The 71780-nt window shown below is 43.3% G+C and overlaps 3 protein-coding genes and 2 long non-coding RNA genes across 5 annotated transcripts; 1 reads left to right on the top strand and 4 right to left on the bottom strand.

Annotated features, from left to right (window-relative positions):
- Nucleotides 1–3591: 3591 nt before the first annotated feature.
- On the top strand, nucleotides 3592–6177 carry LOC122045106 (transcription termination factor MTERF2, chloroplastic-like). Its single transcript, XM_042605177.1, has 2 exons — nucleotides 3592–4914; nucleotides 5821–6177. The coding sequence occupies exon 1, from the start codon at nucleotides 3706–3708 to the stop codon at nucleotides 4870–4872; it is 1167 nt and encodes a 388-aa protein (XP_042461111.1). The 5' UTR covers nucleotides 3592–3705; the 3' UTR covers nucleotides 4873–4914; nucleotides 5821–6177.
- A 19743-nt stretch (nucleotides 6178–25920) lies between these two features.
- Nucleotides 25921–27654, bottom strand: LOC122048092 (translation initiation factor IF-2-like). The gene is made up of 4 exons (XM_042609696.1): nucleotides 27522–27654; nucleotides 27032–27457; nucleotides 26646–26915; nucleotides 25921–26408 (listed from the first exon to the last, which is right to left on the bottom strand). Exons 1-4 carry the CDS (start codon nucleotides 27652–27654, stop codon nucleotides 25921–25923), a joined length of 1317 nt encoding a protein of 438 aa, XP_042465630.1.
- A 1244-nt stretch (nucleotides 27655–28898) lies between these two features.
- On the bottom strand, nucleotides 28899–30944 carry LOC122048091 (proline-rich protein 36-like). Its single transcript, XM_042609695.1, has 4 exons — nucleotides 30837–30944; nucleotides 29986–30771; nucleotides 29517–29909; nucleotides 28899–29465 (listed from the first exon to the last, which is right to left on the bottom strand). Exons 1-4 carry the CDS (start codon nucleotides 30942–30944, stop codon nucleotides 28899–28901), a joined length of 1854 nt encoding a protein of 617 aa, XP_042465629.1.
- Nucleotides 30945–44136: 13192 nt separating this feature from the next.
- LOC122048938 lies at nucleotides 44137–44643 on the bottom strand. Its single transcript, XR_006130746.1, has 3 exons — nucleotides 44473–44643; nucleotides 44299–44400; nucleotides 44137–44210 (listed from the first exon to the last, which is right to left on the bottom strand). It is a non-coding gene; the product is annotated as an uncharacterized LOC122048938 (long non-coding RNA).
- A 1389-nt stretch (nucleotides 44644–46032) lies between these two features.
- LOC122048937 lies at nucleotides 46033–47018 on the bottom strand. The gene is made up of 3 exons (XR_006130745.1): nucleotides 46989–47018; nucleotides 46825–46899; nucleotides 46033–46523 (listed from the first exon to the last, which is right to left on the bottom strand). It is a non-coding gene; the product is annotated as an uncharacterized LOC122048937 (long non-coding RNA).
- Between the last annotated feature and the right edge of the window lie 24762 nt (nucleotides 47019–71780).

Genomic DNA, 71780 nt, shown 5'->3' with positions numbered 1-71780 from the left:
CAACAATCACTTCCTTAAACAAAGCCTCATAAAAAAACTATCTGTTTAACTTTCACGCTGAAAATGCTAAGTTTAATTTTAAATTCAAGTTAAACATGTTTTCGGAACTCAATACAGGTTCCTACCTACAGGGTTAATCAAGTATTTCCTAGGTACATAGACTTTTGATATTTTTCTAATTTGACTTTGGTGAAACCTATAGTAGCAATTTAGTCCTCTATAATTTTTAAAAGCAGAAATATTTGAACAGGTAGACTTTTTCAAATTTTCTATTTCTTCTTTTAATTTTTTATTTTCAAGTTTCAATTTATCAAAATCCTTTATTAGACATGATTTTGTCAAAATTCTTTTGGTTTCTAAAATTTCATTTTTTAATTTGGTATTTTTTATTTTCTAATTTATACATGGATTTTGCCATAACCTTAATACCAAAGTAAAGTTGATCAGGAGGTAAGAGACATACCTCACTTACCATATCAGACTTGAAGTCTGACTCTCCCCCTGCTTCGCTGGATTCATCTGAGGTCGCTCCCCCTTCATCGATCCTGGGTTCTGATATACTTTGCCCTTCATAGCTTGTCATCAGTGCTATCCCGACATATTCTTGTATCTCAGACTCAGATGATGAAGTGTCGTCCCAAGTGGCTTTTAGGTTCTTGTGCTTCTTGGATATCTTGACTTTGTCCTTCTTGAGTTCTAGGCAATCTTCTTTTAAGTGTCCTTCCTTTTGACACTGGTAGCAACGCATCCTTCTTCTATTTATTGGATTCTTTTTATTCTGCACTTCTTTAAATTTATTAAATCTAAAAAACTTTTAAAAATTTCTTACCATATACGCTTCTTGATCCTCTTCTGAATCTGACTCGGGTTCATCCTTTTTGGTTGCGTTTAGTGCAATCATCTGGCTTGATTCCTTTGTTATCCCTGCACACCTGGTTTCATGTAATTCAAGAGTAGAGAACAATTCTTCTAAAGTACTTACCTCCGGGTCTTTTGAAATATAGTAAGCATCGACGATTGATGTTCATTCTGGAGTTCTGGGAAACGCATTAAGTGCGTAGCGTATGGTGTCCCGGTTTGTTACCGTTTCACCAAGGTTCTCGAGACCAGTACTCAATTCCTTTACCTTCGCGTGTAGATCGGCTACCTTCTCACCTTTTTCCAGACGGATGTTCGTCAGTCTGTTCCGAAGGATGTCTCTTCTTGCTAGCTTGGCTTCAGATGTTCCTTCGTGAAGCTCCAAGAACTTCTCCCAGAGTTCTTTGGCCGACGAGTAGATTCCAATACGGTTGAATTCTTGAGGCGGCAACACGCTCAACAGGTGATATTTCGCACGGTTGTTCGCTACGGAATCATTCTACTCCTTCTTTGTCCACTGGCTCTCTTCTTTTACTTCTCCATTCTGATCCGTCGGAGCTACAAACTCATACTTTATAATTAACCGAATTTCGAAATTAGTTTTCAGGAATAACTCCATACGACGCTTCCAGTGTGCGAAGTCCCCCTCGAATTTTGGTGGAACAATGCTTGGTCCGGCCATCTAATTGCTTCGATCGGCGGTTAGTCCTCCTGAAGCGCCTTTCTCTGATACCACTTGTAGGTCCCTTTGGAGGCCGGCAAGAGGGGAGGGGTGAATTGCCCTGAAAAATAAAACACCCTTTCTCGGATTTTTAACTAGATAACAAAACTTGTAATAAAAAAGAACAGAGACTACTTAACAGCAGACACAAAAGAGTTACTTGGTTTGCAATCAAGGGATTGCTAATCCAAGGAAAGTATAGCTCAATGTCTGACGATCTCCCTCTGGGCGGAGTAGCCTCTTTATAGCGTTGACAGCACAATAGAATAGAAGAGCACAGAGAAAATGGATTACAAGTTGAATTACATAGAATGTGCAGATCAGTGCTATATTTATAGCACTGTTCGGGGCGCCCTAAAGGGTTCGGGAGCCCTGGGGGGATAAAACTTTATCCCCCAACGTTCAGATCGAGTTTGACTCGATCTGGTCAAAATCTTCTGTCCGAGCGCCCAGAAGGGTTCCTGGCGCCCCGAGTTGTTCCGGGCGCCCGGAGCCCTAAAGTCAACAGAAGTTGACTTTCTTCATCCGGGACCGCTGCTCCGGTTCAGCTCGTCTCGTTCCGGATCTTTCCCTCCGGCTCCGCTAGCTTGGATGATCTTAGCCATCCGGAATGGGCTCACCCGAACTCAAGTTCCGGCCTTCTCCTCGAGCAGCCTTCCTTCCCGGTTTCTCGTCCCTCGAACGTCGCGTACGTTCTTCTCGTCCACCGATGTACTCTTTCATGGTCACCTCGTCCCTCGGACACACCGAGTTCGTCAGCTCTCTCCCCGTGTCGTCCTTCTCGCTAACCGCGTCTTTCGCTCGACTTCCTGTGTTCCTAAGCTCCTGCACACTTAGACACAAGGGTTAGACAAAACATGACCTAACTTAACTTGTTTGATCACATCAAAACACCTTGGGGTTCCAACACCAACATTGAGAGAAATGACAATGATCCCACAGTTCGACCAAGCGGGGTAGCCGCTCGGCGAGGACTCCTCCACTCAGTCGTCCTTGGCTGTTCTTCCTTGTGGTGACTGGGTATAGTAGCTTGTCTCCTTCTGCTCGAACAAGCGCTTTGGTGACCTTAGCATTCTGTCGATCTACACTGAGCGTCTAGCAATCTTGCCTATTGTTCTGAGCTGGATGGGGGTCGGCTCGAACAAACCTCTTGCCGATCGGACATTGTCTGCATCGATCAGCCATCGTAGTCGACCTCCACTTGGCCATCATAAGTAAGCCCTTTGACATCTTAGCGTTGACCATCTTGACTTTGATCTCCATATCGGCTGCTATCTCTGTCCTTTAACCCGCACTTAGTGGGCTCCTTTATCACCGTACCAGTGTTCAAATCAAAGAATTCAATAACTTTCATTATGTTAATCGTTTTGTTGACGTTGATCATCCAATAAAATAAACTAACAAAATACTCTTAAGATTTAAAATTTAGGATTTAAGATTTAATGTTATTATTATTATTATTTTTATTATATATAACAGGAAGATTAAAAAAAATTATTAACTTAAATTTATTATAACTCTAACTCCTAAATTTTAAAATCTTAAATCCTAAATATATATAATATATTTCATAATTATATTAAAATTTTAATTTGGAATACAATAAATCAAAGGAAGTACGAATAACTCTCAAATCTTAAAATTTTAAATCATAAATATATATAATATACTTCAAAATAAAAAATAAAAAATAATAATAAATAAGTACAGGCCCTTGAATTCATTTTAAACGCTTAAATGATGTCACCAATAGATCTCTAGATCAATTTCAGATGTCCCAAGTATCATCCGGATGGTTCCGCACGCATAAATTCGCAACATATCAAAATATATATGATATTTTTTTTTTAATTTTTGTAAGCTCCCTTGCATCAATAAAATTTTGTAAAAAATAAAATTTAGGTATGTACGGGGTGCATGGGATAAAATCTATACGATCCGACCGATTTAATGACCCCAAATTTATTTCAATTCCAAAACTATGGGACAAAGTAAACGTTGTAATTTTCGTAGAAAAATCAAAGATATACAGCCCCCGGCACAACTTTTTCAGCGAACCAAAGTTTGGGCGAAATATCTACCGCCGCCGTTAGGTCGAGCAGTTTGTTTACAGAGCAAAATCAGCAATGTTTCGACGTCTCTCCGCCGCCGTCCACCGTCAACTTCAGGTGACTGCCACTCTCGGCCATCGTCGGACCGCCGCCGCCGCCTCCTCTCGTTCACACTTTCTGGGTTTTGTCAGACCCTACTCTGTCTCCTCCGTCGCCGCCGACGATCCCTCATCCCTAATCGCCTCCTCCCTCACGAGATCGTGCGGGATCTCCGACCATGCCGCCCTCTCCATCTCCAAGAAAGTCCAGCCCGACGCCCTCGACAAAGCGCTCTCGGTGCTCGCCGTCCTCAAGGACTACGGCTTCGAAGAAGCTCATCTCGTCCGCCTCGTCGACCTCTATCCTCGTTCCCTCTTGATGGACGTCGAGAAGACCTTGATGCCCAAGCTGGAGTTCTATTGCGGGATCAGCCTCGTCGGAACCGCCCTCCCGGAGGTCCTGTCAGCGAAACCCCGGCTGCTGACGGCCAGCTTGGAGAAGCGATTGATCCCCAACGTTGAGTTCCTCAAATCGATTTTGAAAACGAATAAGAACCTCGTGGATGCCCTAAAACACTCGCCTTGGTTGATGGCCTTCGACACCAGAACTGCCGTTCTTCCCAAGGTCGATGCTCTGCGCGCATATGGCGTACCCGATGATGTAATCTTAGTGCTTTTGACCCGTTGCGGCTACGCTTTGGTGGCAGATACAGATCGATTCAATGATGCCTTTGACGCGGTAAAGAAGATGGGTATCTGTTCGAAGAAATCCACATTCGCCTATGCCCTCGGGGTGCTCGCTATATTCCCCAAGAAGAAGTGGTTGGAGAAAATGGAGAACTTGAGGGAATTGGGGTGGTCGCAGAATCATATCTTGGAGGCATTTGCAAAGTTTCCTTACATTGTGCGGGCATCGACTGAGAAGATAAGGAAGACTGCCAAGTTTGTGGAAGAGAAGCTGGGATGGACACCGGAGCACACAGTGAAGAATCCGTTCGTCCTGTCGTTGAGCCTGGAGAAGAGGTTGATGCCCAGGTATGCCGTCCTGAGCATTCTAGTGCACATGGGATTGATCAAGCCTTGCTTCATATGGAGTCATTTCAAGATTTCGGACAAGAACTTCCTGGTGCGATTTGTGACCAAGTATCAGGAGAAAGCTCCAGAGATAGTTGAAGCTTATCAAAAACTGAAATCGGATATATGACTAGACAAATCTGCTAACAAGCAAACTCTTATGTAAGACAAGGTTTGCCTCTTACACCATCCATTGAGATGATCTGAATTGTTCAGTTGTTGCCTTCATCTTCGCTAGATTTTGTTGCGTTAACTTAAACTCAGTTTAGGGCATGTAGCTTGTTGCTTAGAGTATGATTGAGATGAATACTCATATTAAGCTTTTAAAAGTTGATTTTTGATTGATCTAGTTGGCCCTATAAGACTCAAATTATGTTGTTGATTTTCCTTTTGTGGGAGTGATATTAGTTAATAGTGTCTTTACTAATTTTAATTGTTTTATCCTCTATTGATTCTGAGAGTGTGACTATGTGGGATGGAATGAAGAAAATCATTTCACTGAAAGATCTGATCAGTGATCTTAGCGTTCCTTGGGCACTCACTCATCCACTGTTTCTAGGATAGTGGAGTGAAAATGAACTTAACCAAGGAACAATGTTTTACTTTAAGGACTAAGTACATTTTCTTAAGGTTCTATTATGGTTGTGATATTTATTAATCCCATGGGGGATAGGAGAAAAAGATGATAATTTTGCTTGAAACGCATGTGAGCTACATGAAGCTACAACCTTAAAGTTTACGAGAAACAAATAGAGTTTGATAGTATTTCAAATGCGAGCCAATTTGCTTAGACTGAATTTGCGACCTTAGCAATAAAATGCTATAGAAAACATGTTCAGTCGTTAGACATAGTGACTTAGTGTGTCTCATGCTATCAAACCTTAGCAATAAAAGGTTTTGGGGGAATAATTCATTAAAATATCTCTAATATTTCAAGTCTTGATTATGTTCCTAAAGTTTTTGCGGAGCCATTTATGTCCCTCATGTTTTACAAAGTATCTCAAATTTATCACCACTGTCAATTCTTCTATTTTCTCTAATAAAATCTTTCATGTGAGATACGCATGATCATTTTCAGTGCCCAACTTGCTCGCTCGCTCACATCAGGGTCAAGGAGGGAGGCGAAGGCAGAGTTCTTGCGGTCGGCAACAAGCTCGAGGAGGAGCGGCCGAAGCTGAAAACATCGGCCTTGACAGAGAGGGTGTTGTTCGTGACAAACTCAGGGGCCATGTAGCAGTTGGCGCCGGCGACACGGGTATGGAAGTGGGTATGGTCCTCTGGGAACTGACGTGCCATGCTGAAGTCGATGATCTTGGGCATCCACCGTGTTGAATTATAAAGTGATGTTCTTAGAAGACTAAGTTAATCTAGTTTATTGCGTGTTAAATGGTTTATTTTATAATTTGGAAATCTAATCATTGATAGTTTTGTCCGAGTCTTTAGGCATTTAGAACGTGTTGTGTGTGATCCTATTTTATAGGATCACCCCCTAGGGTTATCGCCCTCTAGGGTTTTCCCTTTGCCTAACCGTAGCTAGGACTTTTGTCTAAGTACATTTAGGACTTTCCTGCAAACTCATTCAAATATGTTAACCACAAATAACCTTAACTTTGAACCCTTTGTCATTTATCAAAACTCAGGTTCGATCTTCAGATGCTTCCTGCACCAACAATCTCCCCCTGTTTTATTATGCCAATAAAATTCAGAGTTAAGTAACATATGAAAGTAGCATACCTCATCTCTTGCTAGAGCAGATGGCTGCGGCCCACCTCTCTTGGCTAGGATCCCCTGAGCAGTAATGTCTATATGCACTAAGGCTAACTAACGCTGACCGAACTCATCATAAGGACTAAGGGAGGTAACTCTCCCTTGGGTCATGTCTATCTCTAAGGTCGAAAACATATATGTTAATACATGACAATAGGACATATGGACCTCTAGTCTAGTGACAAGACCGGATGCGCATATGATGTTATGAAACATATGTAATGCTATATCTATATCTAAACGTTGATTGAGGGCATACAAAAAGGAGTGAGAAGGTCGTATTGTCGAAACGTTCCGAGACACGATCGGCAAAATGCAAGTAGTCAGGACCCAATACATGATATAATCCTGGACCTTAAGAGAGAGTGACATGAAGTCAGTCACTACATGTGGTCTCTACTCCCCAAAAAGATGCATATGGATAGTATCTAAGGTAATATGGGAGTATGACTCACCAAATGGTAGGTCCTTACTAGGGTAACATAAGAATGAACATGTGGATGGCCTAAGTCCAAGACTAGTGCATAAGAGGGTGGGAGAAAACTGAAAATCCTTTCCACCAACTCTGGTGGAGTAAGTCGGATCATCAACTCTATCTAGTTGTTGTAAAACTGAGCACACAAGTCGTGGTTAACTGCATAGCTATAGTAAACCAGCTTATCTAGCTGGTAATGCTCAATCATCTGGGTAATAGGAGAACAATATTTAGCAAAAAAGGTTCTGCTTAAATATCTACACTTTAATGGGGAAAAGGTATACTTAATGAACTCTAGCTTATGCCGCTCAATAGGAAACCTAACATCGGTGGAAGGGGTACTACTGGAAGCAGGGTCTATGATCCGTCTCTTCCTATTTTTATACATGCATATATATAAAAATAAATGCACAGAAAATACATACAGACTAATATAATGTAATGTGGTATACCTAGGAGGCATCTGGAGGTGTTAATAAGGTTGAAGGGGAGAAAATCGGGCTTAGACGGTGCCTCGATGTGACTTGATTCGGGAAAGAACGCGGACAGAAGAGCTTCTGTTCGCTGGAAAAATCAGTGTTGAGGGCACCCTCAACCGCATTGAGGGTTCCCTCAATGCGTTATGGGGGCGCCTCCTATCGGTGGGAGGCGCCCTCCATACCGTTGGCGGGAAAATTCCCGCCGCTCCCGAGGGCGCCTCCTTTCATTTGGAGGCGCCTTTGGGAGGCGCCCTATATATTTTTTATTTTTTAAAAATTATTTATTTATTTATTTAAGTTTAGTTTTAGGTTTTAAATTAGAGTTTGCGTTAGTTTTAATTAGGATTAGTTGAGTTAAGTTTAAGTTTGTGTTGATTTGATTAAGTTAAATTAATTTGGAATTACACTAGTTAAAGATTGAATAGTTTTATTAATTTGGGTTAATTAAGAATTTAATTAATTATTTATTAGATTAATTTAGTAATTTAATAGATTAATTCATTAATTAAATACTTAATTGATTAGTTTTATAAATATATTAGATTAATTGAATTGATTTGATAATAATTAATTTGATTAGATTGATGAATTGATTAGATTAAGTCTGAATTTTACCTAGGTTCATCTCACCATTTTCTAAGTTATCAATCAGGGAACCTTATAAATTTTTGTGAGATGATTAATTTCATCTTTAATTTAGGTTATCATCTAAGGATTAATTTACATTTGAATTAGACTCAGGTTTTTTAATTAGTCAATTGAATATTCATTTCAAAGATTGGCTTCCAGGCTGTGGCGAGACACTAGGTCTTCTTGGGTATGGGATCATCCATCACTTCTAGACAAAGCCTTTCAAAGAAATTGAATATTTAATTTTTTTCTTTTTGAGTCTAACTAGTCAAGTGTAAATTACGTTTAGGTTCTTATCTAACCTAATCTAAGAATGTATAATAAGAGCAAGAAAACAAATATCAAACAATTCTATTTATAAAAATAGTTTTTCTATTGTCTCCCCCTGGATCATAGCCTCGATAGTGTCTATCAAGATAGTGGACTTAATTCTTGGGGACCTAATATTGTCCAAGTCCAACATGATTAATCAAGTTTGCCTTGGGGAATCATGCCTGGACTACTTTTCTATTTGTTCTATTTATAATTGATAAATGAGACTTGTATTTTTGTTTAGCCTTAAATCCAAGTCCGGATTAGTTGTAGACGGCTCTCTGTTTTCCAAGAATCAAATTAAGATACTTGGAACCCAAAGTGAACTGTTTCAACGTGTCTTTGAGTTCTTTAACTTGAGTTTTCAAATTGAAATTTTCTTCCTCAAGTTGTTGGACTTGAATTGAACTTCCTATTTGAACTGACTCAGTCAAAAGACTCAATTTAGTCTCCTCCTTAAGGATTGTTACCTCCTTTTGGAGTGACTTGACTCGGAAGTTGGATTTGGCTAATTTACGCATAAGGTAATTAACTAAATTATGCAGTTTACTTAATTGAGAAATACTTACAGTGGGTTTAGGCCATTCGGAAATCGAGTTCTTTATCGGAGTCTTATGAAGAAGACTCATCCCATGTTGCTTGTAATGCTTTCTTCTTCCTTTTGATTCGGATAGTTGGCTTTGATGTGTCCCTTTTGGTTGCAGCAGTAGTAGGTAACTTTGAACTTTACTTTAGACCTGGCTTGTACTGTCTTGAACTGAATAGCCTGCTTGATGTCCTTCTTCATGAATCCTTTCTTCTTTTTGTAGAGTTTGCGTACTAGGTTGACGATCTCGGCTGTGATCTCATCATCGTCATCTTCTGAGTCCGATTCGTCTTCGGACTCGGGTTCAGTTCTACGCTTTGCTTTTGGTTCTCGAGTTCTGCTTGTACCTACAATCAAAGCAATGCCTTTCTCGGCTGGACGTGCATTAGTCTGTTCGTGCAATTCAAATTCAAAAAATAACTCGTCTAGTCTAATTAAAGAAAGGTCCTTGGATACTTTGTTAGCGTTTATCATGGATGCCCACAAAGTATTTCTCGGAAAGGCATTGAATGCGTACCTTATTACGTCTCAATTCTCTATCTTTTGTCTGATCTCGTGGAGTCTGTTCAGTAGATCTTTTATCCGCGTATGAAGTTAGCTAGCTGTCTCACCTTCCTACATTTTTATGTTATATAACTTATTTAAAATTAGATCGCGCTTACTTACTTTCATATCGATGGTGCCTTTGTGCAGCTCAATCAGCTTCTCCCAAAGTTTTTTCGCGCTTGAGAATGGACCAACTCGGTTCAGCTCTTCCTTTGTTAGACCACATTGAAGAGTACATGCTGCTTTGACGTTGGCCTCGACCTTCTCTATTATACTTGCGTCCCAATTCTTACATGATACTAGTTTTCCCGTGCCATCGAGTGGGATTTAGATGACGGTTCTGATGATCATCCACATCTCAAACTGGGTTTGGAGGTAGGACTCCATTTGACCCTTCCAGTAGCCGAAGTCCTCGCCGGAGAAGAGAGGCGAGCGGGCTGTGATGTAGCCTTCTTGGTGGGCCATTGTAGAAGTAAAATCTCGCACAAACAAAAACAAGAAACTTTGTTCCAAGACTTGGTCTTGGATTAGTAGTGTGGGATTAAAACTAACTGTGCGAACTCGAGTGGTGTTGCACCAGCTTCAAGGAAAAATTTTAATTGCGATAAAAATAGATCGGAAGGCGGCAATTTTACCGATTCCGATCGACTTCGAAAAACTAAAAATTACCACAAAAAATTGCTTGAATAGTGGTTTCACCAATTCGAAGCGACCCACTCTGATACCAATTGTATGATCGAAAGTGCTAGAGGGGGGGTCAATAGTGCTCGTGGCTTTTACGTCATTTTAAAACAATCGATCGGAGTAAACGTTACGCAGTGGAATAAAAAGAAACACCACACGAGCACACCAAGGAATTACTTGGTTCGGAGCCTGTGGCGACTCCTACTCCAAGGCCCACGCCCGTTGAGCGTTTACTTTGGGCAATCACTATCAATTCGAAAGTTACAATTTGAAGTACAATATAAATGAAAAACTTATACTGACAAACAAAGAATTAGTAAACTTGAAGCTTCTGGTCGTCGGAGTCGAGTTGTAGCTTTATCGGATAGTTCTCTGAGCAGCACACGGAAGACGGATTGCAATTTCGAATTGTTCTTTGTTGCTGCTCAAGACAGGCTTATATAGCCCATTGAGGGCGCCCTCAACAGCATGGAGGGTGCCTCCAACCTCACCAAATCTGCAGCGTGGATAAGCTCCACTTCACCCGCAGCCTATCCGCCCGAGGGCGCCTCCAAGTCCATGGAGGGAGCCTTCCATCCAGCGTCCAGGGCGTCCTTAAGCTCCATGGAGGGTGCCCTCGACCTGCTTCCTGCACTGCTTCAGCCAAGGCACCCGAGGCGCCTCCAATCTCCATGGAGGGCGCCTCAGACACTATTCATCCAGGCTTGTAGTACTTTTTCATTCCCCGCAAGATATCTTAGAACAAAATACAAACTATATCCTACAAAATAGAGTTAGAACAAATATAACAAGATTAATATAACAATTTGATAGTCATAGGACTGTCCGGTTCTGATTAGGATTTTCAGTTGGAAACCCTAGGTCTAATCGACGCCTACTGTTCCCTCACCGAGGAACGCGTCCTCACCTACTCTACTTAGGAGAGTTTACCTGTTGCCAGACCAGTCCTCCAGACTGACTGGACTTTTGCTCAGCGCCCTAGGCTCCAGGACTTTCTACTGAACGTTCACTCCACAACCCATCCAGTCTTCCACCCGGTTCGAGACACTAAGACTTTCCACCTAGAGTCCCTGACTCTAGGATTTTTGCCCGAAGCCCTCGACCTGCCAAGACTTTTCGCCTAGAGTTACCACCCCCTATGACCTAAGGTTACCACCGCCTAGGATTTTCCCTTTGCCTAACCGCAGCTAGGACTTTTGTCTAAGTACACTTAATACTTTCCTACAAACTCATTCAAGCATGTTAGACCACAAATAACCTTAACTTTGAACCCTTTGCCATTTATCAAAACTCAGGTTCGATCGTCGGATGCTTCCTGCACCAACAGTTAGTGCTAACCGCACCAACAGATACATCCCTGCTTTGGTCACTACTCGAGTTGTTAACTTTACTTTATAGCTTTAGGAAGCCACTCGGCCTTATTCATCGCCGACTTAGTTTTAGAGTCGTCGTTCGGCTATTATTATCATAGACTTGAGTTTATAACCGTTATTCGACTGTTGATGCATAGACTTGGGTTTATAGTCGTCGTTCGGCTATTGAAGGCGTAGATTTATAGTCGCCGCTCGACTGTTGAAGAAGACTAGGGTTAATAGTCACTGCTCGACTATTGACGAAGATATGAGTTTATAGTCGCCGCTCAACTGTTATCAAAGACAAGCGTTTATAGTCATCACTCGAGTGTTGAAGAAGACAAGGGTTTATAGTCACCGCTCGACTGTTGACGAAGACAAGGGTTTATAGTCGTCACTCGACTGTTGATGAAGACAAGGGTTCATAATCGCTGCCGCTCAACTGTTAACGAAGATAAAGGTTTATAGTTGCCGCTCGACTTTTAACTTGGCCGAGTAGCACAAGAGTCTGGCACACTTGAGATTTTTATTCATTGTCGTCTTCCTGCATCCACAAGACATATATTCATACAAGTACATTAGGAGTTAACCATGTACCTCTCACCCGACCCTATAGGGCTAGAGATGGTTTACACTCCGGGGTCGATCAAACTTTCTTCCATCTTCGTCTTGCAAATAGTACACTCCCGAGTGGAGCTTCTGAATGGTTTTAAAAGGTCATGCCCATGGAGCCTCCAATTTGGTGACGTCACCGACCGACTTCACTCTTTTCACACCAGATCGCTGACCTAGAATGACCTTGGGATCACCCTCCGATTATAGTTTCGCTTTATGCGTTGTCTGTACGCCATCAGCCGGACGATGACCTTATCCCACACTTCTTCCACCAGGTCAAGCTCCATGAGCCTCTGCTCAGCGTTTCCATCATCGTAGAGCTGCAGCCGATCAAATTCTACTCCAACTTCCACTGGAACCACCGCCTCACCGCCATACACAAGATGGAATGGTGTGATGTAAATCGCCTCTCTTAGTGTGGTGCGTTGGGCCCACAACACGCTCAAGAGCTCATCGACCTAGCTGCTTCCAGCATGGTCGAGCTGAGCCCGTAAACCCCTAAGGATTTCCCGGTTGGTGACTTCCACCTAGCCGTTGCTCTGAGGGTAGGCTACTGAGGTGAAAAACTGAGCAATGTCGTAGCCCTCGCACTACTCCTTGAGTCTTCGTCCGGCGAACTACCTCCCATTATTCGAGACGAGCCAGTGAGGGATGTTGAACCGACATAGGATATTCTGCCATATGAACTTAATGACCATATGTTCGATTATCTTGGCTAGCGGCTCGACCTCCACTCACTTTGAGAAGTAATCTACTGTGACAAGTAGAAATCTGCGTTGACCGATCGCCATTGGGAATGACCCAATGATATCCATACCTCCTTGGTCGAACGGACAAGACACCGTGGATGCCTTCATCTACTGCAAGGTGGTCCAAAAGTATCCTGCCAGCAGAATCTTCCGGCCAGCGATCTGTCGTCCGGGTGACTTCCGTAGGAGCCTTGATGAACCTCTCTCAAGATATATTCAATGTCCTCTGACCCAACGCAGTTGAGCAACGGTCTTGAGAAAGCTCTTTTATATAGCTGGTTGTCGATTAGAGTGAACTGCTCGGGCCTCTTTTTCAACAAGCGAGCTTCTTCCTGATCGGCTAGAGTGCTACCCGATTGGAGAAACTCTATCAATGGGGTTCTCTAGTCACTTGAAAAGGTTATTCCTTCCATCCTATCAATGTGTGCCACCGATGAGAACTACTTAATCGATTGACTTATTATGACCAGCGATAATGAACTGACTAACTTAGCCAGCTTGTCTGCGACCTGGTTGTCTAATCAAGAGATCTTCTGTATAACAACTTCTTGGAAGTTTGCCTTCAACTTCTCGAAAGCTTCTGCATGTAGCCTGAGTTAGGAGCTACTTATTTCGAATGCCCCCAATAACTGCTGAGCAGCCAGCTGAGAATCCGAGTGGATGAAGAGTTTTGCAGCTCCGACATGCCGAGCCACCTGCAAGCCGGCTATCAGAGCCTCGTACTCGACTTCATTATTTATAGCCCAATATTTTAGTTGTACGAACAATTGCATCCTGTCCTCCCATGGTGAAATCAAAAGAATGTCAATCTCATTGCCTTGCCGAGTGGACGATCTGTCTACATATATTTTTCAAGTAGCGTTCAGCTCGGCTTTCTGGACCTCAGTGACAAAATCAACTAAGGTCTGGGCCTTGATCGTCGTCCGGGGCTGATATTGTATTTCGAACTCGCTCAGCTTGGTTGTCCATTTGATCAGCCATCTTGATGCCTCTGGGTTAAGAAGGACTCTCCCCAAGGCGCTATTGGTCATCACGACGATCAGATGTGATAGGAAGTACGGACGGAACCTCCGAGCGGTGAGTACTAGTGTGTATGCTAATTTTTCAAGACTGGTGTAGCAGGACTCTATATCTTTTAATATATGACTCAGAAAATATACATGTTGTTGCTCGGAGCTATTCTGACACACTAAAGTCGAGCAGACCTCATACTCAATGGATGACAAGTAAATCCATAATAGCTCGCCAACGATGGGCTTGGCCTATATAGGCAAGGAGGTAAGGTACTTCTTGACCTCTTCCAATGCCTTGTCGCATTCCACGTCCCACTGAAACTTAGTCACTCGACGTAGTATCTTGAAGAACGGGTGACTCTGGTAGGACGATTTGGAGATGAACCTTGATAGTACAGTAATCCTCCTAGTCAGCAGTTGGGACTCCTTCGAGTTACGGGACGGGGCATGTCTTGTAGTGCCTTTACCTTGCTTAGATTCGACTCGATCCCCCTTCGGTGATGATGTATTCGAGGAAGCGGCTACTTTTTGCCCCGAACAAGCACTTGTTCAGGTTCAGCTTGATTCTATACGCCCTCAAGGTTCGGCAAGTTTCTTCGATATTTGCACAAAGGTCAGCAGCTTGGAGGGATTTTATTAATATGTCATCGACATATACCTCCATGTTGCGACTGATCTGCCTTCGGAACACCTTATTTATCAGTCTCTGATAGGTAGTGTCAGCATTCTTCAATCCGAATGGCATGACATTGTAGCAATAAGTTTCGTCGGCAGTGATAAAGCTAACCTTCTCTTGATCCTCCCGGGCGAACGACACTTGGTGATAACCTTGGTATGCGTCGAGCATGCAGATTAGCTTGCAACCCACCGTGGAGTCCACCATCTAGTCTATCCTGGACAAGAGATAGAAATCTTTCAAGCAAACCTTGTTTAGATTACGAAAGTCGATGTAGACTCACCATTTGTTGTCCGGCTTGAAGACCAACATGATGTTGACAAGCTAGCTCGGAAACTAAACCTTGCGGATGTGGTCGGCTTCCAGCAGTTTTTCTATCTCCCCCTGAATGATCTGGTTCGACTTCGCACTGAAGTCTCTCTTCCGCTGTTTAACCGGCCAAGCGTCCGGTCGGACGTGAAGCTCGTGCTGAGCTACACTTAGCGAGATACTCGGGAGCTCGTGGGTCGACCAAGTGAATACATCGTGATTTCGCCTAAGGCAAGTGACCAGCTCTCCCTTCCTTTCCTCTGTTAGGTCAGCGGTGACGAAGGTGGTGGCCTCCAATCAGCTGGGATGAATCTGGACTTCTTCATTTTCCTCGTAGGCCAGCATGGGAGGTTCTTCCCTGATGGCATTCGCTTCCAAGCGCGGGGTCTTTCCATGCGGCTCTTGCTTCGGACCTGACCATCTCGATGTAGCACCGTCGAGCGGCTAGTTGATCGCCTTTAACTTCGCCCACCTCATTGTCCACTATAAACTTGATTTTCTAGCAGAAAGTGGACACCACCGCTTGGAACTCGTTAAGGGCTGATCGACCCAATAGAACATTATAGGCGGATGGCACATCAGGTGGTTGATGGCTACTAGGTGGTAACCAATCAGGTGCAACTACGGGCCCGGCAGGCGCCTCCTTTCTTCTTGTTGCTTGGGCCTCTTCCACGTTTATGTACTCCGTGGCCCTCCTGAGCATATGGTCAAAGTCGTTTGATGGCCTCCATATGAGTGAGCGAAAGAACTCTCCTTCGGTGAGCCCCTGGGCGAAGGCGTTCACCAATATTTCAGAGGAGACCAATGGAATATCCATGGACACCTGGTTGAAGCACTTGATGTAGGTTGTCAATGCCTCCTTGGGTCCTTGCTTTAATGCGAACAAGTTAACACTCGTCTTCTGGTAGCAGTGGTTGTTGGCGAAGTGATGTAAGAACGCCGCTCGAAAGTCTTTGAAGCTATGAATTGATCCGCTCGGCAATCTTTCGAACCATCGTTGCGTTGATTCGGAGAGGGTCGTGAGGAAGATCTGATACTTCACCCCATTAGTATACTGATGAAGTGTGATCGTGTCATCAAATTTGGTCAAATGGTCATCCGGATCAGTCGTTTCATTGTACTCCCCGATCGTCAACGATGTGTAATGCTCTAGCAGACGGTTATCCAAGATCCCTTGAGAGAACAGTTGATTGATCCGCTCATGTGAATCATCCTTCCTTGGTGTTTTCCCTTTCCTCACGTTCTGAACGGGTGCATCGTCCGAAGAGGATCCTCGTTCCCAATATGCTCGGCCTAGCTCCTCTAATGGAGTGCAGAATAGCGCCCGATGGAAGGGGATCGACGCATTGGGCGTGTCTCCATACGTGCTGGTCAGCTTCTTACTCTATTCCCAAACAGGTACATGATCCGCTCGGTCTCCATATCTGGCTTGATGACCCGCTGCTGAAGCCACATGCTCTTGTATCTAGCGCTCGGCCAGTGCCTGTTGCTGTTGCTCCACCAATTTAGCCGCTTGAGCTTGTATGAGCACATCTAGCTCCTCCTTTGTCAAAGTCATCGTGGCGAGTCATCCAATGTCCTCCATTTTCACATTTCGGATGCAGGCGACGTTCCCACATACTGCGCTAATATGATCCTATCAAAAAGTTATGGAGATGGTTGGCTGGGGATATGGCTGCTGCGTTAACTGGATGTAGACCTCGCTCTGCTCTACAAATACAAGAAATGTTAGTGCCGAGCCAGGGAAGGGTCCCTAGCGTTGGCCCTCCGACGCTCAAGTCAGTGACCGGAAAAGGGAAAAGATTGAGCAACAGTAGACACAGCCGTGAACAGTAAAGAATGCATACCTCCACCGATATATGGACTCCCTTTATATAATACCTTGATGGGTGACGTACGTGCTTCTCGAGGCGTGGGCACGTTCTCCAAATGTGCGTGGGCACATTCTCCAATTTGTTAGGAAAGTGCATTTGACATCATACCTTAACAGGGTACGTATATCCCTAACAAGACAGTAGAAGCTTCCGCCGTACGATCCGCCCGTAGACCATGTCATGTGTCAGCAGCACTATCTCCCAACTGTATGTCCCTTTAGAGGCCAACAAGAGGGGAGGGGTGAACTGCCCTGAAAAATAAAACACCCTTTCTCGGATTTTTAACTAGATAACAAAACTTGTAATAAAAAAGAACAGAGACTACTTAACAGCAGACACAAAAGAGTTACTTGGTTTATAATCAGGGGATTGCTAATCCAAGGAAAGTATAGCTCAATATCTGATGATCTCCTCTGGGCGGAGTAGCCTCTTTACAGCATTGACAGCACAACAAAATAGAAGAGCACAGAGAAAATGGATTACAAGTTGAATTACATAGACTGTGCAGATCAGTGTTATATTTATAACACTGTTCGGGGTGTCCTGAAGGGTCCGGCCGCCCTGGGGGATAAAACTTTATCCCCCAACGTTCAGATCGAGTTTGACTCGATCTAGTCAAAATCTTCGATCCGGGTGCCCGGAATGGTTCTAGGCGCCTGAAGCCCTAAAGTCAACAGAAGTTGACTTTCTTCATCCGGGACCGCTGCTCTGGTTCAGCTCGTCTCGTTCCGGACCCTCCGGCTCCGCTAGCTTGTGTGATCTCGGCCATCCGGAATAGGGCTCACCCGAACCCAAGTTCCGGCCTTCTCCTCGAGCAGCATTCCTTCCCGGTTTCTCGTCCCTCGAACGTCGCGTACGTTTTTCTCGTCCACCGGTGTACTCTTCCGCGGTCACCTCGTCCCTCAGACGCACTGAGCTCGTCAGCTCTCTGCCCGTGCCATCCTTCTCACTAGCCGCGTCTTCCGCTCGACTTCCTGTGTTCCTAAGCTCCTGCACACTTAGACACAAGGGTTAGACAAAACAGGACCTAACTTAACTTGTTTCATCACATCAAAATATCTTGGGATTCTAACAATCTCCCCCTTTTTGATGTGAGCAACCCAAGTTAGGCTAGGGTAAACAAATGCAACAGAAACAATTCAGTTTGCAAATAAGTCCAAAAAAAATTTCAGTTATACCACCTCTCCCTAGACTTAACATACATCTCCCCCTTTGATCACATAAAAAATGGGGTTCTTTTTAACAAGTCTAATGTTAATTCTAACCTTAAAAAAATAAAGTTAGTAGATTTGAGAATTTTCCAAAAGTTTAAGTTTTGTAAAAAAAAAAATTCATAAGTAAAATTTTTCTAAGGCAAATTGCAATAAAAAAAATAAAAAAAAAAACAAATTTCCAAGTTTTTGAAAACATAATTTTTAAGTTTTAAACATAATTTTTAATTTAAGATAAAAAATGTAAGTTTCAAACATAGTTCAAAATTTCCTTTGGAAGAAATTTTCATAAAAATTTTTAAAGTAAATTATTATTATTATTATTATTGTTTTATTTTTTAAAAAAATTTGCAACAAAAACATTTTCTAAGTTAAACAAAATTTTCAAAACAAATGTTTAAAAACTTTTAAGCATTATTTAATTTTAACTTTAATACTTTTTCTAGAAAGTTAATTAAACATTCGATTTCAATATTTTGGCTTCCAAATAATGGCGAGGCACTAGGCCTTCTTGGTTATTAAAACAACAATCACTTCCTTAGACAAAGCCTCATAAAGAAACTATCTGTTTAACTTTTACGCTGAAAATGCTAAGTTTAATTTTAAATTCAAGTTAAACATGTTTTCGGAACTCAATACAGGTTCCTACCTACAGGGTTAATCAAGTATTTCCTAGGTACATAGGCTTTTGATATTTTTCTAATTTGACTTTGGTGAAACCTATAGTACCAATTTAGTCCTCTATAATTTTTAAAAGCAGAAATATTTGAACAGGTAGACTTTTTCAAATTTTCTATTTCTTCTTTTAATTTTTCATTTTCAAGTTTCAATTTATCAAAATCCTCTATTAGACATGATTTTTTCAAAATTCTTTTGGTTTCTAAAATTTCAATTTTTAATTTGCTATTTTTTATTTTCTAATTTATACATGGATCAGGAGGTAAGAGACATACCTCACTTACCATATCAGACTTGAAGTCTGACTCTCCCCCTGCTTCGCTGGATTCATCTGAGGTCGCTCCCCCTTCATCGATCCTGGGTTCTGATATACTTTGCCCTTCATAGCTTGCCATTAGTGCTATCCCGACATATTCTTGTATCTCAGACTCAGATGATGAAGTGTCGTCCCAAGTGGCTTTTAGGTTCTTGTGCTTCTTGGATATCTTGACTTTGTCCTTCTTGAGTTCTAGGCAATCTTCTTTTAAGTGTCCTTTCTTTTGACACTAGTAGCAACGCATCCTTTTTCTATTTATTGGATTCTTTTTATTCTTCACTTCTTTAAATTTATTAGATCTAAAAAACTTTTAAAAATTTCTTACCATATACGCTTCTTGATCCTCTTCTGAATCTGACTCGGGTTCATCCTTTTTGGTTGTGTTTAGTGCAATCATCTGGCTTGATTCCTTTGTTGTCCCTGCACACCTGGTTTCATGTAATTCAAGAGTAGAGAACAATTCTTCTAAAGTACTTACCCCCAGGTCTTTTGAAATATAGTAAGCATCGACGATTGATGTTCATTATGGAGTTCTGGGAAACGCATTAAGTGCGTAGCGTATGGTGTCCCGGTTTGTTACCATTTCACCAAGGTTCTCGAGACCAGTACTCAATTCCTTTACCTTCGCGTGTAGATCGGCTACCTTCTCACCTTTTTCCAGACGGATGTTCGTCAGTCTGTTCCGAAGGATGTCTCTTCTTGCTAGCTTGGCTTCAGATGTTCCTTCGTGAAGCTCCAGGAACTTCTCCCAGAGTTCTTTGGCCGAAGAGTAGATTCCGATGCGGTTGACTTCTTGAGGCGGCAATACGCTCAGCAGGTGATATTCCGCACGATTGTTCGCTACGGAATCATTCTGCTCCTTCTTTGTCCACTGGCTCTCTTCTTTTACTTCTCTATTCTGATCCGTCGGAGCTACAAACTCATACTTTATAATTAACCGAATTTCGAAATCAGTTTTCAGGAATAACTCCATACGACGCTTCCAGTGTGCGAAGTCCCCCTCGAATTTTGGTGGAACAATGCTTGGTCCGGTCATCTAATTGCTTCGATCGACGGTTAGTCCTCCTGAAGCGCCTTGCTCTGATACCACTTGTAGGTCCCTTTGGAGGCCGGCAAGAGGAGAGGGGTGAATTGCCCTGAAAAATAAAACACCCTTTCTCGGATTTTTAACTAGATAACAAAACTTGTAATAAAAAAGAACAGAGACTACTTAACAGCAGACACAAAAGAGTTACTTGGTTTGCAATCAAGGGATTGCTAATCCAAGGAAAGTATAGCTCAATGTCTGACGATCTTCCTCTAGCGGAGTAGCCTCTTTATAGCGTTGACAGCACAACAGAATAGAAGAGCACAGAGAAAATGGATTAGAAGTTGAATTACATAGACTGTGCAGATCAGCGCTATATTTATAGCACTGTTCTGGGCGCCCTGAAGGGTTCGGGAGCCCTGGGGGGATAAAACTTTATCCCCCAACGTTCAGATCGAGTTTGAATCGATCTGGTCAAAATCTTCTGTCCGAGTGCCCAGAAGGGTTCCGGGCGCCTCGAGCTGTTCCGGGCGCCCGGAGCCCTAAAGTCAACAGAAGTTAACTTTCTTCATTCGGGACCGCTGCTCCGGTTCAGCTCGTCTCGTTCCGGGTCTTTCCCTCCGGCTCCGCTAGCTTGGATGATCTTAGCCATTCGGAATGGGCTCACCCGAACCCAAGTTTCGGCCGTCTCCTCGAGCAGCCTTCCTTCCCGGTTTCTCGTCCCTCGAACGTCGCGTACGTTCTTCTCGTCCACCGGTGTACTCTTCCATGGTCACCTCATCCCTCGGACACACCGAGTTCGTCAGCTCTCCCCCCGTGCCGTCCTTCTCGCGAACCGCATCTTCCGCTCGACTTCCTGTGTTCCTAAGCTCCTGCACACTTAGACACAAGGGTTAGACAAAATAGGACCTAACTTAACTTGTTTGATCACATCAAAACACCTTAGAGTTACAACACCAACATTGAGAGATATGACAATGATCCCACAGTTCGACCAAACGGGGTAGCAGCTAGGCGAGGACTCCTCCACTCGGTCGTCCTTGGTTGTTCTTCCTTGTGGTGACTGGGTATAGTAGCTTGTCTCCTTCCGCTCGAACAAGCGCTTTGGTGACCTTAGCATTCTGCCGATCTACACTGAGCGTCTAACGATCTTGCCTATTGTTCTGAGCTGGATGGGGGTCGGCTCGAACAAACTTCTTGCCGATCGGACATTGTCCGCACCGATCAGCCATCGTAGTCGACCTCCACTTGGCCATCATAAGTAAGCCCTTTGACATCTTAGCGTTGATCATCTTGATTTTGATCTCCATATCGACTGCTATCTCTGTCCTTTAACCCGCACTTAGTGGGCTTCTTTATCACCGTATCAATGTTCAAATCAAAGAATTCAATAACTTTCACTATATTAATCGTTTTGTTGACGTTGATCATCCAATAAAATAAACTAACAAAATACTCTTAAGATTTAAGATTTAAGATTTAATGTTATTATTATTATTATTATTATATATAACAGGAAGATTAAAAAAAATTATTAACTTAAATTCATTATAACTCTAACTCCTAAATTTTAAAGTCTTAAATCCTAAATATATATAATATATTTCATAATTATATTAAATTTTTAATTTGGAATACTATAAATCAAAGGAAGTATGAACAACTCTTAAATCCTAAAATTTTAAATCATAAATATATATAATATACTTCAAAATAAAAAATAAAAAATAAAAAATAATAATAAAAAATAATAATAAATAAGTACAGGCGCTTAATTCATTTTAAACGCCTAAATCATGTCACCAATAGATCGGTATGATCTCAAGAGGACCCACTGACGGAGACTCAGGCCAAGCCCGTAAGTCACACGTTCGGCGGCTGTATGTGGGAGCCGTGGGATGCAGACACGAGCAGGCCTCCGGCCCTGTTATTAGCTTTGGGCCTCAAGACCTGGAGGGTCTGGAACTGCCCCACGACGATGTCCTCATAATCAAGGCCGTTATTGCTAATAGCCGAGTGGCTCGGGTCTTTGTGGATACCGGGAGCTCGGTCAACATTTTATTCAAAGCGGCGTTCGAGGAGATGCAGATCGACGCCGCTGAGCTCCAACCTGTAACCACTTCCTTGTATGGGTTCACAGGTAACGAAGTTAAACCCATGGGTCAGATCAAGCTGGCCATCTCCATGGGCACTGAGCCATTGGTGCGCACCCGGAGGAGCACCTTCATCGTGGTGGATTCACCTTCCTCCTATAACGTCATCCTGGGAAGGCCAGCCCTGCATGAGTTCCGAGCTGCTGTCTCCACCTATCATTAAAAGATCAAATTCCCGGTTGGCGAGCAGGTCAGAGAAGAAAGGGGAGAGCAGAGGGTGTCTCGAAGCTGCTACATCGATATGGTCCGGGTGGAGGCGCGCAAGAGCCGGCGGACTCAGGATGGCGGTGTACATGCCATCCAGGAGGAGCCTTTGCCTATTGCTGAGGAGCCTATCTCCTGCGAAGATATTTAGTTGTATCCTGACAGAGCTGAGAGCATCACTCGCATTGCTAGTGACCTATCGCCGGAGCTAAAGTTGGAGCTGATACAATGCCTGATCCGCAACAGAGACGTCTTTGCTTGGTCCCCGGAAGAACTGCCCGGGGTCAAACCAGAAGTAGCTGAGCACAAGCTGCATACTATACCCGAGGCCAAGTCAGTCAAGCAGAAGAAGAGAAACTTCTCCGCCGACCAAAATAAGATTATCCGGGCTGAAGTGGATCAGCTCAGGAAGGCAGGACATGTTCGAGAGGTGCAATTCCCGTCCTGGCTTTCTAACGTCGTATTGGTGAAGAAGCCCAACAACAAGTGGAGGGTGTGCATAGACTTTCGCGACCTCAACAAAGCCACCCCCAAAGATTGTTACCCACTCCCGCGGATCGATCAGGTGGTGGATTCAACTGCTGGCTGTGAACGGATATGCATGATGGACGCTTATCAGGGATACCATCAGATACCCCTGGCTAAGGAGGATCAGGAGAAGGTTAGTTTCATAACAGCTGATGGTACTTTCTGCTATACTGTCATGCCGTTTGGGCTCAGGAACGCTGGAGCTACCTACCAAAGGATGATGGATAAGGTTTTTCGGAGTCAGATCGGGCGGAACGTAGAAGTCTATGTTGATGACATCCTGATCAAGTCCCCCCTGGCGTCCAGTCTGATAAAAGATGTAGAAGAAACCTGTGGGACTCTGAGGCAATATGGGGTAAAGCTGAATCCCCTGAAATGTCTGTTCGGGGCCAGAGGAGGGAAGTTTCTGGGCTACTTGGTGACTGAACGAGGGATAGAAGCCAATCCTGAGAAGGTTCAAGCACTTCGTGACATGCAGATCCCTCAGAATCTGAAGAAAACACAGAAGCTGGTCGGCCGGATAACAGCACTATCCCGATTTATCTCCAGATCTGCAGATCGAGCGGCGCCCTTCTTCAAAGTGCTCAGGAAGGCAGCCAAGTTTCAGTGGACGGAGGAGTGCACACAGGCCTTGGAGGAGCTAAAACAATACCTGGAATCCTTACCGTCGCTGTTTAAGCCTGTTGTGGGAGAGCCTCTTTGGGTCTACTTGTCAGCTACCCCTGAGGCCGTGGGGGCTGTGCTGGTTAAGGAGCAGGACAATGTACAACGGCCAGTGTATTTTTTCAGTCATCTATTGAAGGGGGCTGAGTCTCGGTATACGGCCCTAGAAAAGTTGGTTTACGGACTTGTTCTAATGGCTCGGCGCCTCCGATCGTATTTTCTGGCGCATCCCATCACCGTCCTGACAAACAGTACTATGGGCCGAGCTCTCACCAAGGTGGAGGTAGCGGGTCGGCTTATCAAATGGGCGACCGAGCTAGGGGAATATGATATACAGTATCAGCCCCGAACCGCGATCAAAGCACAGGCTCTGGCGGATTTCTTGACAGAAGTTTATCAAGCAGACTCGGAGGAGGTCTGGAAGATTTATGTAGATGGGTCAGCTACCCACCGGGGAAGTGGTGTAGGCGCGCTTCTGATATCTCCGCAGGGAGATATTATGCAGCTGGCTGTACGGCTAAATTTTAGAGCTACTAACAATGAGGCAGAGTATGAAGCCCTATTGGCGGGTCTGCAAGCAGCTCGGCATGTGGGGGCAAGCAAAGTCGTAATATACTCAGATTCACAGCTAGTAACTCAGCAGGTGGTCGGGCATTTCGAAGCAAACAATGAAAAGATGCAAGTTTACAAGGAAGCCTATGAGAAGATGAGAAAAGATTTTAAAGAGGTCACAGTCACCAAGATTCCCAGGGCTGAAAACGAAAGAGCGGATAAGCTAGCTAAAATGGCCAGCTCCCTGACTACTTGGGTACTGGACAGATCTATAGCACAGACCTTCCTTATAGCTCAGATTGATCTGCAAAATAATCTGGGAGGAGTAATTGATTGGAGGGCGCCCATAATAAATTTCCTCCAGCAGGGATTTGTACCCGCCGACCTAGAAGAGGCACGTATGCTCAGGAGACAGGCCCATTCTTATATTATGATTGGAGAGCAACTGTATAAAAGGTCTTTCTCCAGACCTTTGCTCAAGTGCCTGAACATGGAAGACGCAGACCAGGCCTTGCGGGAGATACACTTGGGGTGCTGTGGCAATCATGCAGGTGGAAGAACGCTAGCTCGGAAAGTACTATTAGCTGGGTATTTCTGGCCTACCTTGCAGAGGGATTCACAGAAGCTGGTGAATACTTGTTTGTCGTGCCAAAGGTACCAGAACCTAACACACCGACCTACAGAGCTGCTGAGAACTTCTACAGTGTCTTGCCCGTTTGACCAGTGGGGCATGGACATCGTGGGACCATTCCCGATGGCTACGGGGCAAAGACGTTTCTTGCTGGTGGCAGTAGATTACTTCTCTAAGTGGGTGGAAGCGGAAGCTCTGGCCAGAATCACCGAAGATGCGGTGATCCAGTTCTTATGGAAAAATATCTTTTGCAGGTTCGGCTTGCCTCACAAATTGGTGTCAGACAATGACAGACAATTTCAAGGGCGCAAAATACAAAAGTGGTGCAAGGGGTTCGGAATAACTCAGGCCTTCACTTCGGTGGCTCATCCGCAAAGCAATGGTCAGACGGAGGTAGTCAATTGAGAAATAGTGCGGGGGCTCAAAGTCAAGCTGGATCACACGAGAGGCAGTTGGGTGGACGAGCTGCCGAGCATTTTGTGGGCCTATCGTACGACACCCCGAGAAAGTACAGGTCTGACACCTTTCCATTTAGTATATGGCAATGAAGCAGTGGTACCTCTGGAGGTCGGGATACCGTCTGTGAGAAGAATGATGTATGACGAAGGGAACGCAGAGCGACGGCTGGCTGAGCTAGATTTCGTCAGTGAAATCCGTGAACAAACAGCTGCCAGGTTGGAGGCCTATAGACATAGAATGAGGCAAAACTATAATAGAAGGGTGATCCCTCATTTCTTCGGAGAAGGAGACCTAGTCTGGAAGCAGGTGAAGCCCTTGGGGGAAGTGATGAAGCTAGCACCACAATGGGACGGACCATACAAAGTCATCAAGAAGCTGGCATCAGGGGCCTATTATTTGCAAGACGCTCAGGGAAGGAAGCTAGAGCGACCTTGGAGTGCTAACTACCTACGGCCCTATCGGGTGTGAGGGATATCGACCCCGTTGCTGTAAGCCAGGGCAGCCGAGGGGGCTAGAGATAGCATGGTAGTCAAGCCAAAACTCGAAGATACATATGTACATGTAAAAATTTCATCGGATTAAGAAGTTGATACAGATCATTTGAAAGGAGCAAAAATATCATCTGGAAAGCCTTGAATGATTTGATGGCGATCCAAAAAGTCTGCGGGGGGGATGGAGCTCAAGAAGCCCTACGCGTGCAACTGACGGATAACCCCGGCCGCCGTGTATGGTATGGTCGCAGAGAAGCGTGCCCCAGCCTGGGACAAAAATTCGGGGGAGGTCAGGTAGGACATTCGACTTCGTAGGCAACGGTCCTCCTCTCCTTCTTGATAGACGGTCAAGGCGGTGGATACTCCCGACAGAGCCGCTCGAGACTGGGATAGTTCTGCCTTCAGAGCCCTCAGTTCAGCTGCCTGAGTCTCCAGTTGGGCTGCCTGCACCTCCAATCTCTCGCCCCTCTCCTGCAGAAGAGTATCCTTGGACTGTAGTTCCTGAGCCTGATAGGCTAGTTGTTGCTGATACCCCGCCTCAGATGCAGCTCTCTCCTCTCTCACAGCTCGGAGCTCATTTTTAACCTGCGTCAGGGATCGCCTCTGTCGGTCGGTCTGATTAGTTAAGGCTTGGATTTCTACTCGCAAAGCATAGCTGGCTTGGGCAGGGTCGTTCAGCTGCAGCTCTAATTAGGAGACTCTCTCCCGGAGTTCTTTGCTCTCATTATGGAGGGTGTGGAAGGATTGGTTCAGCACCAAAGATTCTGCATGAGTCTGGATGGAAGACATAACCCTCAGCTAAGACAAGCCAATACCCAGTATAAGGTGAAGAGTACTTACTTTAGCCCAGGACTTCGAAAACCTGTCCATCTGGGCTAATGGAGGCGAGTCACCCATTTGATCCATACTCTCTGCCTACAAACTGCCGAGGCAGCCTTTCATCATCAAAAGACTCGTGGGGGCGTCAGGCCGCTGAGCTATAGCAGCTTCAGAGGGGATGGTGGTCCTGTAACGATGGCGGGCGGAGGAGGAAGGTTGAGAAGGGTCGGCGTCAGCACCAAGAGGAGCAGGAGGTTGTTCGGGAACGGGCTCTGTTGGCGCAGGGTTTTGATGATCGCCTGGGCTGTATTCGTCTGCGGTGCTAGGGGCAGAGCGGAACGCAGCAGGGCGTCCCCTGTAGGGGTTGGGAGAGGCTGCCAAATGAAGGAAGCAAGAATGAAGAGGGAAGTGATGTCATAACCAGTCACGACGGCAGCAAGGGGCAATGTGGTAGTATAAGGAACAAAATCAAACGTTGATGAAGTCGGACCTGCTCTTCGGCGCCGTCTGTAAAGCAGGGGCTGGTTATCAGAGTCAGAATCATCAGAGTGAGGTCGGCCCTGTGAAGAGGCTGCCGCAACCCTGTTTGTGGCGCCCCGGTCGGAGGAATTTAGACCTGCGCGATGAAGAGCTGCACGACCACGTTCGGAGGCCCGGCGGGCTCCTCGGAAGACGTGCCTGGCCGGACGGCCGGTTGGATCACAACCCCAACCTCGGCTCGAGGCGGCAGGCGGAGGAGAAGTGGCGTGTGAGGCAGGGCTGGGAGCAGGCTGAGCCGCTGCCCCGAGTGAAGCGGATCCGTGATGGGGGAGTAGCCTCCTAGCCAAAATTGCCCGACCGCGCCGCAGTATTTCCACGTCGTCAAGAGGCAGAGGCAGAACCTCTGACGCACGCCGCAAGACCTCAGCTGAAGGCGCTGCCACGAGAAGTCATTCTTATAGGGAAAGTAATCAGAAAGAAGGCACTCAACACGAACTTACCTAAGGAGCGCGGTGTGTCGGAGGTAGAGTGGCTCAGCCTGAAAAAAGAAAGTAGGTCTTCAGACAACAATCTCGTCAGATTCAAACGCCAATCCTCCATTCGAGTAGCGGCCGCAGCATAGGGGAGATCCATGTGGAATTCGTCCAGCGTCGGAGTCAGAGGCAGCTCAGGTTGTCAATGCATGGGTCAGTCTGTTTCCTCTGGAAATCATAGAAAAAAGAACTTTTTCTTCCAGTTAGCGCTAGGAGGAGGGAGAAGAGAATAGAAAGCAGTTTGGCTACGGGCTCGGAAATCAAAAAGACCATCGGCGCGCCGAGCAAGAGTGAAGAAGCAATGATGAAGGGGGGCTGACCAGGACACCTCACAAACTTCGCAGAGTATCACGAAGCCACATAGAATCTTTATGGAATTGGGAGTTAGCTGACCTAGGGGAATTCCAAAGTAGCGACACACTCCAGACAAAAAAGGATGAGGGGCAGACGAAGGCCAGATACGAATTGTTCGGTAAAGAAAGTACACGAACCAGGCGGAGGGTCGAAATACAAGTTCACGCCAGTAGGAATGATGGGGCAAAACCTAGTGGGGATTTCGTAAGTGTACCGTAGGTCATCCCAATCCAACTCAGCGAAAGTTGAAGCGCCTGGGAAGTGTCCCGCCAACAAGGAAATCCAAGAGGGAGAGGCCATCGCAAGGGAGATTCTCTCAGGAGGTAGAAGGAACAAATGAAGAGAGGGGGCTGGAGAAAAAAGAAGGAGTGCGGCGTGATCTTGGAGAAAGTCAGTCGGCGACGACGGCGTTTGAATACTCCGCGGAGATGGCGAAGCATAACAGGAGGGAAGGAAGGAGAGGATACTTATAGGTATGGTGGAGGAAGGATATTCTCGTACGTCAACAACGGATGGTGGATACAAGGGCGGAAATAGACAAGGAGCGCTCTGCGATGGGCCTCGGGAGTATAACCAGGGGCATTATGGGAAAGTCATGGGCGCGAGATACGAAGCGTCCCCTAGCGAAGTCGCTCCAAACAAGACAAAAGTGCAAGGAAGGGCCATCAAGAAGACGAGTAGAGCAGGTCAGCAGGTTTCAGAGACATGAGAGGTAAAAGTTGGCCCTGGTCGGGCTAAGTATAGTATAAAAGGCGGCTATCGGAGGAAGAACTGCGTAGTCGAACAAAGCGTGCAGAGTAAGCAAAGGCAAACAGATTAGCGGAGATCTAACAAGGCCAAAGGCGACCTACTAAAGAAAGAAACAAGCTAAGGATGTATAAAGGGGAAGCGAGATAATTTTCCGAAGTTCAAAACGACCATACCAATAATTACAAGCACAGAAGGTTCGGCACCAACACATAGAAGGAGAATATGGTAGTGCATCACTCATCATACTACATCCGGGGGAGAAGGTACTGAGTCAACGGAAGCCGAAGGAAGGAGCCCGGGGTCGGCTGGTGTTGTGTCGGGAGATGCAGGATCAACAGACATGTCAGATGCAGCAACGGAAGGGGCCTGGGCAGAGATATCCCCGAGAGCTGGATCGGCCGCAGGTGGAGAAGCCTCCAAGAGGAAAAGTCCCTCATCCGCTTCAAAAGAAGGGAAGGTGTCCTGCGGCAATTCTCTGGTCAGGCGAGCTGTGTCCAAGAACGTGGCGGGAGGTGCCGAGCGTAGGAAACCCTGCTCAAAGGCTTGTCTGACCCCACCAGCGGCCCCATGACAGAGCAACAAGACCATCCAGCGTCCCAGCTTATGGAGAAAGAAGGAAGAGCGAACGTAGGCCAGTCTGTACGCCTTTAGCCGCTCTGATTCGCCAGCCCGGTACACCTCCAAACTGTTCCGATTCTCCTCAGCTTCGACGCGGGCCAAGGACAAATCGCTCTGGCCCTGAGACACCGCTTCCTGGGCCTTCGATAACTCTGCTTGTAGGGATTGGAGGGTGGCTTGGCACACTTCCTATTGAGTCCGAATAGTTGTTTCCCGGCCAGCGGCAGCACTAGCCAGGACCTGGGCATCGGCCAAACCCATCTGCAAGAGCTCTTGACCTTGCCGTAGCAGCGTCAGCTCCTCCGATTGGGAGAGCAGCTCTGCCTCTTTGGCTTTCAGTTCAGAAATTGTCGCTTGATGCCAAGCCGCTTTAGAAGCCCAGGAAGACTCACTCGCCTTCAAAGCCGCCTCCAACTGTTGAAGTTTATCGAAGGCAGCATGGGAAATAGCCCGAGCAGAGGCCGTCGACTCCCCGGCGGCGCGCAGATAAGCATCCAAGCTTCCCAGAGAAGGCTCGGGAGGAGCGGAGGAGGCCGCAGGGTGCTCCAGTTCCTGAAGACGTGCCTTGAGTGCCGCGTTCTCTCGCTGAAGCTCGGCCGCACGTTGCACGACGCTCAGACTCGCGGAGCAGGTCTGTAAATTGCCGGAAGAAGAGAAAAGGGGTTACAAAGATACACGGACGCCAGGAAAAAGAAGAGAAAAAGCTTACCGCCACCAGAGAACGAGCAATTTGATCAAACTCCCCCATGGGGGAACGACTCTCCCAGAACTGGTCACTGGCTAATTGCCAGGAGATGGCCAGGTCCCCATAGAAATCAACCGTGCCGAAGATGGACGACGAATCGGCAGCGGGCGTGTAGGCCAGATCGATCTCCGAAGGGAGCCGCCATGACGCTTCAAAGGCTGGGTCTGTAGAGGGCAGGTTCGGAAGCGGCATGGCTGAGCTCGGAGGCGCGATGAGAGGAGACGCGGAGGGCATCGGTAAGCCCAGGGGCTGATCGTCAGGGGACAAGGGCGGAACAGGCAATGTACTCTGAATGGGCAGTGGAGCGGGCAGGTCCGAGGGCTGGTCTGTCACCTCCGGATCAGAGGCCTTCTCCCGGGCCATGCTTGTCTCCTGGGGCAAGCTCATGTCCGAGGACCTGGTGGGAGAAGAGATGCTCAATACACGTTGACGGCGAGTAGGTGGAGGAGAAGTTGCAGTGACTGGGGCCGTCCGTTTGCCCTTGCGTGTCAGGCGCAGCTTCATAGTCGGAGGAAGAGAAGTCACTTGTTCTGCAGGCGATGGCTCGGTCGTAGGTTGGTCAGAGGTGCAAGGCAGGGCTGAGTCCGCTGGATTAAGTGCATGTGGCTCAACAAGCATCGGAGCCTCCTCCGCATCAGAAGGCCGGGGTTCCGAAAGTTGCGGCCCGGCGGCGACAGCGGGAGCAGAAGGTAGACCCTGTGTTAGCTCCTCATTCAGAGCTTGTAGAACGGCCACCGCGGATGGCAGCCACTACAAAAATAAGAAAAAAAGCACCTCGGTTAGCGAAGAGCGATATACAAAAGATAATGACTTACCAAAAGGAGCTCCAATTTCGGTGGGGACAGGACTAAGGCCAAAACATGCAGGATGCCTTCCAGCATCAGCACAGACAGGCGAACAACGACACCTTTCAGCTTAGCCATAGCAGCGGAGCAGGCAGGTTCATGGACATGCGAAGGGAAGTCCGAAGCGAGGAGGGGGCGCCATTGGGAAGGCCCGGCTAAGGGGACGGGGGGCTTGAGGAAGAAAAAGCGAGACCTCCAGCCTTTATTGGAAGAAGGTAGGTCATCAAAAAACCTATGGCCCGGCTTAGCCTGAACATTGAATACCCCCGCTTCGGCTCGCCGGAAGGAATAAAAGTGATGGAATAGTCTGGCGGTCAAGGGAATTTGGTAAATGCGGCACAAGATGACGGTTCCGCAGACCGCTCGGAACACATTAGGGGCAAATTGAGAGATACCAATCCTGCAATACTGACTCAACTCAGAGAGAAAGGGATGTAACGGGAAGCGAAGACCGCCTACGACCTGATCCTTAAAGACTGTGATAAACTCTTCGGGGGGAGAAGAAGGATGTTCGTCTGTCGCGGGAAGGCGAAGCTCATATGTGGCGTCTAGCCCCAAGTGGGATAGCAATGAAGACAGGTCGTGATGGTCTAAATTAGAGATGTAGTGTAAATACCAGGAGGGGTCCTTACCATCCATGGCTGTGGAGAGCAAGCAGGCAAGGGGGATGAAGATAAGAAGGGTCACAGGTCAGGCGCAAGCAGGAAGACGAGGAGCTGCACTGCTAGAAACGGCCGCAAACAAAGGGAGGAGGATGGCGAAGCATCGGGGTAAGGAAAGCGGACTACCTTTAGGGTTTATAAAGCCCATTCATTCCTAGGAAACATCGAGAGTTGAGCCGAATATCTTTTTGGGGTAACGTGCCTCAACGCCGTCGGATGAGAAACAAGCACCAAAGGGTGCAAGAGGGGGTCAGATGCTGGCGTCAGGAGGCGTGCGCAGTAAAGGCGCCGGACAGGTGTCATCGCGAGAAGAAACGCATTAAAGATCGACAAGGCAAGGTAATCATGAAGGGGTGTGGCCTCAAAAAAGAAGCATTCTTCGTGAAAAGCTCGAGGCTAGGCGGGAAGTCATGAAGCTGCAGAAGCCAAGCAATTCAAAAGGGTCGCAGGTAAGACGGGGTAGTGGAAGCGATTGCCAGACCAGAAAAGTAGCAAGCAAGTCTGTGGGGATGTTCCTCGATCGAGCAAGCAGCTCTGCATAGGTAGCCCTGATCCGAGCAGTTGACCAGGTGTGTCACGAGAACTGCGGAGTCATTATAAGATGCAAGGGCGTTGTGGACCAAGAGTGGAGTAAGGTTTTTACGCTCCCTCTCTTATTCTTAATTCTATACCGTGCGTGATGCAATTGCAGGAAAAGACGCAACGTAAATGAGTAAGGCCAAAGCTAGCAATAGCTACCAGATTAACTAAAGCAAGAGGAGTGGCGCAGGCAGGACGGATGAAGGGAGTACATCTAGGCCTGTGTTGTTTGGAGTATTATTACTGGTCTCGGACCAGCGCCATCGCCACCGGTCTCGGACCGGAGTATTATTACTGGTCTCGGACCAACGCCATCGTCACCGGTCTCGGACCGAAGTATTATTACTGGTCTCGGACTAGCGTCATCGCCACCGGTCTCGGACCGGAGTATTATTACTGGTCTCGGACCAGCGCCATCGCCACTGGTCTCGGACCGGAGTATTATTACTAGTCTTGGATCAACGCCATCGCCACCGGACTCGGACCGGAGTAATCCCAGACTCTCGCCACAGTGCGAGTTATAAGTGAGCTCTGGTCTCACGCCCAACGACCTTTCAGGTCGGCTCCCATGCGAGAATTATAAGTGAGCCCTGTGCTCACGCCCAACGACCTTTCAGGTCGGTAGCCCCAAACTCTCGCCTCAGTGCGAGTTATAAGTGAGCTCTGCTCTCACACCCAACGACCTTTCAGGTCGGCTCCCATGCGAGAATTATAAGTGAGCCCTGTGCTCACGCCCAACGACCTTTCAGGTCGGTAGCCCCAGACTCTCGCCTCAGTGTGAGTTATAAGTGAGCTCTGCTCTCACGCCCAACGACTTTCAGGTTGGCTCCCATGCGAGAATTATAAGTGAGCCCTATGCTCACGCCCAACGGTGTTCCAGATTCTCGCCTCGGTGCAGGTTATAAGTGAGCTCGCTCTCACGCCCAACGACCTTCGGTCGGCTCCCATCGAGAATTATAAGTGAGCCTTGTGCACGACCTTTCAGGTCGGTAGCCCCAGACTCTCGCCTCAACGCGAGTTATAAGTGAGCTCTGCTCTCACGCCCAACGACCTTTCAGGTCGGCTCCCATGCGAGAATTATAAGTGAGCCATGTGCTCACGCCCACCTTCGGTCGGTGGCCCCAGAACTCTTGCCTCGGTCGAGTTATAAGTGAGCTCTGCTCACGCCCAGCGACCTTTGGTCGGCTCCCATCTAGAATTATAAGTGAGCCACATGCTCACGCCCAACTGTCGGTCGGTACCCCAGACTCTTGCCTCGGTCACGAGTTATAAGTGAGCTTTGCTCTCTCGCCCAACGACCTTTCAGGTCCCATGCGAGAATTAAAGTGAGCTCTGCGCTCACAACGACCTTTCATGTTGGTAGCCCCAGATTTCGCCTCGGTAGAGTTATAAGTGAGCTCTGCTCTCACGCCCAACGACCTTCGGTCGGCTCCCATGCGAGAATCGAAAGTGAGCCCTGTGCCCAACGACCTTTCAGGTCGGTAGCCCCAGACTCTCGCCTCAGTGCGAGTTATAAGTGAGCTCTGCTCTCACGCCCAACGACCTTTCAGGTCGGCTCCCATGCGAGAATTAAAAGTGAGCTCTGCGCTCACGCCCAACGACCTTTCAGGTCGGTAGCCCCAGACTCTCGCCTCAGTGCGAGTTATAAGTGAGCTCTGCTCTCACGCCCAACGACCTTTCAGGTCGGCTCCCATGCGAGAATCGAAAGTGAGCCCTGTGCTCACGCCCAACGACCTTCCAGGTCGGTAGTCCCAGACTCTCGCCTCAGTGCGAGTTATAAGTGAGCTCTGCTCTCACGCCCAACGACCTTTCAGGTCGGCTCCCATGCGAGAATTAAAAGTGAGCTCTGCGCTCACGCCCAACGACCTTTCAGGTCGGTAGCCCCAGACTCTCGCCTCAGTGCGAGTTATAAGTGAGCTCTGCTCTCACGCCCAACGACCTTTCAGGTCGGCTCCCATGCGAGAATCGAAAGTGAGCTCTGTCCTCACGCCCAACGACCTTTCAGGTCGGCCCCCACGCGGGGATCAAAAATCAACTCCTCTGCGAAAATCATAAGCGAGCTCGGTGCCTATACCTGACTACCTTTCTGAGGGATGTGCCTCACCTTGAGCGGAGCGTTTTCCATAATCAGGTCAGCTACATCTGGCTTTACTTTACGCAAATTTCAAATATGCAGCAAATACGCAGGGCAAAGGATGCGGAAAGTCATCTACCCTACTCCTAGAGCGTCAGTATTAACTACGAAATTAGGTTTTGCGCGTTCATTACAGTTTTAAGTCTGAAGCTCTATGTCGGTTTTATTATCCCAAATTCACACGTGAAAAGGAAAGATGAAGCAATTCTTGACTCTTACATACGGACTAGTTTCTAAAAAACACTTGCTAGATGAAAATTGAGCAGGAAAGACCATGTCAGAAGGAGACAGATGTACAAGCACTACAGCACAGTCCAATAAGAAGGCGATACAGCCAAGGCCACAAGCAGGAACGCCGTATGGAAAAGGAGCCACTGAGACAACTATCCCCCAGACCAGCTTTAACTCGTGGAAGGGATTGGCCATGGAGAATGAGCACTTCCACGTGAAGACCCGTCGGGAGACTCAGGGGCGTTCTGAGCCCGTGCCAGCTCTGCACGTAAGGAGTCGATGACCGCCTATTGATGGGTGATCGTGTCTTGCTTGACGTCAAGGCACGTGCGAAGAAGGGATAACTCCGCCTCATGCTCTTGAGTCAAGCATTCTTGGAGGCTAAGTTGGCGCTGCAGTCTAGCCTGACATTCCTCTTTCCTCGCCTTTTCCGCATGCACGCAGTGCTTCGCCAGACGGTACTGATCTTCCATGGAACGCAGGGCAGCCTTCTGGCGATCCCGATCCTGGGACACGCGCTCCAAATCGCGTTCTCTCGCGACAAGTAGTGAGGTGAGCTGATTTATCTGCATTTGGGAGGGCGGTTGATCAACTTCGTCAGAGGAAGGAGAATGCATATTAAGGGGAGAAAGAAAGCAAGTAGGAGAGCCAGAATGGAGATGGATAGGGTAAAAGAGGGACCGTGAGGCTCTTTATAAAGAAGGTGGGTGCCCGAGTCAAAATAAGTGCGTGGGGACGGCGCCCCAGGCGACTGCCGATGCAATTAAGGAGGCATGGTATCCCAGACGACACGACACAAAGGTTGATGTGAAAGCCCAGGCGACGCGACACAAAAGTTGGTGCGTGACGCAGGAAGCAGAGCGCGCAGAGATATGCTGAGGTCACAGAGATGTGCTGAGGCAGAAGCACGGAGATATGCTGAGGTCTCAGAGATATGCTGAGGTCGTAGAGAGGTGCGAAGGTCTAGTCAGTCAGACTGTCGTCCTCCTTCGACTAGACTTGTGAGGGAGGCTTGTGATACGGTTGGTAATGGAGGGGCCCATGAGGAAAGGGTTAGAAAAGTCAAGGCCATATGGCGGTCAAAAGTCAAGAGGACGTGGTGGTCAATAGTCAAGGTGATGCGGCAGTCAATGGACAGGCTGACGGGGCGGTTAAAGGCAAGCAGGTGTGATAGTCAGAGGTCAGGCAGGCTAGTCGATCAAGGGGGCAAAGCAGTCGGAAGACGAGGGAAGATGTCAGGCGGAACACAAGTCACGGGTTGGCATCGGCAGGGCTGTCCATAGGAAGTCCGAGCTACAGGTCTGTGATTCAAAGAACTGGAAGTATAGGCCAATGGGTCGGAAGCGGAAGAGCTGATCAGAAGCAGCCCGAGCTACAGACCTGCGGTTGAGGGCCGGGAAGTACAAAGCGCAGGATGCAAGTCGGGATCGGCAGAGCTAAGCAGAGGCAACTCGAACTACAGACCCGCGGTTGAGGGCCAGGAAATACAAAGCGCAGGATGCAGGTTGAAGATCAGTGTAGCTGTGTCTAGACAGCTAGGGCTGCAGGTCTGCGAGTTGGAGGCCCGGAAATGCGAACCATGGGTGCAGGCCGGTGCAGGACACAATGGTTCGGAAGAGCTAAGTAGCACGGGTGCGGAGAATCTCAACGGTCCGTCAAGGAGAGTCATTACATATCAACAATGCGGGCAAAAGCGGAGGTTCCTAAAACGAAAAGATGCCCTCCTAACCAGTAGTAGCCTGCCAGCTGTCTCCCACTACAAGACAAAACCCATGTGCGAAGGCGGAGGTTCCTAAACAGAAAGATGCTTGCATGACAAATAGCAGCACGACAGGTGTCCGGAAGGAGGCGACAAAGCCCAGCGTCTAACGTTTTCTGACAGGATGGCAGGTTCCAAAAAGGGGAGGCATAAAAGGCGAGAAATCCCTCGTATGCAGGTACGCGCACACACTCTCTCGTCATTTTTTTTTCCACAACTGTTTTCCTTCTTCTTCTCTCTGTTCTTTCTGGGGAAAAAGGACCTGACTTGAGCGTCGGAGGGCCTGATCCGGGGACTTTTTCCCTGGGTTTCGGTCTCTAACGTGAAGGGGGAGATTGTCTGAGTGTGTGCAGGGTCCTGCAGCAGCGTCAGCCACCCGTGGGGGTCGAATCATCTTCTACAACCTTCCGTCAACCATCGGGACACCTGGACCAGCCTCCGTCCGACTCAGCCTCCGGACGGGATCAAATATTTTTATTAATTTGGGTTAATTAAGAATTAATTAATTATTTAGTAGATTAATTTAGTTATTTAATAGATTAATTCATTAATTAAATACTTAATTGATTAGTTTTATAAATTGATTAGATTAATTGAATTGATTTAATATTAATTAATTTGATTAGATTGACGAATTGATTAGATTAAGTCTAAATTTTACCTAGGTTCATCTCACCATTTTCTAAATTATCAATCAGGAAACCTTATAAGTTTTTGTGAGATGGTTAATTTCATCTTTGATTTAGGTTATCATCTAAGGATTAATTTACATTTGAGTTAGACTCAGGTTTTTTAATTAGTCAATTGAATATTCATTTCAAAGATTGACTTCCAGGCTGTGGCGAGGCACTAGGCCTTCTTGGGTATGGGATCATCCACCACTTCTAGACAAAGCCTTTCAAAGAAATTGTATATTTAATTTTTTTCTTTTTGAAACCCCTAGGTCTAACTAGTCAAGTGTAAATTACGTCTAGGTCCTTATCTAACCTAATCTAAGAATGTATAATAAGAGCAAGAAAACAAATATCAAACAATTCTATTTATAAAAATAGTTTTTCTATTGTCTCCCCCTGGATCATAGCCTCGATAGTGTCTATCAAGATAGTGGACTTAATCCTTGGGAACCCAATATTGTCCAAGTCCAACATGATTAATCAAGTTTGACTTGAGGACTCATGTCTGGACTACTTTTCTATTTGTTCTATTTATAATTGATAAATGAGACTTGTATTTTTGTTTAACCTTAAATCCAAGTCCGGATTGGTTGTAGACGACTATCTGTTTTCCAAGAATCAAATTAAGATACTTGGAACCCAAAGTGAACTGTTCCAACGTGTCTTTGAGTTCTTTAACTTGAGTTTTCAAATTGAAATTTTCTTCCTCAAGTTGTTGGACTTGAATTGAACTTCCAATTTGAATTGACTCAGTCAAAAGACTCAATTTAGTCTCATCCTTAAGGATTGTTACCTCCTTTTGGAGTGACTTGACTCGGAAGTTGAATTTGGCTAATTTACGCATAAGGTAATTAACTAAATTATGCAGTTTACTTAATTGAGAAATACTTACAGTGGGTTTAGGCCCTTCGGAAATCGAGTTCTTCATCGGAGTCTTATGAAGAAGACTCATCCCATGTTGCTTGTAATGCTTTCTTCTTCCTTTTGATTCAGATAGTTGGCTTTGATGTGTCCCTTTTGGTTGCAGCCGTAGTAGGTAACTTTGAACTTTACTTTAGAACTGGCTTGTACTGTCTTGAACTGAATAGCCTGCTTGATGTCCTTCTTCATGAATCCTTTCTTCTTTTTGTAGAGTTTGCGTACTAGGTTGACGATCTCGGCTATGATCTCGTCATCGTCATCTTCTGAGTCCGATTCGTCTTTGGACTCGGGTTCAGTTCTACACTTTGCTTTTGGTTCTCGAGTTCTGCTTGTACCTACAATCAAAGCAATGTCTTTCTCGGCTGGACGTGCATTAATCTGTTCATGCAATTCAAATTCGAAAAATAACTCGTCTAGTCTAATTAAAGAAAGGTCCTTGGATACTTTGTTAGCGTTTATCATGGATGCCCACAAAGTATTCCTCGGAAAGACATTGAATGCGTACCTTATTACGTCTCAATTCTCTATCTTTTGTCTGATCTCGTGGAGTATGTTCAGTAGATCTTTTATCCGCGTATGAAGTTAGCTAGCTGTCTCACCTTCCTACATTTTTATGTTATATAACTTATTTAAAATTAGATCGCGCTTACTTACTTTCATATCGATGGTGTCTTTGTGCAGCTCGAGCAGCTTCTCCCATAGTTCTTTCGCGCTTGAGAATGGACCAACTCGGTTCAGCTCTTCCTTTGTTAGACCACATTGAAGAGTACATGCTGCTTTGACGTTGGCCTCGACCTTCTCTATTATACTTGCGTCCCAATTCTTACATGATACAAGTTTTCCCGTGCCATCGAGTGGGATTTAGATGACGGTTCTAATGATCATCCACATCTCAAACTGGGTTTGGAGGTAGGACTCCATTTGGCCCTTCCAGTAGCCAAAGTCCTCGCCGGAGAAGAGAGGCGGGCGAGCTGTGATGTAGCCTTCTTGGTGGGCCATTGTAGAAGTAAAATCTCGCACAAACAAAAACAAGAAACTTTGTTCCAAGACTTGGTCTTGGATTAGTAGTGCGGGATTAAAACTAACTGTGCGAACTCGAGTGGTGTTGCACCAGCTTCAAGGAAAAATTTTAATTGCGATAAAAATAGATCGGAAGGCGATAATTTTACCGATTCCGATCTACTTCGAAAAACTAAAAATTACCACGAAAAATTTCTTGAATAGTGGTTTCACCAATTCGAAGCGACCCACTCTGATACCAATTGTATGATCGAAAGCGCTAGAGGGGGGTCAATAGTGCTCGTGGCTTTCACATCATTTTAAAACAATCGATCGGAGTAAACGTTACGCAGTGGAATAAAAAGAAACACCACACGAGCACACCAAGGAATTACTTGGTTCGGAGGCTGTGGCGACTCCTACTCCAAGGCCCACGCTCGTTGAGTGTTTACTTTGGGCAATCACTATCAATTCGAAAGTTATAATTTGAAGTACAATATAAATGAAAAACTTATACCGACAAACAAGGAATTAGTAAACTTGAAGCTTCTGGTCGTCGGAGTCGAGTTGTAGCTTAATCGAATAGTTCTCTGAGCAGCACACGGAAGACGGATTGCAATTTCGAATTGTTCTTTGTTGCTGCTCAAGACAGGCTTATATAGCTCATTGAGGGCGCCCTCAACAGCATGGAGGGTGCCTCCAACCTCACCGAATCTGCAGCGTGGATAAGATCCACTTAGCTTCACCCGCAGCCTATCCGCCCGAGGGCGCCTCCAAGTCCATGGAGGAAGCCTTCCATCCAGCGTCCAGGGCGTCCTTAAGCTCCATGGAGGGCGCCCTCGACCTGCTTCCTGCACTGCTTCAGCCAAGGCACCCGAGGCGCCTCCAATCTCCATGGAGGGCGCCTCAGACACTATTCATCCAGGCTTGTAGTACTTTTTCATTCCCTGCAAGATATCTTAGAACAAAATACAAACTATATCCTACAAAATAGAGTTAGAACAAATATAACAAGATTAATATAACAATTTGACAGCCATAGGACTGTCCGGTTCTGATTAGGATTTTCAATCGGAAACCCTAGGTCTAATCGACGCCTACTGTTCCCTCACCGAGGAACGCGTCCTCACCTACTCCACTTAGGAGAGTTTACCTGTTGCCAGACCAGTCCTCCAGACTGATTGGACTTTTGCTCAGCGCCCTAGGCTCCAGGACTTTCTACTGGACGTTCGCTCCACAACCCGTCCAGTCTTCCACCCGGTTCGTGACACTAAGACTTTCCACCTAGAGTCCCTGACTCTAGGATTTTTGCCCAAAGCCCTCGACCTGCCAAGACTTTTCGCCTAGAGTTACCACCCCCTATGACCTAGGGTTACCACACTACAAAAAAAATAGGTCTTTAGGTGCGGTTTTAACAAACTATAGAAGTGGTTTTCAACCGATCCTAAAGCTTTTGAATCGGTTACTTTACTGATCCAACAGCTTGCGCTCCTAGAATCAATGGCATTGGTTATAGCAACCGGTAGTGAAAACAGAACAACCGCTGCTGATGTCTCTATAGAAGCGGTTATTAACCGCCTTAATAGGTTATAATACCACCGCCTAGGGTTTTCCCTTTGCCTAACCGCAGCTAGGACTTTTGCCTAAGTACACTTAGGACTTTCCTACAAACTCATTCAAGCATGTTAGACCAAAAATAACCTTAACTTTGAACCCTTTGTCATTTATCAAAACTCAGGTTCGATCGTCGGATGCTTCCTGCACCAACAGTTAGTGCTAACCGCACCAACAGATACATCCCTGCTTTGGTCACTACTCGAGTTGTTAACTTTACTTTATAGCTTTAGGAAGCCACTCGGCCTTATTCATCGCCGACTTAGTTTTAGAGTCGTCACTCGACAATTATTATCATAGACTTGAGTTTATAACCGTCATTCGACTATTGATGCATAGACTTGGGTTTATAGTCGTCGTTCGGCTATTGAAGGCGCAGATTTATAGTCGCCGCTCGACTGTTGAAGAAGACTAGGGTTAATAGTCACTGCTCGACTATTGACGAAGATATGTGTTTATAGTCGCCGCTCAACTGTTATCAAAGACAAGGGTTTATAGTCGCCACTCGAGTGTTGAAGAAGACAAGGGTTTATAGTCACCGCTCGACTGTTGACGAAGATAAGGGTTTATAGTCGTCACTTGACTGTTGATGAAGACAAGGGTTCATAATCGCTGCCGCTCAACTGTTAACGAAGATAAAGGTTTATAGTTGCCGCTCGACTTTTAACTTGGCCGAGTGGCACAAGAGTCTGACACGCTTGAGATTTTTATTCATTGTCGTCTTCCTGCATCCACAAGACATATATTCATACAAGTACATTAGGAGTTAACCATGTACCTCTCACCCGACCCTATAGGGCTAGAGATGGTTTGCACTCCGGGGTCGATCAAACTTTCTTCCATCTTCGTCTTGCAAATAGTACACTCCCGAGCGGAGCTTCTGAATGGTTTTAAAAGGTCCTGCCCATGGAGCCTCCAATTTGGTGACATCACCGACCGGCTTCACTCTTTTCACACCAGATTGCTGACTTAGAATGACCTTGGGATCACCCTCCAATTATAGTTTCGCTTCATGCGTTGTTTGTACGCCATCAGCCGGACGACGACCTTATCCCACGCTTCTTCCACCAGGTCAAGCTCCATGAGCCTCTGCTCAGCGTTTCCATCATCGTAGAGCTGCAGCCGATCAAATTCTACTCCAACTTCCTCTAGAACCACCGCCTCACCGCCATACACCAGATGGAATGGTGTGATGTAAATCGCCTCTCTTGGTGTGGTGCGTTGGGCCCACAACACGCTCAAGAGCTCATCGACCTAGTTGCCTCCAGCATGGTCGAGCTGAGCCCGTAAACCCCTAAGGATTTCCCGGTTGGTGACTTCCACCTAGCCGTTGCTCTGAGGGTAGGCTACTGAAGTGAAAAACTGAGGAATGTCGTAGCCCTCGCACTACTCCTTGAGTCTTCGTCTGGCGAACTACCTCCCATTATTCGAGACGAGCCAGTGAGGGATGTTGAACCGACATAGGATATTTTTCCATATGAACTTAATGACCATATGTTCGATTGTCTTGGCTAGCGGCTCGACCTCCACCCACTTGAGAAGTAGTTTACTGCGACAAGTAGAAATCTGTGCTGACCGATCACCATTGGGAATGGTCCAATGATATCCATACCTCATTGGTCGAACGGACAAGACATCGTGGATGCCTTCATCTACTGCAAGGTGGTCCAAAAGTATCCTGCCAGCAGGATCTTCCGACCAGCGATCTGTTATCCGGGTGACTTCCGTAGGAGCCTTGATGAACCTCCCTCAAGATATATTCGATGTCCTCTGTCCCGACGCACTTGAGCAACGGTCTTGAGAAAGCTCTTTTATATAGCTGGTTGTCGATTAGAGTGAACTGCTCGGGCCTCTTTTTCAACAAGCGAGCTTCTTCCTGGTCGGCTAGAGTGCTACCCGATTGGAGAAACTCTATCAATGGGGTCCTCTAGTCACTCGAAAAGGTTATTCCTTCCATCCTATCAATGTGTGCCGCCGGTGAGAACTACTTAATCGATTGACTTATTATGACCAGCGATAATGAACTGGCTAACACTACTAGAATTAAGGCCTTTAAGGACACACATAAATGCCCTTATATTATACTTTTAGTTACACTAACGCTATGGTGACATCACCAATAAATGTATTGAAATGCGGTGTTAGCATAGACCCCCTAGTATTCCTGACATTTGTATAATGTCTTTATAAAATATTTATGCTAACTTCAAAAGTGTCTTAAATATAGGAATATAATGACAATCGAAAATGTCACGAAAGTATATTTCATGGACATTTATGCATGCCTTTTTATTATGTAAATAAGGACAAATATAAATGTCACCTAAACTAATTTATATTGACAATTATAAATGTTTTAAATTTTTATATAAGGACAATAGAGTATGTTAGTAATGATAATTTATAAGGATATTTTAAACTGTCATCTTATATAATCTATAATGACATTATGAAATGTTAATTATAATCTTTTATAAAAATATTAAATAGAAACATTTAGAATACACTACAATAAATTAATAATATTTATGCAAAACACAAAACATTCATCACATAATAAAAAAAGTTACACATCATCACAATTTAACCATCATCACAATAAGAATACAAACGTTTTATATCCAAAATATCCAATTCATTCGCCATATCATCATAATTCATCCATCATCACAAAAGTACAAATACATTACTAATGTAAAAGTATTAAATCTAATGCTAACTAAATACTAACAAATCATTGAGTTTTAAAACTAACAAAGTCATAAAATAAAAACCAACTAATTTACTATCAACCATCTTCAACCATCATATGCAAAATCCAAGTACCTGTCACCTACAAATACAATCAATAAATTTGTATAAGTCAATTAACAATGAAAATATAAATCTAATAAACATAATTTAAAAGATTGGAAATCATACCGAATGAGAAACATGTAAAGTATTATTCTATATGCACTAATAGAAATTTTCGCATATTGCCAACTGCAAATACATTTCATATTTATTAAAAATTTTAATAACATGATAAATATAAAAATTTAATAATATTTCACTAAAATGTTTAAATCATACCAAATGACAAGGTCAAGCTATCAGTCCTCCAAGTGTATCCTCAAACCTTTGTAAAAGATCATAAGGTCTAATTAAATTTTCTTCGGGTTCTAGGACAACTAGTACTTGTACTTCACACCAATTTGGTCCTAGTTTTTGTCTCCCTACTATATTATTTGGATCCATGTTGAGGAGCACTCCTTTTGCCACAGTTTTTGTTGAATCAAATAAACTTTTGATCGAGACAGAACTTCCAATCTACATGAAAGTGAAAAATATAGCAACAATTTTTCAAGATGTGTGGATATATCATAAAATAGAAATTAAAAAAAAAAAAGCTTACATGTAAGGTTCAATGAGATGGAATAGAACCTTGTGGATTGCTACTTGATGAAGTGTGTTGACTATTATTACAATTTGAAAGAGGATTTGTGCTTGATTGTTCAGAAATCTTTGTTTCTAACATTGTAATATGTTGGCCTTGCTTTTTGATTTGTTCATTCATCTGTTCTAACTTTGCATTCTGTTCCATAACTAGTCGATTGCATGTGCCACGACTAGGAACTACTCCCCATAAATCAGATGGGCTAATTCCATCACCAAGCATATGTACTCGACCGGGTTTATCTGGTCCCATGTTTAAGCAAATATATCATTCTGGCTCACTTGATCATTGTAATCTTCAGGAAGTTGATTTTCTAGTTCTTTCATTGCAGCCTTCAAGACATGTTAAGACTTAGTTAATACATAATGATAATTAAAAATACATTAAAATAAAATAAATGAAGAGTATAAAGTATCTTACCAATCTTTCTTTTACAATATTACTTGAGGGACTTCCATTAGCATGAGTAAAACAAGCATGAAATAATTCAACTCGTGTTGGAGGATGTCCCTTTTCTTTTTCCTGAAAATATATTTAGTTACTAATTTCTATAATTAGATGCACATAAAATTATAATATGATAAAAAGATCTACCAATGTTTGTTGCACTTGAGAAAAAGATGTCCTTCCCGTGGTCTGATTCATTATCCTTTGCTTTCTAGCATTTTTATTCTTTTCACTTCTTTCCTAATATATTAAATGACACATAATATAAAATAAAAGTATACTAACATTATATTCTAAATATATAAAATACATACCTTTGATTTTTCTGTGTTCCAAAAAGTAACTAGTCTCATATATTGTTCTACTTGAGCTCTTTCATCTCTTTGTTGTAAAAGAATTTGACTTGACAACTCAGGATCATAGTACTTTCTTTTTAGTTCAGACTTCCAATTTCTCCATTTTTTTGCTATTGAGCATAATGTCCAATCTTCTGTTCCTAAAGGAAGGTTATACTTATCTTGTAAAAAAATATATAGACAAATTATTATTGCATAAATTAAAAGTTTTAAATACTAAAATTATACAAAATAATTCAGTTACCTTTATAACATTTAACATATCTTTCTTTTTGTCCATTGGCATTTTATGCCAATCTTCTACATCAATTGGACAATACTTTCCATTTCTGGCTAAAGAACCCAAGAAATCAGTAAATTTATTTTTTTTGGTTCCTATAGGACGTCCCACATCATCACATAGAATTTTAATGCGTGGAAGTGTGCTAGGTCGGCCCCAAATTTCTTTGATAAATGTAGGACCTCTTTTTTTCCTCTTAGCATTATGTTCATTTTCACTAGCTGTACAAAAAAAAAAGTTATAATACAACTTTAAAATAATTATTCAATTAAATAATTGCATTCTTTATATATGTTACCTTTATTATATTCCTAGTTCATATCATCATTCTGGTCTAGAACTGATGACATGTTTTCAACTAGTGGGACATTATCTTGCACATCAACATGTAGTTGATTTGAAACTACATCTCTGTGGTTATTCAAGATACCTTCTATGTTTTGACCATTTGTAAAAGTATTGATTCCATTAAGAAAAAATAAATATGAAGAAACATAATCAGTAACTAAATTTGTCATACATAAAATGAGATATTACCGTGTTCATGATCTGTGTGATTTGTACCTATACTTGGTGGTTGCATATCTATTTCAGCTTGAAGTTTAAAACAAGATTTCCTCTTAGTTCGACGCTTAGGAGTCATTCCTACTACAAATAATAGTTAGTAACATATTATAAATAATAAAAGGTCAACAGTTAAAAATTGAAAAGGAAATACCTATCATTACATATCATTCAAACATATATAGTAAAAATAAGCATGCAGTTAAATAGGTAATTATTTTATAGCAATTCCCAATAAAATTTGACTTCTTCCGAATTTAATCTTGTTGACAGATAATCAGTCTATAGAAATTTATCAGATAGCGACAATGTATCATGTGACTTGTGCACTTATTTGAGTATGTTACTAAACAATATACTACTACTACTACAACAATTAAGCCTTCCGTTACTAAACAATATAATCCTGGGAAATAAATCATCATTTTTACTGTGGTATTTATTCCATTTCACAATTTATTTCCGTTAGCTCCTGTTTTCAAAACTTGTATGTTGTTTCCTCTTCTTTTTTTTTTCATGTTATTGATTTGAACATCTGTTCTACAAGTGTCACCATTACTTCCCCACCATGCTCACCCAGCAACCTTCGGTGGATTGGTCAAGAGGTGGTGCTCACCCAGCAACCTTCGGTGGACTGTTCTACAAGTGTCACCATTACAATGACAGCAATTCATCTCTTTGTTTCCTCTTTGCAAGGTGTCAACAGCCAATTAGGACATTCATGGAAAGGAAATACATGTCATTATATATTATTCAAACATATATGATTTAATGAGATGGAAACATATTCTAGAATGCACATGTAAATATGTATACAATTGCAGAACCTTGAGAAGGTGCAGGATCAGTATTGAAATTTGTTGATAAGGCTACAAGGGAATTATTCATCGATAACATATCAACTTGTTAGACAAACAATAATAAGATTAACAAGTTATTTCTTCTGCCACCGCTGCAAGCCATGATCCTCGAGCAGATTTTTTTTTCTTCTCCCACCACTACAAAACAATCTTGTGTGAGATTAACAAGATATTTAGTAGGGACTAGGGAGAGAGTCCTGTAACCTAGTGTTGTTCAATAGCCAATTAGATCAGTCATGGAAAGAAAATACATGTCATTATATATCATTCAAACATATATAGTAAAAATAAACATATATGTAGAAAGGACTATAATTGTCCTGCTAAACACACAATAAGCATGTAGTATAAGACTTGTCAATATGAAGATAGCCTCAAAACTGATAGCCTCACAATTGATCTAGAACTGAAGACATATTTTCAATAAGTGGGGCATTACCTTGCACATCAACATTTAATTGATTTGAACCTACATCTCTTTGGTTATTCAAGGTACCTTCTATGTTTTGACTATCTGTAAAAGTATTGATTACATTAAAAAAAGATAAATATGAATAAACACAATCAGTTATTAAATTTGTCATGCATAAAATGAGATATTACCTTGTTCATGATCTATGTGATTTTTACTTATACTTGGTGGTTGCATATCTATCTCATTTTAACGTTTAAAACGAGATTTCCTCTTAGATCGACGCTTAGGAGTCATTCCTACTACAAATAATAGTTAGTAACAGATTATAAATAATAAAAAAATCAATAGTTAAAAATGAAAAGGAAATACATATCACCATATATCATCCAAACATATATAGTAAGAATCTATTCTACTGTTATTACAATGATAATTGATTAAATATAATGCATAGACTAGATAAAATCTCTTCATAAATCAGTATCAATTTCCACTCCTGCAATATCATCACGAACCCAGACTACTTCTTCATGTTCATTGCAATCTTCTGAATTACAAATATAACTTTAAAGATATGTATCAACATCTGCCATAGGCTGTATATTATACTTTGCTCGTGCATCAGTCGTGATAATGACATGCCAATCACAATCATTTGGATCTTCCATATAAAATACTTGCATAGCCTGAGATGCTAAAATATAAGGCTCATTATGACGCCTAACATCTTTAAAATTGGCCAACATAAAACCATCTTCACCCAATTTTAGTCGTTTGCCTTTGGAGACCCACTCGCATTCAAATAAAGCAACTTTTCGACCTCCCCCATAATTCAACTCAATCACATTTTGCAAAATTCCATAATAATCAAGTTCGCTTAATACTGGATTGTGATCTTTTATACTTGAATAACTTGAAGTAGTTGCCCTAACAGTCACACCGCAATTTTGAGTTTTCCTCTTACGTTCCACTTCTATTGTATAAAACCTAAATCCATTTGAAACAAATTTATGATATTGTATCCCAATGACATTTGGGCCTCTAGCAAGTGATCTCAAATCATTTGAAACAGGATCATCTTCTGGAAGATTTGTATCTTCAATCTATCATACAAGGACTTACTCATTTATATTTGAAAAAAATAATATGTATTTTTAACAACTATTACAACACAACTTACATGATTAGCAAACCATGAGGCAAAAGTTTCACTATGTATACGTTCTATTTGGTGTAGTGGAAGACGAGAATGACTAAGTTGCACAATTCCATGATGTTCACTGCAAATTAGTAATACTAATTTCATAAATAATGATGACTAAATAGTTATATATTTAAATAGCATGAATTATATGAAACCATACTCTATATAAGATTGTAAGTGATGACAATTGAATAACACATATTGATGTGCATTCTTTAATATCTCAGTATCAAACTTAGTTGCAATGGCCTTTCCGAGTGCATAGCCAGATATGTTAAACACATCTAATGCAAATGTTGAGTTAATATTTGCATTATCATTTCTTGATGATTGATTAAATCTTGTCTCTACATAATCTGCTAAATATAAAGAGCAGAATGTCAAACATTCCTCAGCCAAATACCCCTCAGCAATAGATCCTTCTGGCCTATTTCTATTTCGAACATAGGACTTCAATGTCCCTAGGTACCTTGTGTCAAAAATACAACAATTAGTATTATTTAACAAATAATATATGATAAATATAATAATATTAAAAAGATGTATATATTACCTTTCAATTGGGTACATCCAACGATAGTGAACTGGCCCAGCAAGTTGTACTTCAGTAGCCAAATGAATAGTTAGATGAACCATTATGTCAAAAAATGAGGGAGGAAAAATCTTTTCCAACTCACAAAGGATCACTGCAATATCTCTCCTCAGACGAGTCATTTCCGTAGGAGAGATTACTTTACTACATAACTCTTGAAAATATCTGCTTAATCTAATCAACGGAACTCGAACTGACTTAGATAAGGTTCTACGTAGTGCTACTGGCAACAATTGCTGCATCAAAATATGATTATCATGACTTTTTAGACAAATTAATTTTGGCGGTTTCATTTAACACATCGTGATATGTTAGATGCATAGCCATCTGAAACTTTTATTTGCTTTAGAACCTTGCAAAACATGCTCTTCTCTTTTTTCCCTATTGAAAAAGATGCTGGAGGTAAATATATTTTCTTTGGTCCTTTCTTAATAGGATGAAGTGCTGTTCTTATCCCCATTTCTTGCAAATTAAGTCGTGATTTAAGATTATCTTTTGTTTTTCCTTCCATAATCAGCAATGTCCCACAAATATTTTCGCAAACATTCTTTTCAATATGCATAAGGTCAAGATTGTGACGTATCACATTATCTTTCCAATACAGTAAATAAAAAAAAATACTCAATTTTTTCCAATTAAATGGTAGTGATGAATTGTCATTAATTGTTTTCCCAAATGTAAATTTTACATTTTTCAACTCATCCATCACCATGTCTCCTGAAAGTGTGGGTGGTGGTCTTCCAAATTCTTCCGTGCCATCAAACAATTGAGCATTTTTCCGAAATACATGATCACTATTTAAAAACTTACGGTGACCCATATAACAATATTTTCCACCATTTTTTAACCATTGTGAATGTGTAAATTTATGACATACTGGGCATGCAAGCTGTCCTTTAGTGCTCCATCCTGACAAGGTTGCATATCCAGGGAAATCACTTATTGTCCATAGTAATGCGGCATGAAATTGAAAATTTTGTTTAGTTGATGCATCATATGTTTGCACTCCTGTCTCCCACAAATCCTTTAAATCTGCAATAAGAGGTTGCAAGTAGACATCGATGTTGTTTCCTGGAGCAAATGGGCCAGGTATCAATAATGACAACATAAAGTATGGTTGCTTCATACACATCCATGGTGGAAGATTATATGGCATTAAAATGACCGGCCATGTACTATGTGCCACACTCATATTTTTGAATGGATTAAATCCATCTGATGCTAAACCAAGTCTTATGTTCCTAGGATCCTTTGCAAATTTTGAGTGTTTATGATCAAATGTTTGCCAAGCTGGAGAGTCAGCTGGATGTCGCATGTAACCATCCTTTGTGCGAGATTCAGAATGCCATCTCATATGGGATGTTGTTTTGGATGACATGAACAAACGTTGTAATCTAGGCTTTATTGGAAAATACCATAAAACCTTACATGAAATTTTTCCCTTTTCACCAGTAGAATCATTTTCGAATGTTTCCCATCTGGGCTCACTACATGTTTCACATTGAATTCTTTCTTTATCCGACCTCCAGTACAAAGTGCAATCATTAGGGCAAGCATCAATCTTTTCATAACCAAGTCCTATTTGCTTCATCAATTTCTCTGCTTCATAGTATGACTTAGGCAAATCATCCATTGCATTAGGAAATGTTTCTCTCAACAAATATAAAAGCATATCAAAAATCTTATTATTAATTTTTCCTAGACACTTTAAGTGAAGCAAACGAATCATGAATGCAAGTTTTGAGAATTTCTTGCATCCTGGATATAATTCTTTTTGTGAATCATCAATTAATTTATAGAATTTCTCAGCCTCTCCCGTTGGAATCTGGTTATCATTTTCAAATTCTAATGTGCTAATTATATTATCATTGTCTGAGATCCCAAATGCCTCATAAACTAAACCTTGCATATCATCTGCATCATTTTGAGATGGAACAGTAGAGTTTGTAGATGTATTATATGATATTTCTCCATGAGCTACCCAATGAGTATAACCTTTGATAAATCCATCAACCGTCAAATGATCAAAGGCAACCTCTCTTGAAACAAATATGCCAATCTTACACCGTATACATGGACATAAAATCATTCCATTTATATTTGCATTAGAAAATGCAAAGTGTAAGAAACTTTGAACATCATTTCTATATTCCTCAGTTTGTCTCGGTAAAAACATCCAACTCTTATCCATAATGATCCTAAAAAAAACTTATTAAAATTAATTTAACATGTATACTAAATTTAACACTTATCAATAAAGAACTGTATCACAAATAAAATTCACAAGGTAGAGAAGTCGAGATATAGAGAAATCATTATAACACAAGAACTCAAGAGGATACAACATAACAATCTATAGTATCTTATAACTTATCTCACCTAAGAAAAAACAATAGTACAAAAAAACAACTCAACATGGTATCTTATTTTTATCATGTCCTAGGTACAAATTGCTAGATATATGATGTGGAATAAAATTATTCATTTTTCTTGGCTCTTAAACACATGAATCTGTCAAAATCATTGTAGGAAGTTGCAACTCGTCAGGTTGGAAAAAAGTCATCAAGAAACTATTGTAAGGTTCTCTTGAAAGCACACACTATAAATAAATAGACCCTTTTTTCTACAATTCATTTAAGAATGTTTAAGTTGAATTTTTTAAATTGTTTTCTATGCTTATAGAACCATTTGGTGCTTGTTCTTGCAGCTTGTATTGGATTGATGAAAGAATTACTAGATTAGTTTGACCTGATGCATTCCACTTATAGAACCGGATTAGTTTGATCTTCAAATTCTGGTTTAACCAGCCAATCCAGTGTTAAAACCATTGAGTAGTAGATCATCAAAACTGGCATGGGTTAGTTCAGGTAGAATTATTGAGCAACCTATTCGATTATAAACCTAAGTGTGGAATAATATTGTTCAAGCATGGTGTATATCTTGATGGGTCAGTTACTTGAATAAAACTCCTCTTCAATACAGTGAACCTGACATGGAGGATAAGTATACCACCTAAACCGTCTTTGAATTTGACACTGCAATTCAAATTTCTAAGGATAAAGATGGAAATTGGATGAATACATTTCCACACTTCTAGAAATGCATTCAGAATAATAATTATGTCTTTGTTCAACTCATTCAGTGAAATTGAAATTGTAATTTTTCATTTGAAATTCTAAAACAAACAAATTGAAGAGTTTCAGTAAAACTGAAAAGTCCTCCAAACTCTACTTGTAACTAGTTTTAGGATGGCTTTTCCCTCAATAAGATTGAGCACGTTACATAAGAAATTATACAAGAAAGAAACATATCCATCAAAATTCAAAGAAAATAAACCAACCACACATATAAGTGAAGTTTGTTAGATAAGGACTGAAACTTAAAATTATTATTACATATACCTATTTGTTAGGGAGGAGAAAGACAGAATCACGGTGGAGGCAGTGATGTGGAGGAATTGTGGTGGCGACACGTGATGGAGGCCGGCGGCGGAACAAGTAGGGTGAGAGGAGCGGCGACGACAAGAGTAAATTAGGGAGAGCAGCGGCAACGACGAGAGCAGATTATAGGAGAATGGGAGAGGAGCGCGACGATGAGAGCAGATTAGGGAGGAGGGCAGAGAAGCGGCGACGACAAGAACAGATTAAGGAAGAGAAAGGGATCGAGGAGCGGCGCTGGGGAGATCAGGAGCAGCGCTGCGTGGGTGAGCGGTGGGAGAGCGAGAAGAGAAGAAAGAAACGGCGCCGCGCGTGCAGGGCTTAGCGTTAGGTTAGAGTAGGGAAAAATAAAAACTTAAGGATGACTTAATTATTATTAGGGTGGTATATGGTGACATTAATGAAATATGTTACTATATATTGTTTAAAATGACATTTTTATATTTAAAATATTTTTTTTAATAAATGTCATTAAAATATAGTTATAGTGACATTTAAAATTAAATGTCATAAAGTAAGTGTCACAATATGTGATATTTCTAGTAGTGTAACTTAGCCAACTTGTCTGCGGCCTGGTTGTCTAATCAAGAGATCTTCTGTATAACAACTTCTTGGAAGTTTGCCTTCAACTTCTCGAAAGCTTCTACATGTAGCCTGAGTTAGGAGCTACTTATTTCGAATGCCCCCAATAGCTGCTGAGCAGCTGTCACGCCCCGGAGGAGTCTCTGTCCGAAGAAATTTCGGCAGCATCTCCCCTGTACGGCGGACAATCTGAAACTTTTCTACAAGCACTATATACCTCAGCCACAGGCGGCTGGAATAATACAATAAAAGAAAACAAACACCACGCAGTTAATATCTAATTCAGCCTCTAGCTGACACAACCACGCAGTTAAAAATAAAGCAGCCCACTCGGCTGTACCAAAACCAAAACACAAAACTGCTAGCCGGCTAGACTTACACAACCAACAACAAATACAAATACCACATAACAACATCAACACTCCAAAAATAAAACCGGAGTACAGAGCTAAACAACTGATACAATAAACAAACAAAACATACGTGAAACCGATAAGTCTTCTGATGTGACGTGGGGACCAGCAGACAGGATACTCCAAGCGACACCAAACTGGTACCGAAAAGATAGTATCAACGGGGGTGAGTTCAACAACTCAGCGAATACCAATAGACATAAGTAGTAAGATATATCTAACAGCAACAAACATGGAATACAGCTTCCTAATCATATATAGGGAATATGCAAAACTGAAAGGTAACTGAGGAAGCTGTACTCACCAGGAACTCCTATCCAGACAAAAGGGTCATCAAACCGATACACAGTATGTCTCCTGTATGCATGTCAAACAAATGCATCCAACCAAAATGCAGCAACCAAATGCAGTAAACACAATCACAATAATATAAATACATCAATGCATATGATGCTAATGATGCGTCTGGTCACCCCGTCAGTCCTCTCTCACACAAATGGTGAGACCGAGTGGGTAGGAATGTGACAACCGTGCACTCTGTCGTCACTTGCTCCTGATGAGTACCGAGTGGACGGGATCTTGTCGGAGTACTCCTGTCCTGTGAGCCCAAATCATAAATGGGGGCTCAATGCTCTCAACTCCGGTACGATGGCGGGAGGTATCTCTGCAGCTACCACGTGAGTCACACGACCAGCGGGCAAGCGAGTCCACCGTCTGCGGCTACTCTGTTGCTACACTAAATGCGGTGAGCCAGCAGGCCAGGCGGCTACCAGGGTCATATGACCAGCAGACCAAGCAGTGAACCGCCACACACACGATATACCACTAAACCATGGTGGGGTGTGTGCGATACATGTAGCGGCGATGGGCTCAACCATAGTGGAGCCGACAATGCACATGCAATCATGATGCATGTCACTATGCATAGCGATCAACATAACCATATCCATACATACAAAATGGGTACTGTAAAAGCGATGGTCACATACCAAGATCTAGAGTACACAGGTCAGATAGAATATCAAAAACCCTATGTCCTGAACATAATAAGTATGGAATATCCTGATCAGCATAGAAAAATCCATATATACATAATATGGGTACCACAGTATCGATAAGCCAAATCCACGGATCTAGGGTATACAAGTCCTCTAAGGTATAACAACCTAGACCCAAATCATATCCCTCTTCCATAGCATATGTACCAACAATATACACAGATCAAAGAATCAGGGTCTAAACACCCGAATCATATATGATATACAAATAGAGGTACACAAATCTGATATGGCACAAAAACCTAAGTATCAGATAATCTAGATACACAGGCCAGAAACAACAATCCAAATCCTAATCCTAACCTCAGTAAGCATGGTATGTCACTCTAGAAACTAAGATACTCATGGTAACAAGATAATCATGGCAACAAATCACGAGATATAAGCACGGATACATCACAAGTGACAAACCTAACATGCTATGGATATCAAACAGTGACATACCAAAGGCAAACATGTTCATTGCATGTAGTTATAAAATACTATGCATATCCAATGACAATATCATAAAAGATAAGTCAAGAGGTACCCGCCTCCAATAGAAAGGGTCGTATCCGATCCAAATCCAACGTCGAGTTGCTCATCTCGCGTCACAGTCCTGTAGTACATAGTATACAGATTTAGCTAATTAAATACCCATTAATTAGCTAAATCAAATCCTCGAGAAACTAACATAAATTCAAATCCAATTACAAACCCTAATTGGATCATTTAACTCCTCAATCAATTCTAATTAATTCATTCGAATTAGAGCTTGCAATAAAATAACCAATCATAGTATCTTACTTGATTTAGCCCTAATTCAATACATACCTAATTCATCAACAACATGAATCAATTTCCCTACTTCATACCTTAATCCACAGCCTAACAAATCCATAGCAAAGACAACTTGCTGTCGGAACAGAGGTAGCTATTGGAAATCAAGAAACGCCCTGCAATGCACTGTCTAGATCAAAATGAAGCTCAAGAAATCGACATCCAAACAACAACCAAATTCCCAGAACAACCTGAGCACCTTACCTCTTCCTCTAATCGCCTGCGATGACCAAGAACCCGACGAAGCTGCTGCTGGAAACCTTAATACCAGACTGCAGGTCGACAACAGTGATGATGGCATCAAGATTAGTGATCAATGGTGGCTATGGGGAAGTGGCAGATCGGCGATCTAGGGCACGGCTCGGCCCTTGGTCGAAGGTTTGCACCGGCGACCGTGAGTCGGAACTAGAGCAGAGCACACCGGCGTTGTTCTGGAAGGAGACTCCGAGTGGCGCTCAGGCGAAGAAGTCGCGGTCGGTGCTAGGGCATAGGCACGCCGACGGTGGCTCGGCTGGCAGCAGAGGGTGCGGGCGTGCGCACGAGGGAGAAGAGAAGAGGATCGGGGCTTGTACTCGGGGATGAGGAGGAACCTTGGCGGCGACGGCATCGATTTTGGGGAAGAGCAGTTAGGGCATGGTGTCGGGGGAACTCGGGAGAGAAGAAGGCGCGGGGGGAGAAAGAAACGGAGAAAAGAGAAATAAGAATAAAAGAAAATAAAAAGAAAATAAAAAGGAAAAGAAAAAAAATAACTTTTCCTCACTTAAATGGGTAGCCTAAACAGGCTTTTCCGGGCCCCGTTTTTATCCCCGTAAACTCGTCCATACGGTCTCCGAAAAATTCCCGAAAAATCTCCAAAAATTCCGAAAAATTCTCTTATTAATATTCGCCTATTTTCGGTATTTTACAGCAGCCAGCTGAGAATCCGAGTGGATGAAGAGTTTTGCAGCTCCGACATGCCGAGCCACCTGCAAGCCGACTATCAGGGCCTCGTACTCGACTTCATTATTTATAGCCCAATATTTTAGTCGTACGAACAATTGCATCTTGTCCTCCCATGGTGAAATCAAAAGAATGTCAATCCCACTGTCTTGCCGAGTGGACGATCTGTCTACATATATTTTTCAAGTAGCGTTCAGCTCGGCTTTCTGGACCTCAGTGACAAAATCAACTAAGGTCTGGGCCTTGATCGTCGTCCGGAGCTGATATTGTATATTGAACTCGCTCAGCTTGGTTGTCCATTTGATCAGCCATCTTGATGCCTCTGGGTTAAGAAGGACTCTCCCCAAGGCGCTATTGGTCATCACGACGATCGGCTGTGATAGGAAGTACGGACGGAACCTCCGAGCGGCGAGTACTAGTGTGTATGCTAATTTTTCAAGACTGGTGTAGCAGGACTCTATATCTTTTAATATATGACTCAGAAAATATACATGTTGTTGCTCGGAGCCATTCTGACACACTAAAGCCGAGCCAACCTCATACTCGATGGATGACAAGTAAATCCATAGTAGCTCGCCAACGATGGGCTTGGCCTATACAGGCAAGGAGGTAAGGTACTTCTTGACCTCTTCCAATGCCTTGTCGCATTCCACGTCCCACTGGAACTTAGTCGCTCGACGTAGTATCTTGAAGAACAGGTGACTCTGGTTGGACGATTTGGAGATGAACCTTGATAGTACAGTAATCCTCCTGGTCAGCAGTTGGGACTCCTTCAAGTTACGGGACGGGGGCATGTCTTGTAGTGCCTTTACCTTGCTTAGATTCGACTCGATCCGCCTTCGGTGACGATGTATTCGAGGAAGCGGCTACTTTTTTCCCCAAACAAGCACTTGTTCAGGTTCAGCTTGATTATATACACCCTCAAGGTTCGGCAAATTTCTTTGATATTTGCACAAAGGTCAGCAGCTTGGAGGGATTTTATTAATATGTCATCGACATATACCTCCATGTTGCGACCGATCTGCCTTCGGAACACCTTGTTTATCAGTCTCTGATAGGTGGTGCCAGCATTCTTCAATCCGAACGGCATGACATTGTAGCAATAAGTTTCGTCGGCAGTGATAAAGCTAACCTTCTCTTGATCCTCCCGGGCGAACGACACTTGGTGATAACCTTGGTATGCGTCGAGCATGCAGATCAGCTTGCAACCCGCCGTAGAGTCCACCATCTGGTCTATCCTGGACAAGAGATAGAAATCTTTCGAGCAAACCTTGTTCAGATTACGAAAGTCGATGTAGACTCACCATTTGTTGCCCGGCTTGAAGACCAACATGATGTTGATGAGCTAGCTCGGAAACTAAACCTTGCGGATGTGGCCGGCTTCCAGCAGTTTTTCTATCTCCCCCTGAATGATCTAGTTCAGCTTCGCACTGAAGCCTCTCTTCCGCTGTTTAACCGGCCAAGCGTCCGGTCGGACGTGAAGCGCATGCTGAGCTACACTTAGCGAGATGCCCGGGAGCTCGTGGGTCGACCAAGTGAATACATCGTGATTTCGCCTAAGGCAAGTGACCAGCTCTCCCTTCCTTTCCTCTGTTAGGTCAGCGGTGACGAAGGTGGTGGCCTCCAATCAGCTGGGATGAATCTGGACTTCTTCATTTTCCTCGTAGGCCAGCATGGGAGGTTCTTCCCTGATGGCATTCACTTCCAAGCACGAGGTCTTTCCATGCGGCTCTTGCTTCGGACCTGACCATCTAGATGTAGCACCGTCGAGCGGCTAGCTGATCGCCTTTAACTTCGCCCACCTCATTGTCCACTATAAACTTGATTTTCTGGCAGAAAGTGGACACCACTGCTCGGAACTCATTAAGGGCCGATCGACCCAATAGAACATTATAGGCGGATGGCACATCAGGTGGTTGATGGCTACTAGGTGGTCACCAATCAGGTGCAACAACGGGCCCGGCAGGCGCCTCCTTTCTTCTTGTTGCTTGGGCCTCTTCCACGTTTATGTACTCCGTGGCCCTCCTGAGCATAAGGTCAAAGTCGTTTGATGGCCTCCATATGAGTGAGCGAAAGAATTCTCCTTCGGTGAGCCCCTGGGCGAAGGCGTTCACCAATATTTCAGAGGAGATCAATGGAATATCCATGGACACCTAGTTGAAGCACTTGATGTAGGTTGTCAATGCCTCCTTGGGTCCTTGCTTTAATGCGAACAAGTTAACACTCGTCTTTTGGTAGTAGTGGCTGTTGGCGAAGTGATGTAAGAACGCCGCTCGAAAGTCTTTGAAGCTATGAATTGATCCACTCGGCAATCTTTTGAACCATCGTTGCGCTGATTCAGAGAGGGTCGTGAAGAAGATCTGATACTTCACCTCGTCAGTATACTGATGAAGTGTGATCGTGTCATCAAATTTGGTCAAATGGTCATCCGGAACAGTCGTTTCATTGTACTCCCCGATCGTCAACGATGTGTAATGGTCTAGCAGACGGTTATCCAAGATCCCTTGAGAGAACTGTTAATTGATCCGCTCATGTGAATCATCCTTCCTTGGTGTTTTCCCTTTCCTCACGTTCTGAACGGGTGCATCGTCCGAAGAGGATCCTCGTTCCCAATATGCTCGGCCTAGCTCCTCTAATGGAGTGCAGAATAGCGCCCGATGGAAGGGGATCGACGCATTGGGCGTGTCTCCACACGTGTTGGTCAGCTTCTTACTCTATTCCCAAACGGGTACATGATCCGCTCGGTCTCCATATCTGGCTTGATGACCCGCTGCTGAAGCCGCAGGCTCTTGTATCTAGCGCTCGGCCAGTGCCTGTTGCTGTTGCTCCACCAATTTAGCCGCTTAGGCTTGTATGAGCACATCCAGCTCCTCCTTTGTCAAAGTCATCGTGGCAAGTCATCCAATGTCCTCCATTTTCACATTTCGGATGCAGGCGACGTTCCCACATACTGCGCCAATATAATCATATCAGAAAGTTATGGAGATGGTTGGCTGGGGATATGGCTGCTGCGTTAACTGGATGTAGACCTCGCTCTGCTCTACAAATATAAGAAATGTTAGTGCCGAGCCAGGGAAGGCTCCCTAGCGTTGGCCCTCTGACGCTCAAGTCAGTGACCGGAAAAGGGAAAAGATTGAGCAACAGTAGACACAGCCGTGAACAGTAAAGAATGCATACCTTCGCCGATATATGGACCCCCTTTATATAATACCTTGATGGGTGACGTACGTGCTTCTCGAGGCGTGGGCACGTTCTCCAAATGCGCGTGGGCACATTCTCCAATTTGTTAGGAAAGTGCATCTGACATCATACCTTAACAGGGTACGTATATCCCTGACAAGACAGTAGAAGCTTCCGTCGTACGATCCGCCCGTAGACCATGTCATGTGTCAGCAGCACTATCTCCCAACTGTATGTCCCTTTATAGGTCAGCAAGAGGGGAAGGGTGAATTGCCCTGAAAAATAAAACACCCTTTCTCGGATTTTTAACTAGATAACAAAACTTGTAATAAAAAAGAACAGAGACTACTTAACAGCAGACACAAAAGAGTTACTTGGTTTACAATCAGGGGATTGCTAATCCAAGGAAAGTATAGCTCAATATCTGATGATCTCCTCTGGGCGGAGTAGCCTCTTTACAGCATTGACAGCACAACAAAATAGAAGAGCACAGAGAAAATGGATTACAAGTTGAATTACATAACTGTGCAGATCAGTGTTATATTTATAGCACTGTTCGGGGTGTTTTGAAGGGTCCGGGCGCCCTGGGGGGATAAAACTTTATCCCCAACGTTCAGATCAAGTTTGACTTGATCTGGTCAAAATCTTCGATTCGGGCGCCCGGAATGGTTCCAAGCGCCTGAAGCCCTAAAGTCAACAGAAGTTGACTTTCTTCGTCCGGGGCCGCTGCTCTGGTTCAACTCGTCTCGTTCCGGGCCCTCCGACTCCGCTAGCTTGTGTGATTTCGGCCATCCGGAATAGGGCTCACCCGAACCCAAGTTCCGGCCTTCTCCTCGAGCAGCATTCCTTCCCGGTTTCTCGTCCCTCAAACGTCGCGTACGTTTTTCTCGTCCACCGGTGTACTCTTCCGCGGTCACCTCGTCCCTCGGACGCACTAAGCTCGTCAGCTCTCTGACCGTGCCGTCCTTCTCACTAGCCGCATCTTCCGCTCGACTTCTTGTGTTCCTAAGCTCCTGCACACTTAGACACAAGGGTTAGACAAAACAGGACCTAACTTAACTTGTTTCATCACATCAAAATACCTTGGGGTTCCAACAATTCCCCCTTTTTGATGTGAGCAACCCAAGTTAGGCTAGGGTAAACAAATGCAATAGAAACAATTCAGTTTGCAAATAAGTCCAAAAATAATTTCAGTTATACCACCTCCCCCTAGACTTAACATACTTCTCCCCCTTTGATCACATAAAAAATGGGGTTCTTTTTAACAAGTCTAATGTTAATTCTAACCTTAAAAAAATAAAGTTAGAAGATTTGAGAATTTTCCAAAAGTTTAAGTTTTGTAAAAAGAAAATTCTTAAGTAAAATTTTTTCTAAGGCAAATTGCAATAAAAAAATAAAAAAAAAAACAAATTTCCAAGTTTTTGAAAACATAATTTTTAAGTTTTAAACATAATTTTTAATTTAAGATAAAAAAATGTAAGTTTCAAACATAATTCAAAATTTTCTTTGGAAGAAATTTTCATAAAAATTTTTAAAGCAAATTATTATTATTTTTTGTTTTATTTTTTTTTAAAAATTTGCAACAGAAACATTTTCTAAGTTAAACAAAATTTTCAAAACAAATGTTTAAAAACTTTTAAGTATTATTTAATTCTAACTTTAATACTTTTTCCAGAAAATTAATTAAACATTCGATTTCAATATTTTGGCTTCCAAGTAATGGCGAGGCACTAGGCCTTCTTGGTTATTAGAGCAACAATCACTTCCTTAGACAAAGCCTCATAAAGAAACTATCTCTTTAACTTTCACGCTGAAAATGCTAAGTTTAATTTTAAATTCAAGTTAAACATGTTTTTGGAACTCAATACAGGTTCATATCTACAGGGTTAATCAAGTATTTCCTAGGTGCATAGGTTTTTGATATTTTTCTAATTTGACTTTGGTGAAACCTATAGTACCAGTTTAGTCCTCTATAATTTTTAAAAGCAGAAATATTTGAACAGGTAGACTTTTTCAAATTTTCTATTTCTTCTTTTAATTTTTCATTTTCAAGTTTCAATTTATCAAAATCCTCTATTAGACATGATTTTGTCAAAATTCTTTTGGTTTCTAAAATTTCATTTTTTAATTTGGTATTTTTTATTTTCTAATTTATACATGGATTTTGTCATAACCTTAATACCAAAGTAAAGTTGATCAGGAGGTAAGAGACATACCTCACTTACCATATCAGACTTGAAGTCTGACTCTCCCCCTGCTTCGCTGGATTCATCTGAGGTCGCTCCCCCTTCATCGATCCTGGGTTCTGATATACTTTGCCCTTCATAGCTTGCCATCAGTGCTATCCCGACATCTTCTTGTATCTCAGACTCAGATGATGAAGTGTCGTCCCAAGTGGCTTTTAGGTTCTTGTGCTTCTTGGATATCTTGACTTTGTCCTTCTTGAGTTATAGGCAATCTTCTTTTAAGTGTCCTTCCTTTTGACACTGGTAGCAACGCATCCTTCTTCTATTTATTGGATTCTTTTTATTCTGCACTTCTTTAAATTTATTAGATCTAAAAAACTTTTAAAAATTTCTTACCATATACGCTTCCTGATCCTCTTCTGAATCTGACTCGGGTTCATCCTTTTTGGTTGCGTTTAGTGCAATCATCTGGCTTGATTCCTTTGTTGTCCCTGCACACCTGGTTTCATGTAATTCAAGAGTAGAGAACAATTCTTCTAAAGTACTTACCTCCGGGTCTTTTGAAATATAGTAAGCATCGACAATTGATGTTCATTCTGGAGTTCTGGGAAACGCATTAAGTGCGTAGCGTATGGTGTCCCGGTTTGTTACCGTTTCACCAAGGTTCTCGAGACCAGTACTCAATTCCTTTACCTTCGCATGTAGATCGGCTACCTACTCACCTTTTTCCAGACGGATGTTCGTCAATCTGTTCCGAAGGACGTCTCTTCTTGCTAGCTTCGCTTCAGATGTTCCTTCGTGAAGCTCCAGGAACTTCTCCCAGAGTTCTTTGACCGACGAGTAGATTCCTGTGACGACCCACCTTCTACTGGCTAGGCTGTAAGGCCGGACCGTCACATTATGCTGTGCTAAGCTATATCCATGACCATTACTAAAGTCTAGGTGTGAAAACTGTACCAATTTAAAACCTTGCTAAGCTAATCCAAGTTCTTGGTACTACATGTGCTAAGGGATGCAATCTAAGGTATACATGGCATATCCTACATCCCCTATGGTCAAGAAGCTGAATTACAAGGTCTCTTGGTCGAAACCCAACTTCCCAATCGATCAAGATTGAACTCGATTGATTGCAAGCTGTTGGATCGATCCATGGATCGATTCAGATCGCTACTGTGCTCGGAGTAATAATCTGGATCGATCGGCTGATCGATCCAGACTGGCCAATCGATCCAGTGATCGATTCCAGAGCTCTCTGTTCGCGGGAGCGATTTCCTGATCGATCGAACGATCGATCCCTAAACTCTCTGTTTGCGACAGAATGCGACTGGATCGATCGGCTGATCGATCTAGAGGCTTACTGTTCGCGGAACCAGGCTCCCAATCGATCCGTTGATCGATTGAGGGACCCCAATCGATCCACTGATCGATCGGGGTTTCTGATTTCGCAGCAAAACTCTGATTTCAGCACTGTTTCGTGCCAAACTCACCTACAAGAGTTCTATATTAGCTGGAAACATACCAATAACACATAACTAAGATTATGAGCATAAGTACTAACAATCTAAGCAAGTCTTTCATGATTCAAGGCATTAAAATAACTAGAAATGCGGAAAATAACACTATATAAAAGCTAAAGTCTTAGTTTGCTAATTTATCCAAGATCTTTATTCCAGGTTCCTTCCACACACATCTTCATCGCATTAACCTCCAGCCTCCGCTAATCCACCTTTCCTTTACCTTTATCTGCAGTATAAGGAAAGAAGTATCTGTAAGCTTTACGCTTAGTAAGAAACCATCTACCTCACTAAAACATGCATACGATGCAATTTATGTTTTTAAAACATGCTATTTGAAATATATGCTGAACAGGTAAAAGCATAGCATGGCATACAAACAAACTAGTCATGGCAACAAATGCTAACATAAGCTATCATATTGTATCAATAGGAAACTAAACTGATACAAAAACTGAGCTGAGCTAATTCTAACTAATGCTAAAGCTGTACTGAAATCACATAACTATTTGTGAAGTTTTGAAAATTATTTTCATAAATAGGTTAAAATAATAATCATGCTGCTATTTGGGCCCGGCAACTGTACTTGCTATGCGCGCATCCCTATCTAGACCCGGGTTTGCAAGTCCCGAATTTAGTAGGGTTTACTAGGTTATCTAAACCTAGGGACGACTGTGGGAGTCCAACCCAATGAATATTTGATCCAGTACAGTGCCACTGCTAAAATAAAATACTGGTTATAGCTGAATTTTCTTATCTTGCTATTTCTAGGTTATCTGAACCTAAAGCTAGGTTATCTGAACCTAGAGACGACTGTAGGAGCACACCCATTGGACCGTAGTCCCATATAAGCTGTACTAAAGCTGCATATACTAAATAAATGCTTCTATCGCATTTAGCTAACTATTAAAATGCCTAAGTCGCATTTTAATGGTGCTGAACATACTATCGGGCACTTGGCGTGCGCTGTTGCACACCCTATGTGCCACAAATCCATATACTACTAAACTAAAGCATGCAATCACACGAGAACTACTTATACTGCAAGTGAGGGGTTTCTTACCTCCTGCGCTAGTTTTCTTACGAATCTAGTCGCTAGTTTTCAGGTGGAGACGCTTCCCTCGACGATCCTCTTGCGTCTACGTGCTCTTCTCACGGAGAGGAACGCCCTCGTGCCGGAATTGTCGCCGGAAGGTGTTCTTGGGGCCTTTGGAACGGAACCCTAGGTTCCTTGTGGTTGGCGCCGAGAGATGAGGGAGAAGGGAGGTTCGGCGGGATTAGGGTGAGGAGAAGAGGTAAGTCACGATAAAAATAAAACTCCTCACTTAATTCCCTATTTATATTAAGGAATTAGTTCACCCAACTCTAACTTAAATAAAATTGTTTCCCTTTCCTTTCAGCACGACCTTGCTGGGTTCTCCTGGTTACTAGAGTTCTCCTTAAGTTGTAGGTCCCAATAGGTCTCGGGTTCAATCATCGCGTAGGCTATTCTATGATTCTATTTATTTTTGCTACTTCTACTACTCTAAAAATTCTGTAAAAATATCCTAAAATTCTAGAAAAATCATAGAATATTTCTAAAATAATTTTGAGAATTTTCGGGCATTACAATCCCCCATACCTTATAAAAAATTCATCCTCGAACTTAGAATAATTCTGGGTACTTCTGTCTCATACTATCTTCTGTCTCCCATGTTGCCTCTTCTGTGGTGTGATTTTGCCAAATAACTTTTACTAATGGTACCTCCTTGTTCCGTAATTTCTTAACTGCTCGGTCTATTATCTGAATAGGCCGACTATCATAGCTGAGGTCTTCGCGGACTGGTACCGTCTGGGGCTCAATCACCTGGGTGGCATCTGGGATATGCTTCTTCAGCATAGAGACGTGAAATACATTATGGATGGCTGACATCTCCTGTGGTAGCTCTAGCTCATATGCTACCTTGCCAACTCTTTTAGTGATAAGGTATGGTCCCACATATCTGGGACTTAGTTTGCCCTTCTTCCCAAAACGCATTACTCCCTTCATGGGAGCCACTCTGAGGAATACTGAATCCCCAACTGAAAACTCTAATGGTCTGCGCCGTGTATCAGCATAGCTTTTCTGGCGGCTCTGAGCTGTCTCTATCCTCTGGCGGATCTGCTGTATAGCTACTGTGGTATCTGCCACTAGATCTGTCTGAAGTTCTAGTTCTTTCTGTTCACCACTTTCATACCAGCAGATTGGAGATCTACACCTCCGCCCATAGAGAGCCTCGTAAGGTGCTATACCGATAGTGGCCTGATAGCTATTGTTGTATGCAAATTCTGCTAAACTCAGATATTTGCACCAACTTCCTTTGAAGTCTAGGACACATGCACGGAGCATATCTTCGAGTACCTGATTTACTCGCTCCGTCTGACCATCTGTCTGAGAATGGAAGGTTGTGCTGAATCTTAACTTAGTGCCCAATGCTGACTGTACACACTCCCAAAAGTGTGATGTGAATCTACTGTCCCTGTCTGAAATGATGGTTCGCGGGACTCCATGTAGTCTGACGATCTCCTTAAGATACAACTGAGCTAGCTGCTCTATGGAGTAGGATATCCTGATAGCTAAGAAGTGGGCTGATTTAGTTAACATGTCAACTATTACCCAGATGGTATCAAAACCATTCGTGGTTCTGGGTAGTCCCACTATAAAATCCATAAAAATGTCTTCCCACTTCCATTCTGGGATCTGGATAGGCTGCAGGACTCCTCCTGATCTCTGGTGTTCTGCCTTGACCCTCTGACAGGTCAGACAGGTGCTAACATATCTAGCGATGTCTCTTTTCATCCCAGGCCACCAAAAACGTTTCTTTAGATCTTGGTACATCTTGGTGGAACCTGGATGCATCGCATAAGGAGTCCTGTGAGCCTCGTCTAAAATCTTCCTCTTTAGTTCCTCCTGATCTGGAACACAGAGTCTGTCACCGAGGTACAATACCCCACTACCTGACACTCTGAATTCTCTACTTTCTGATTCTGCTAACCCTTGCTTGATTTTCTGAATTTCAGGATCCTGTTCCTGAGCTGTCTGGATGTCACCAAGCAGGGTAGATGCTAATGTCATAGTAGAGAGTTGTCCCACTATAAGTTCAAGACCAAAATCTGTGATCTCTTTCTGTAGGGGCGGTGACATGGCTGCTAGGGATAGTAAGGTAGCACTGGACTTTCTGCTAAGTGCGTCTGCTACCTTATTGGCTTTTCCTGGATGGTAGAGGATATCTATGTCATAATCTTTGACCAGCTCAAGTCATCTACGCTGTCGCATATTCAGATCATTCTGAGTGAAGAAGTACTTCAGACTCTGATGATCTGTATATACTCTACACTGAGTTCCATACAAGTAATGTCTCCAAATTTTGAGAGCGAACACGACTGCTGCGAGCTCGAGGTCATGAGTAGGGTAGTTCCTCTCATAATCCTTGAGTTGTCTGGAGGCATAGGCAATCACCTTGTCATTTTGCATCAGTACTGCTCCTAGTCCCAATTTAGAGGCATCACTATAAATATCAAAGTTGTCTGTGTTTTCTGGTAGAGTCAAAATGGGAGCACTGGTCAATCTCCTTTTTAACTCGCTGAAGCTGTTCTCACAGTCCTCTGTCCACTGAAATTTTCTATTCCTCCTAGTGAGAGCTGTCAGTGGGGAGGCTATTCTGGAGAAGTCCTCTACAAACTTTCTGTAATAACCTGCTAGTCCCAAAAAGCTTCTGATTTCACTGGCATTCTTAGGTCTTTTCCAGTTACTCACAGCTTCTATTTTACTGGGGTCTACCATGATACCATCCTTTGAGATGATGTGACCCAGGAAGGACACCTGATCTAACCAAAATTCACATTTCGTGAACTTGGCGTACAGCTGGTTCTGCTGAAGGGTCTGCAATACTATTCTCAGGTGCTCTGCGTGTTCTTCCTGACTTCCTGAATAGATAAGAATGTCATCGATAAACACGATAACAAATCTATCTAGGTAGTCCCTGAATACTCGGTTCATGAGGTCCATGAAAGTAGCTGGAGCATTTGTCACGCCAAAGGGCATGACTACGAACTCGTAGTGTCCGTATCTAGTTCTGAATGCTGTCTTGGGTATATCCCCTTCTTTAACTTTCACCTGATGATAACATAATCTGAGGTCTATCTTAGAGAACACTGCTGCTCCCTTTAGCTGATCAAACATGTCATCTATTCTGGGAAGAGGATACCTGTTCTTGATGGTGACTTGGTTCAGTGCCCGGTAGTCTATGCACAGGCGCATGCTCCCTTCCTTCTTCTTCACGAACAATACAGGCGCTCCCCATGGTGAGTGACTAGGGCGTATGAAACCTTTGTCAAGCAGCTCCTGTAATTGCTCCTGAAGTTCCTTCAGTTTTGCTGGAGCCATGTGATAAGGTGCTTTAGAGATAGGATTCGTACCGGGAATGAGTTCTATCTCAAATTCAATCTCCCTGTCTGGTGCTAGGCCTGGTAACTCTTCAGGGAAGACTGCTGGGTAATCGCATACGACTCGGACCTCTGCTAGCTGTTGGTCCTTGTCCTGACTGGCACTGACTACATGCGCTAAAAATTCCGTACATCCTGAATCCATTAATTTTTGTGTTTTTAGAGCTAAGAGGAATCTCTTCGCTTTCCTCTTTGGTTCTCCGCTATACTCAAATTGTACTCCTGCTTCAGGTTGGAATATGACTTTCTGTTTACGACACTCGATAGAGGCACCGTATCTGATTAGGAAGTCCATTCCAAATATGACATCATAATCAGTCATATCTAGCACTATCAGATCACAAAAGAGCTCTCTATCTGCTATAATGACTGGCACTGCTCGGAGCCAGTGCGTGGATGCCATAATGTAACGCCCGAAAATTCTCAAAACTATATTAGAATTATGGTACGATTTTTCTGGAATTATTAGATATTTTTCCGGAATTTTCCGAGTAGCGAAAGTAGCAAAAATAAATAGAATCGTAAAACGGCCTAAGCGGGAATTGAACCCGAGACCTTCGGTTTACGGATAATGTTAGAACCCAGTGAACCCAGCAGGGCCGTGCTGAAAGAAGAGGGAATCAATTATATTTATAATTGATTTTGGGTGAATTAATTAGTAAATCTAAACAAGGATTTAAGTGAGAAGTTTTAGACTATTTTCTCACCGTAGTTTTCCTCACCCGAAACCCAAAAAACGCCGCACCTCTCTTCCTCTCCTTCTCTCGGCGCACCCAAGCAGAAGCCAACCTAGGGATTCTCTCCTAGGGCCATAGGTGCACCTTCCGGCAGCGACTCCAATACGAAGACGGTCCATCTCCGCGAGAGGAACGCGAAGACGTGAACGGATCGTCGAGAGGAGCAGTTTTCCGGAAGACCTAGCAGATAGAATCGTAAGAAAACCTTGCGATTGAGGTAAGAAACCCCTCACCTGCAGTATAATTGCTCTCGCTTGTTAGTTTTAGCGTTAGTTCAATAGTTTGACAGTTCTCAGTTTAGGGTGTGCTTTTAGTGCACACCAAGCATTCGGTAGAATGCTCAGTTCAGAAGGATGCACCAATGAGCGTCCTAACAATATGTAAAATGTATTAGAAACATTTTACCCAGTTTATTATCAGTTATTACAGCTATATGGATCAGATATCCATTGGGTGGGCTCCCACAGTAGCCTCTAGGTTCAGATAACCTAGCTCTAGGTTCAGATAACCTAGAACAGCAAAGTAAAATAAAACAGTATTCAGTATTTTACTTTTATTCAGTTGGCATCGTGCTTGGATCAGATATCCATGGGCTGGACTCCCACAGTCGTCCCTAGGTTCAGATAACCTAGTAACCCTGCTGGATTCGGAACTTGCAATCCCGGGTCTCGTAGGGATGCGCGCACAGTAAGCACAGTTGCCAGGGCCCCAGCAGCATGTTTAGTATTTTCATCTATTATATGTATAGTTTTCAAACTTGAAACCAGTGATGAGAACACTAATTTAGCTTTCAGTTCAGTTCAGGTCCAGTTTACATGATTGGAGTTCATGTACAGATTTAGACATATGCATGACTAGTTCAGTTTCAGGCTCAGTTGATATGTTATGCCATGTTTCAGTTGCAGTTTATGCTTTGTTTGATATGCCATGCCATGCTTGCATGTTCAGTATGTTTTCAAACAACATGATTTAAAATCATATTTGCATCGTATGCATGATTTAGTGAGGTAAATGGTTTCTTACTAAGCTTTAAGCTTACAGATACTATTTTTCTTATACTGCAGATGCAGGTAAAAGGAAGATAGACTAGCAATGGAGGCTGGAGGTCAATGCGGAAATGGTGTGTGTGTGGAACTGGAATGAAAGATCTCAGGGCTCTAACAAGCTTTATTTATGCTTTAGAACTCATTAGCAAATTTCAATTCAGCATAGAACCTTTAGTATTTCCATGTTTAACAAGCTAACGAATCGTGCTTTTGGTTTATGTTATTAGAATGTTACTACATGTTGTTAGAATAGTTTATGATGCATTAGATAGATGTTATGTGGGGTTTTGGCACGTCAGAGTGCTGAAATCAGAACTCCCGAGTGAAATCAGACACTGATCGGTCTCCAGACCGATCAGGGTCTGGGCTGTTCCACTGGATCGGTCAGCCGACCGATCCAGCGAGATACGGTACGCTACTGTATCCTCCTGGATCGGTCAGCCGACCGATCCAGCTCAACACAGTAGCCTCGGATGAGATCTCCAGGTGCCTGGATCGGTCAGCCGACCGATCCAGCTCAACACAGTAGCCTCGGAGGAGTTTCCCAGGTGCCTGGATCGGTCAGCCGACCGATCCAGCTCAACACAGTAGCCTCGGAGGAGATTTGCAGGTTCCTGGATCGGTCAGCCGACCGATCCAGACATACTTGGATCGGTCCGCAGACCGATCCAGCCAGGCACAGAATCGCAGTAAGTTTGATCGATCCGTGGATCGATCAGCAGCTAGCAGAGAAGTAAATTTTGAGTTCCTAGCTCAGATGGGGGGGTCAAGTATCCTCATTAGCAAATGTATACCAACCGGAAAGGGTCCTGAATCCTTCCTTATAACAGTATGGGTGTATCAGTTGTCAGATTAACAGAGTCAGTTAGTGAAAATTTAAATTAGCTCGGTTTTCCGCACAGTCAGTACAGCAGTATTGTAGCGATTCGCCTTACAGCTTATTCAGTAGAAGGCGGGTCGTTACACATAATTTCTCCTGAAGGTAGTGTTGTCAAAAACTGACCACGGAGTACCTCTGGAGGTATCGCTAACTTTTCAGAAAATGCCCTAGATACATAAGAATGAGTTGCCCAGTATCGAATAAGACAGTTGCACTTTGCTGTAAAATACTAATCTGACTTGTAACTATTGGAGTGTATACTGAAAGCCTAAGCTTTGTAAACATTCATTGTGAATAAAGAATCATATTTGGTCAAATTGTCTACATTTAGTTGTAGTTGTTCAATTAATTTATATTGTAGATAACATAGTATGTGGTGTCACATGCAGAAGATAATGTTATCAGTACCTTATAAATTATAAACAGTAGCTCGCGACCAAAATGGAAAGGAACAAACCATTAGAAGGTCGTAGTGTAATTAGGCATCAGTTTATCTTGACTGTATAATTACACTAGTACACTCATAGTGTATTGAGTAGGACCATTTGAGGTCGTTTCTTTTATACTGACTTTATAAAGAGACAAAGACCTTGGTTATTATGGAAGTGTGTGCTCTTAATCCTAATATAATAACAAGCACATATATTTGATATTTATTTCTTTAATTTATCAATGGGTGAGATTTTGTTCGATGAATCAATAAGCCCGATAAATTGGGAAATGGTATCACTTATAGTGTGTGTTGTTGATTATAGAAGAAACTGTGTCCTAGAGATACTAGGTTGATAATGTCCTCAAGAGTAGCTCATAAAGATTGTCATGTTAAACCCTGCAGGTGGACTTAGTCCGACATGACGATAAGGTTGCGTGGTACTACTCTTGGACTAAGATATTAATTAAATGAGTTGTCAGTAATTCACTTAATTAGTGGACATTCGATATCTTAAACACAGGGAGACTAACACACTCATAATAAGAAGGAGCCCAAAAATGTAATTTGGGATTGGTGTGGTATCAATAATAGTTCTCTAGTGGAATGAATTATTATTGATAAAATTAAGTTGTGTGTTCGGGGCGAACACGGGATGCTTAATTTTATCGGGAGACCAAAACCAATTCCTCCTCTCGGTCCCTATCGTAGCCTCTTATTTATAGAGTACTATACCCACCTATACCCACCTTCTATACCCACCAATAGGGGGTCGGCCAAGCTAGCTTGGGAACCAAGCTAGGGCCAGCCTAGGTATAAATTGGGGTGGCCGGCCCTAGCTTGAACCCAAGCTAGTGGGGGTCGGCCAAATTAAATTAAAAAGGAATTTTAATTTTAATTTTTATTATGTGGAAGAAATAATTTATTAAAGAGAATTAAATTAAAATATCTCTCTGGTAAAAGATCTATAAAAGATTAAAGAAAGAGATTAGATCTCTTTCCTTATTTGTAGATAGTGAGATGTTTTATTTTCTCTTTAAAATTATTCACATGTTGATAAAATTAAAATTATGGAAATTTCTTTTTATCAACCATGAAGAGATTTTAAAAGGAAATTTTATTTTTTTAAAAATTTCCAAAGACAAATAAGGAAGTTTTAATTGTTGATTAAAATTATCCTATTTGCTCTACATGAGGTGGCCGGCCATTAGAGATTAATTGGGGAAATATTATTTTATTTTTCTCAATTAAATCATGTCAAGGGAATTAAGGAAATTTTATTGTAATTAAATTTCTTAATTTGCCTAGGCCAAGGAATATAAAAGAAGGGGTGAGGGTGCCTTCACAAGATAACCTCTATTATTTTCTCTCTCTCTTTTCCTTGGTGTTGTGGCCGGCCATCATCCTCTCCCTCTCTTCCTCTTGTGGTGGCCGAATACTTCATCCCTCTTGGAGTTCTTGTGGTGGTCGGATACTACTTGGAGAAGAAGAAGGAGGAG

This window comes from Zingiber officinale, chromosome 2B, assembly GCF_018446385.1.
Source record: "Zingiber officinale cultivar Zhangliang chromosome 2B, Zo_v1.1, whole genome shotgun sequence".
Classification (NCBI taxonomy): Eukaryota; Viridiplantae; Streptophyta; class Magnoliopsida; order Zingiberales; family Zingiberaceae; genus Zingiber; species Zingiber officinale.
The sequence above is the reverse complement of the archived record's forward strand: the minus strand, read 5'-3'. Positions and strand labels throughout refer to the sequence as shown.

Coding starts and splice junctions, on each gene's coding strand:
- LOC122045106 (XM_042605177.1), top strand. CDS start 3,706: ATGTTTCGACGTCTCTCCGCCGCCGTCCACCGTCAACTTCAGGTGACT.
- LOC122048092 (XM_042609696.1), bottom strand. CDS start 27,654: ATGGATCTCCCCTATGCTGCGGCCGCTACTCGAATGGAGGATTGGCGT. Junction 27,458..27,521: donor CGACACACCGCGCTCCTTAG/GTAAGTTCGTGT, acceptor TTCTCGTGGCAG/CGCCTTCAGCTGAGGTCTTG. Junction 26,409..26,645: donor GATGAAAGGCTGCCTCGGCA/GTTTGTAGGCAG, acceptor TCTCCTAATTAG/AGCTGCAGCTGAACGACCCT.
- LOC122048091 (XM_042609695.1), bottom strand. CDS start 30,944: ATGGCTAAGCTGAAAGGTGTCGTTGTTCGCCTGTCTGTGCTGATGCTG. Junction 30,772..30,836: donor CGAAATTGGAGCTCCTTTTG/GTAAGTCATTAT, acceptor TTATTTTTGTAG/TGGCTGCCATCCGCGGTGGC. Junction 29,466..29,516: donor TGGGTTTGGCCGATGCCCAG/GTCCTGGCTAGT, acceptor CGGACTCAATAG/GAAGTGTGCCAAGCCACCCT.